Source organism: Vicugna pacos, chromosome 9 (genome assembly GCF_048564905.1).
Source record: "Vicugna pacos chromosome 9, VicPac4, whole genome shotgun sequence".
Classification (NCBI taxonomy): Eukaryota; Metazoa; Chordata; class Mammalia; order Artiodactyla; family Camelidae; genus Vicugna; species Vicugna pacos.
In genome coordinates, this window is record NC_132995.1 from 54,053,355 (window position 1) to 54,104,752 (window position 51,398).

The 51,398-nt window shown below is 45.6% G+C and overlaps 1 protein-coding gene, 1 long non-coding RNA gene and 2 other non-coding genes across 5 annotated transcripts; 3 read left to right on the forward strand and 1 right to left on the reverse strand.

Moving 5' to 3' along the window:
* The first annotated feature begins 2,129 nt into the window (after positions 1-2,129).
* LOC140698218 (NBPF family member NBPF4-like) lies at positions 2,130-29,496 on the forward strand. Its single transcript, XM_072967870.1, has 18 exons — positions 2,130-2,196; positions 2,961-3,185; positions 7,331-7,619; positions 7,703-7,911; positions 9,334-9,544; positions 11,133-11,262; positions 11,924-12,138; positions 13,190-13,241; positions 14,107-14,321; positions 15,315-15,366; positions 16,155-16,369; positions 18,838-18,889; positions 19,653-19,828; positions 20,875-20,926; positions 21,801-21,991; positions 24,234-24,461; positions 26,430-26,635; positions 28,255-29,496. Exons 4-17 carry the CDS (start codon positions 7,795-7,797, stop codon positions 26,624-26,626), a joined length of 2,103 nt encoding a protein of 700 aa, XP_072823971.1. The 5' UTR covers positions 2,130-2,196; positions 2,961-3,185; positions 7,331-7,619; positions 7,703-7,794; the 3' UTR covers positions 26,627-26,635; positions 28,255-29,496.
* Positions 29,497-35,188: 5,692 nt separating this feature from the next.
* TRNAQ-CUG (transfer RNA glutamine (anticodon CUG)) lies at positions 35,189-35,260 on the reverse strand. The gene has a single exon. It is a non-coding gene; the product is annotated as a tRNA-Gln (tRNA).
* Positions 35,261-35,379: 119 nt separating this feature from the next.
* LOC140698222 (uncharacterized) lies at positions 35,380-49,029 on the forward strand. 2 transcript variants are annotated; one of them, XR_012075853.1, is made up of 3 exons: positions 35,380-35,535; positions 36,577-36,797; positions 47,259-49,029. It is a non-coding gene; the product is annotated as an uncharacterized lncRNA (long non-coding RNA). The 2 variants fall into 2 exon arrangements; XR_012075852.1 differs by having other exon boundaries at positions 47,306-49,029.
* Positions 37,018-37,176, forward strand: LOC140698574 (U1 spliceosomal RNA). The gene has a single exon (XR_012076379.1). It is a non-coding gene; the product is annotated as a U1 spliceosomal RNA (small nuclear RNA).
* Positions 49,030-51,398: the final 2,369 nt, after the last annotated feature.

Here is a 51,398-nt window from a genome sequence, read left to right on the forward strand (position 1 = left end):
GAATTGGTTTATTTAGGCCTTTCCAGTGGACAGAGCTAGGAAACACGTATTCATAGTGTGTGGGTTCATGTATTCACCTACAGTCACCAACATGACAATTCAAGTTCAGAACTACAGGCTTTATATTGAAACTTCTTTGTCTGAAACAAAGCATTTTCACTTTTAATGACTCTTTGAGGAGTAGAAAAACAATATCCTAGAAAGCCTCATTACATTTCCGCACATTATATGAACACACGATAAAAGATATAGCAAAAATTCTGCTAACACCACAATGGAGGAAAGCAGTTTCTGGTTTGGTTACTGACATCGGGTGCACATATTGTGTTTTAGTCTCTTGGCCTCGTTCTTCTCCACATTGCAGGTCAACAAGGGGTGCACAGGGACATTTTCAAAGGCTAGAGGTGACATTCACGAATTTACTGGGGGTAGGAAGGGAGAAATTGTGAGTTTGAGATTGCAAATAGTAACTACTATACATACAATAAACAAATAAGTTACAGGGAACTATATGCAATAATGAAAAAGAATACGGAGACGAATATACCTATTTGTTTGTATGACTGAATCATTAGGCTGTACACCAGAAATGTGGTCTCCAACTCAAGTGTAATCAAACAAGGTATATTGAAGTATGCTCTAGCCTTCACTGAAAGATCTGCAAGTGTCTCAAATCCCTGGAGGGAAGTAGACCAGGGAAGCCTGATCTCTACAGACTCTCAAACCCATAGCCTGTTCTCTTCTTTCTGGCTGGGCTTGGGATGAAAGGACAATATTTTAGGAGTGAATTTTTAAATTTTAGCCTAACTGCAGTTTATCGTATCCATTGAAGACATAGGACTAAGAAATTCTGAATAAAAGCGGAGTAAGCCGGAAAAAAATTAAGTAAAATCTGGAATAAAATAGGGCATCTGAATAAAACCCAGGACTTCCAATTCAGGTCTGCAACCATGAAGCCGAAAACTGAGACCCAGGCTTCCTCCTGGCGGATCAGCGACAGCACAGCCCCTCACACCTACCATTTACTCACAGAGACTGACGATGCCCTGGTTACAGGACGTGAGGTGTGAAGCCCCTGGCGATGCAGGTTTCCGTTGGGGGGACGGTGGGCGCGGCCTCTGCCCTTTAACCCTGAGACCCAGGGTGACCCGACGAGGGGGTGGCCCTGGCTGAGTCTCCGCGCCCTTAGCGGCCGGGCCGGGGCTTCCGATGTCCGGCTCCGGGCACAGTCGGCCTGGTCCAGCGGGGACGCCCCGGGCTGGGTTCCCCCACCTGCCCGCTGCCTGGACCCCACCTCCCAGAGAAGCCCGTTTCTGGGACCCAAGCTACTGAGCCGGAGGCGGCAAAACGCGGGGAACGCGGGGAACGCGGCGGCGGGAGCCAAGGGACTGTGGCTGCGGGAGCCCATTGGCCACACAGCTTCGTTTCTGGGACCGAGACCGTCGGGGACCGAGAGCAGCACAAAGTGGGAGGCGGGAGCGGGACAGCACGTCCACTCCGCGCGTATCTGAGGCGCGAGTTCGCTTGCCGGCAGCTACGGAGGTGGGGCTGCGAATAAAAGACGGCTGGGCGCGGTCTAAAGGGAAAGCTGCAAGGAGACTCGAACTCGGATCACCCGGATTCAGAGTCCAGAGTGCTCACCATTACACCACGGAAACGCAGGCCAGCCCGCCGCTCCCCTGGAGAGCCAGGCGGCCATCAGCCCCGCGGGAGCCGAACCCGCCTCCTGCCCGGCGCTCGCTTCCTCCGCGACGCCAGGAGGCGCCTCACTCGCTTTCCGTCGGCGCGATCCCGCAGGTTTCTACCTCGTGGATGAGACGACGTCCGCTCGGGGATGATCCACAGGCAGGGCTTTTAAACCTTGCCCGAAATCCACCTGCTGTGCCGGGATTACCTCAGGTTTCTGCTCTGAGGTAAAATTCCCGCCAGGAAAGAAAAGATGCAAAAAGCGTTCCTTACCTTTTGTGTTCAGCTGTCCTTTTCCCCCCGCCCTGGGAGCTCTGCGACCCTCAGAGCAGCCCTCGGGTCTCCCTGGGATTGCCCCGCTGTTGGACCGGAGGTGGAAACGGTAGAAGCCCGGCCGGCTTCCATCGGGGGCCTCATTCCTCGGCTGGGAGTCGTGTTCGGAGCCTAAAGACCCCTAGGCGGAGCCCCGCCAGAGCCTGGCCTCGTCTGCCCCGTGGGGGATGGTCGGGGGTAAGGAGGTGACAGCGTTTCTTCTGGCCTCTTTCCCCTCTCCCTTCTTTCTCCTCTTCGCTTTCCGGGTCCCTCCTTCCTGGCCTCTCGCGTCCCCGAGACTACAGGCGACGCTCGGTCTCGGGTGGGGAGCTCCGTGTACTGCTCGACTGGCTTCTACACGTTTCCATGCTCCTGACGTTTCAGGGCTTCAGCAGCCAGTGTGAGAGCTTCCAAGAGCGGCCCCTTTGGAAAGCCTTTCCCAGCCTCCCTTTGTGGGGAGGGTGCAACGCGCCATGTGAGCGCAGGGAAGGTGGTACATGGGGGACGTCTGCCCGAGAGGCGGGGTCGTCAGCTGAGGGGGCTCCAGGGTGGCGGGGACCTGGCGGCCAAGGCCATGGGGTCCCGCGATGGGGCGTCGTGTGCCGCTTCCTGGTGTCAGGCCCCGAGCGTGCCCCCGTGAAGAGCCAGCCCGTGTGCCCAGAGCCAGCGGGTCTGAATGGGCTTCCAGCCGAGGAGGGAGGGGTTGGGGAGCACGTTCGCTCCGCGTGGCAACAGCGTAAGATTTTATAATCCTGCTCTGAGCACAACAGGAGCCTACGACTGCTAATTGGAAGACCTGTGCTTCAAGCCCAGCACGGAACGTTCTAGTCTTACTTCCACTCATTCTCCTGCTTCTCAGTGTCCCAATCTACCAAGCCTCCCTCCTGAGCTGCTTTTATGCTTCAGGCAGCGACCTGTAGCTCTCAGTTCTTGTCCTCACCAGCTTTGCTCTGTGGGCGCAGGGCGTGCAGCTGTGGAAGCTCAGTCGTCCTGGGTATTGACGGAGCTCGGCCCAGCGCGATGGATTCTCGCCATCGGGGTCTCACCAGATGCCTCTGGTCTCTCTGCACCTTCTGGAGCAACCAACCACACCTTGACCTACCTGATGGGACCTGTGGATTCCACAGGACCTGCCATGCTGATGGAGGCTGAAGAAAGGGCGTGGATATCAACTTCTCAGACTCCAGGTTGGTGCATCTCCACAGTCAGTCATAACCAGCCATCACAGGGTGCCACCAACACTTTGATTTCAGGGTGTTGTGTGCTTACCGTTTTAAAACATTTAACAACATTGCTTTTTTATTTTTTTAATTTTAAAATTAAAGTGTACTCAGTTTACAGCGTTGTGTCAATTTCTGGTGTACGGCGTACTTTTTCAGTTATATATATATATATTACTGTTTCGATTCATTTTGCATTACCACAAGATATTGAATGTAGTTCTCTGTGCTGTAGAGAAGAAGAAGGTTGCTGCTTATCTACTTTATATGTAGTAGTGAGCATCCTCACATCTTCAATTCCCAATGAACCCCTTCTCATCCCCTTTCCCCCACTGGTGACCATAAGTTGGTTTTCTATGTCTGTGAATCTGTTTCTGACTTATAAATAAGTCCTTTTGTGGTTTTGTTTTGTTTTTTTAGATTCCACATGTAAGTGATAGCATATGGTATTTTTTTTTTCTGTTTCTACCTTACTTCACTTTAAATGACAGTGTCCTGGTCCATTTGTGTTGCTCCAAATGGCATTATTTTATTCTTCCTTACGGCTGAGTCGTATTCCATTGTATATACACACCACGACTTCTTTATCCAGTCATCTGTCAATGAACATTTAGTTTTCTCCAATGACACTGCTTTTTACACAGGTTTAGGTGTACACATACATGAAGCAGATATTACAGAGTCCTCTCGTATGCTCTGTTCTCCCTCACACAATTTCTTCTATTATTAATATCTTGCAGTCGTTTGCGACAAGGGCAGATGGATACCATGATCAAAGTGGAAGGCAGTTTTCCCAAAGTGAGGCTTATGCACTGCACCTCTAATGTGCTGACACTTACCATTTCCCCGAAACTGGCAATCGTGAATACACAAATTGTAGTATCGGGGAACTGTGTTTGAACTCTTTACTGCCATTTATGGTGAATAAGAGACCATTTATTCTATTTAATAGTTGGGGTAAAGTCTTGGAAGGCACTTCTGGGACACATTTTCCCCAGAGGGCAAAGCTTCCTGCTCCCCTTCTAAGTTGCTTTGGGGAAAAAATGCTGCATTTCCTTCAGGTGACAGACTGTGAATTAACAACCTTCCAGGTGAATGAAGATTAAGGTCTTAATCCGCAAAATAGGAACACTTTATTTCAGACTAGTTCCACTCCCCATTTTCTGTTGGAAAGAGAGAGTTGGTCATCTTACTCCTTTACTGCAGAAACACCACTTGAGATCTTGAACTCAGGGAGACCTATGTGGACAGGTGACTGCCTCTCCGAGCCCAGGGAAGACAGATGTTTCTGATAGTCTACCTAGCTTTCCCCAGTTTTACTTTTGTCTTTTATATCGGACATGCAATAACCCCAACTCACAAGCAGTAGTATCTAGCACGGTGTCCAGGGCGTAGCAAGTCAGGCACCAGAACATTTTCTACCAACTAGGGGAGAAAGATTTTGTGAGTGGAGTATTTTCCGGGGTCTCTATTGGAACGATACAGTGAGGTTCCCGAAAGAGAGTCTGGGAATCTTTGCCCATCCTTCAGTGACTGGTTTCCAGCATAGGGACCTGAAACATCTGGTGTCTCTTCCTCGCTCCCGCAGGAACATAAGTCAGCCTTGGACCAGTGTTTCCCTAGAGACACCCCATGAAAGTGCACACGTTCCCTTTCGCCTGTCTGTGGTCATGATCATCCTTCCGTTGAGGGACCTTTTGGGGATTACAAGTAACCAAGGCTGACATGCTGTTAAAAAGGCTTTTCTGCTCACAGAGAAATGGTTTTTAGCGCAGACCTCAAAGGAACATCCCCTCAGTCTTTGGGCAGCGGCCTGTGGGACTTCTGCATCCCCTAATATAGACTCAGACAGTTTTGTTCTTGGAAATGGTAGGGTGCTTTTAAAATGCAAATTTTAAGAGTTTCCCTTAGTTTCGCCCTGGTTGTGGCTGTGTTCTTTATCGTGTAAAAGCCATTTCAGAATCTTGAGAGACATTTTCCAGCTTGGAGTTTTAAAAGGGGTGCCATGTGAATACAGAGTAAGGGAAGTTGGATTTACTTTCCTGAGAGAAAGGACAAAAGAAAATGACGACAACACACTGGGTGAGACACAGGAAACAAGCATTTTCAAGAGAATGAGCGTGAGGCAACAAAGGTTAGTGAGTGATCCCTGAGAAATGGAAAACAAACAAGTGAGCCCTGCAATTGCTCCAGTTTGCCACCTGGAGAGAGTTTCCAGGCAAGGTGAGAGAGGAGACTGACAAGAAGCCTCATGGATTTCACTGAGTGGAGGACAGTGAGCTGAGAGTCTTGGTTCCTTCTCATCATCCCCCTTTCCCCACGTTGAGCCTTTTGGAGTTTGGTGTTCTCACCTGCTGTTAACCCACAGTGTCCTGGGAAGAGTCAGGTTTAAGCCCTCTTCAGAAAGGAATGTGCCGCTCAGTGTGAATCTCCCCAGTAGAATTAACACCATGCTTTACCCGCAGGGACTCCATAAATGCTGATAAATGATTAGGTACATAAATGGACGCCTCAACTGAGGTGACACTACGGGCCAAACTGATTTCTTCTTATGTTGGAAATAAACAATCTCCGAGAAAGACTATTAAACTCAGACAAGATGATTCTAAGACCTGAGTAATCTGGCAAAAGAAGGCTACCTTATAATTTTGTCCAGGCACAGACAAACCAAGGTCACTGTGCAACCGATAAAATCCCAAACTTCCTCTTCTCTTAAGGCAATGTTTTTCACATCTGTACTTCAGTCATAGACCTGCCTGTGCTGAGTCACAGTATTCAATATGGAACAAACCCTCCTTCCTCCCATCCTCCTTCGTATCTTCCAGCCAAAGCCCAAGTCTGATACGAGACTCCTTCTGATACCCTTTTCCTTAGATCATATTGTCTCTAACTGGCTACAAAGAACTAAAAACCCATATTGTTTAATGAGAAGTGTGTTCCTAGAGTTTGGCTTAAGTGAATTCACATGAGCTTTCCAGAAATGAGCATCTGCAAAGGGAGCCTCAGAAAGAAAGGTTATGTTGTGTGTCAGATAGCTAGGCTTAGAACTCCAGAACTTGCTGTTATCCTTAAGAAAAAAAACAAAACAAAACAAAGATCCTTTCTATCAAACCCTTTAATAAGTGACCTTAGGAGGTCAGACAGGATTGTCCCATGTGTTATTGAAGAGAGAGATTGAGGATAAGGTTCAGGGAGAAGGTTATTAAGGGAGACTGGTCAGCACAAACTTAGCTTAAAGAGACCTGGGATCTGGCAAAACAGAGAAACAAACAACGTTGTTGACCTTGAACCAGCAGCCAGTGCAGTAAGAGGTGAATGAGCTCAGAGATCACTCAGGGAAAGAGAGAGTCACCTTCTAACTTGCATCCTTCCCATGGAGTTGGAGCCTGAAAAAAAGAGGGATGTTCCCAAGAGATGGGTCACCATAACATAGCTGGGATTGGCTGGGTTGGTGGTTTCACAAGGGTGACAATGACCATAACCTCCAAGTGATCCACGAAGCATTCATGACGTAGTGATGGAAGGATAGAGCGGATTACTTTTCAACTCCAGGGCCCCAGGTTCATCACAACCCTGTTCACACTGAGGGATGATACTTCTGTGTGAGGAAACTCAAAAGTACATTCTGTCCAGTCAAAACTAGTTGTCCAAATTCATCCTAAACTGAGGTGATTGATAATGAATTCATTACTCGGTTGACGTTCCTAGAGTCCTCGTGCAGTATTTGAGGTGCTATGAAAAATAACTTTCTATATCACTTATGAAGTAAGTACCAGCTTATTAAAAACCTTCAAAGTCTGACCCACAGCTTGCTCAGTGAGGAAAGCCAGGATTCAGGCTGATGAGTTATTTTGTAGTTATTTGTACAATGGGAAGCATTTCATCACTAAGACTGTATCCAGAGAGCGTATGTTCTTTATAAAACTGTTAGCATGGATAGAAAAATCAGGATTCTGTAGGAAAAAATGTGAGATAACTTATGGAGGAGAAAGAGTGCTGCTCAACTGCACTGGCCCACAGAGACACAGGAATCTCTTCATGCACTTAAACAAGCTGTAGGCCCGTGCCTGCCCCTAACATTGTGTAATAATACAGAGACCTTTAATTTACAGGATAAAGTGAATGAAGATGATGACAATGACCACAGCTTATCAGGAAAATCTAGCTTTGGGCTTTGGGAGTTGCAAATGGATTTGTATACAAGAGCAGTATGTGATTTTGGAAGACAACTTAGCAACATATTTGATTAAAATGGCCATTGAATATTTAGTCCATGTGCTGCCAATCACTTGATAGAGTGACTAGCCTACTTTGACTCTCGCCAACACTGACAATTTGAGAAAGGTCAAGGACTGACAGAAGAGCACATCCCCGCAGGAGTGGAGATACTTGTGACTTCAAGTAAGTCAAGTACCTTTTGTGAGCCTTTGGGTTCATCATTGTAGAGTGAGGAAATTTGGCACATTTTGTTTTTTCCCCCACAGAATTTGCGGCCCCACAGACAGCAGAAAATCGATTTCTTTCAAGCCTCTTCTGCGTCTCACACACCAATGGCATTAAGCAGTGTGGTTGGAGGATGACTTGGGGTCGGGAGAAGGTAAGCTTTCCTAAGTGGCTGATGCAGTCTTCCGTCTTTAACCTTGACACAAATGCTCCGGGGCACTTGGTCACACCCATTTCACCCTCAAGTCAGGTTAGTGCAGCAGCTAAACTGAAGGGACTGATGCTTCTGAGTGTCTCCTAAATCTCAGGGTCACCCGACCCAGGTGCTGAGAAAGTGAGGACTTCCTTTAGAACATCACTTTCCCCTGCCTGCCTGTCTTTCTCTTCTCAAGCTAATCTTCTATGTCCCTGAGCACAAGGGCACACAAACGCTGAGGATCATCAGCCTTCCCTGACCCATGACCTTGAACTTACCATGTTTTATTTTTCAGATCTAGACCAGGGCAGTGGCACGTGTAAAACTCAAAGAGATCTGTCAAAGCAAGTTGCACGAACACTGCTTTGGATCCCTTTCTGTTCGATATGTGGGTGAAGTGGATGAATATAGAAGAGCAGCGTCATGCTGACAAGTCTTTCCAAATAGATGGTCTCTATTCAATGACATAAGCAGAAATTGCTTTTATCATTTAGACAGCTTGGAGACAGATTTTGTGGGACTACAACGCAATTCAATGAAATGGGTGTGAGAAGTATAAAATGTAGTGTTTAGTGACATTGCAAAAAACAGCAAATAGAGCAATCCACACCTAGAGGAGGAGTTTAGAAGACTGGCACGTGAAACCTGACGTACGTTTATGGAGCCAAGAAGTTGTCCAAGTGAGATGAGGATCTGACCTAACAAGGGATGCAGTGAACAGAATATTGAGTCAGGACGGAAAACACTGTTTAAATGAATTATTCATTCACATGATACAATATTCTGCTCTTTGTCCTACAGTTTTTGTGATTTACACAAAACTGGCAAAGACCCAGAGGACAATGTCGTGTCATTCTACAAGTCTGCCATCTTTCACGGTGAAAAAGCCTTAAAATGTGTGAGCACTTAATGAGAAAGTGGTGTGACTTTATGACAGCCTTTAAGAAAATAAGACTTTCAAGGAAACACTTTATCTCTTGATATTTTTATAGACACAGGAGACAACACGAGAACTATGCTTGGATGACTTTTGGGAAGAGATAGGTTGGTGGTATCAGCACAAGTGTAGAAAGCGATTAAGAGTGGCTGGAGAAGGAGTGTCCCCATAGGTGGCGTCGTTCATGAGACCCCAAGCGGCGTGGCCTAGGCAACTGGAAGGCAGGGGCCCCCAGGATTCCATGCCCCTCCCCCACCGTCCAGTTCTGTTATTGCAACTGCAGGCGGTTACCTGGCACGCCAGGGCCCGCTCCATCACTCCTGTTAGAGTCTGCGCAGCAGGCAGTGCCTGGGGCCCTGAGCTCTGTGCTCTTGAACGTCGTTTGTGTGGTTCGAGACCCTCAAGTGTTGTGAGCTGGTGATCCAGTTGTTGCCAACAGTAAGTTAAGTACTCCCGTTGTTGTCATGCCTCAATCCTGATTAAATTTATGTGGCTTCACTTGTTTTTAATCCATCATATGCTGCGTTTCTTCTCCCCAGCCCCCAGCTCTACATCCTCTACCTCACGTCACCATGGCAGAATGTCTTGGCCCTTTATGTGGTCCGAGGGCAGAAGTTACACTGTTGGAGATCAACCAGGAGCTGCACTTAGAGCTGACCAAACAGAAGCAGGACTTCCGAGATCTCACCCAGAAATTCCTTGTATGCCAAGCTACTACCTACTACCTGGCCAACCAGCTGCAGAAATACAGTAAGTCCTAAGGGTCATGGTCAGCAACGTGGGGAATGATCACTTTTTTCCCTCTCAGAAACGGAAACTCTCCAGACTTTCCCTTGCACCCCTTTGTCAGCATAAATGTCATTCTGAGCACAAGGCAGGAAAGGTAGAAGTAGCTATTTGACCCTCATTTCCCTGAGGATGGGAAAACTGCGGCACAAAGAGTTGAGCAAATGTTCCAGGTGTGTAGTGAGCTGTAGTGTGCGACTAGAGTTCAAATCCCAGTTCTTGATGCCTCGTGAGATCTCTCTACAACAAGCTAAACTCTGTCCATTGGAATCTTTGCTGAGGTGTATCTGGTCTTGCATCACTGTCGCCTAAACGTCTGGGACTAATGACTGCCCTCAGCAAGCTTCCCTGAGGTCACCGTGGCAAAGCACTGTGCCAGTTACACTGAGGTCATGTGGTGACAGCACACACTGGGGGAAGCAGTGATAGCACCTGCTTTGAAGGAGCTAAAGGATGAGCCAAGTCCTCGTGGAAACCGTGGTCTCGATGAGTGATACCATTCAGACAGGGGCTCCCTGGTGAGAGGGAAGCTGAGTTTCCTGGGTGGAGGGTCTCCTTCCAGAATCCCAGGAGGTCATGTGACACCCTGTGTTGAGAGTCCGGATGTTTTCTGGAGAAATCTGACAATCTGCATCACCCAGTTTGTCTCTTGCTGTGCTGGTGAAACTTTGGTGATGTGGGTCAGCAGGAAATCCAGGCGACCTTGAAGGCTGGATCATGAGACATGTGGCCAAAATGAGAATGAGGGTAAGTGGGGGAGAACACCATCCCTAGTAAAACCCACAGCAGTATGTGGGGCAGGCCCTTCCTAGTGCAGAGAAGATCAGAGACTCTCGGCCAGGCTTCCTGGGCTCATAATCCATGCTGCATTTCTTTCTGTGCCTCAGTTACCCTCTCTGTCCATCCAGTGTTGCTGCATGTTTGAGATGCAAACAATAGTAAATTCTTGTAAAACTCTTACAACAGTGCAGGCAGATTGTAAAGACACTTCCTAGCATTGCAACTTGGACTAACACAGATTATCCTAGTATTTTGGCTCATGTCTTTCACGTCCTTATAGTTCTATGCAACATATTTCACACAAGTGTATCCAGAAGAATTTTCTTTACCCTTTGAGGTACTTCTTCATTACTGAAATCCCAGCACAAGGGAACCATGAGTCCATTAGTCCTAGGGTCCATCCCAACCACACAGGAAGCCACCACTTCATGCCCGTGCTCGGTGTTTCACCTCTGAGGTTGCAAGTCTTGGTAGAGTGGCCCGTGATTCAGGGTCAGTCTCAGGAGATGTGAATTCTGACCTTTGCTAATGCCACTTTGTCTTCTTTACTTCCTTTCTGTGCCTTGGAGTTTCTCGTTCCTCAGCTCTGAAATGGGGACTAATGGAATGCCATGCAGTCGGGAGGCTGAGGAATGAGACGTGGAAATCCCTGCCTAGAGCCTTGTAGCAGGGTTACCTCTGACCTTGGGCTGGACCCTGCCTCCTCCCTGGAGGGCAGTGAGCACAGCAGGGTGTGCAGCTTTCCCCTGAGGCAGCGTCTCTGTTTCCTCAGAGTGTGAAGAGTGCAAGGACATCATTGAATCCGTGCTGGGGGAGAAGCTGCAGTTTCGGGTGGTGACGTTGGCAGAGAAGCTGGCAGAGAAGCTGGCAGAGAAGCCAGTGCTAGCTGATGAGAGGTTCAGGTAAGGAGGGCTCTGTGCAGGGGGGCTGGTGGGAAGTGTAGGCCTGTCCAAAGTGGGGCCGCGAGCGACTTTGGGCCAGGGGAGTGCAGAAATGGACATCACAGTACATGAAATTCACCAGATTCAAATCCAGTGAACAAGTCAGTGGCCTTTGGAACCTTCACCACGTTGTGCAACCAGTACCTCACTGACCTCTGAATCACAGTCCCCTCCTGAATCACTACACCTTGTCATCCTTCCTTGACTCTCTCATTCTCCTGTGCTTTCCACTTGTCACCAGCTGGACGTGTCCACACCATGTATGACTTTGTGACACTCACTGCCCAACATACCCTACATGGATCTTTACATGCAAATGGGCATGGCTCCGTGAGACACTGAACAGACAGCATCATGAAGCAGGCTTAGGAAGACATTAGGGTTTGTTGCCAGAAGAAGAAGATGACTGGGACGTAACGGAATCTTAGAAGAGTATCCCTGATACAGAGGAAGCCTTTGTTATACCATTTGTCTCCTCTTTCCACAGGACATTCCCCCCATATGTGCCAGAATTCTGCTCTGATGGCTCCTCGGGGATGTTCTCACAGAATTGCCTTTGAAACCTCTGACCACGTATCATCCAACTGTGCATTTTAACACCGTCTCTTCTATCTCTTCTTAGGGAATACGATACCCTAATTCGCTCTCAGGCACGAGAGCTGACCGAGTTACGGAGGAAATTACGGGACGGGAGAGAAGACTCTGTCCTGCTCATCCAGCAGCTGAAGGACATCCTCACCCACGATGACCTGGACAACAACCAGGGACAGGGCTTCCAAGAGCAGCTGACCAAGGGACGCAGGCTGGCAGAGCGCCTTGCCCGCAAGCTCAGCCCAGGTAACGTGGCCACAGGCTCTGATAGCGCTGAGCCTCTCAGGCAAAGCTTCCTGGCTCATAAGAGACTCCTCACCTCGACTAGGAGTGTGCTGTTTCCATGTTTCATTTTGGGGAGCATGACAGGACCAGGACTGGCTGAGTGGGAGGACAGAGGAGAAATGCACAAGATAGAGGTCACAGTGTTTCAACGACCTGCTTCCCCCTGATGGACAGTGGCCTTTGGGGCAAGAGAGCATCCCCCGGGGTTAAAGCCCGGGAAGGAGGATGTGACAGGGGGTAGCTTGTGGGAGTGGAAAGTGCCCTGCGCTATGCATCAAAGTTCCCAGACTCCAGCCTGAGTGTTGCCTTTACTGACTGTGAGCGAGTGATTGATTTTCCCTATTTCAGTGTCTAGTTCCTCTTCTGTACAATGGATCAAACGTTCTGTTGATGGTGCTGCAGTGATTAATCTGGGAATCTTCATGAATCAGTTCAGAAAAAGAGAAGCCCTTCACTGTGTAGGGTTGGATTGGGCACTGAACGTTGCTGAAGTTGTGTTGGGAAATATGTTTCAGTGCGCAATTTCCATAGAGAGAATTTCCACTGATAACACTCAGAGAGCATGTGAAGTTCCCAGGATCCATGCACGTGGAGGCATGTGGGACAGGGTCGTTTTCCTCTTCTTTCACAAAGCAGAGGATCTCTATGAGAGCCGTGAAAGGGTGTACAGCCTGTGTCTAGGGAGAACTTTTTGGCCGGATAGATGAATGTGTTGTAGAGGTTGAGATGGGAGGTGGACACTTGTACAGTGGTATAGGGAACAAAGACCATTTAAATGTTGACCCCATGTCAGGTAGAGGGGACGGGATTGTCATCCAGCTGTTTGGTGTCACACTGAACGATGGATCAGACATCTGGACCAGGCCAATTATTTAAAGACATTGCATTGGAACTTGAGCACAGCAGTGACTCATACAAAAATATTTATGTTCCCATGGCCATATATAGCCATTCTGATTGCAGTCTGTGAACTGGGGAAAAGCTGACTGGATATTTGTGAATTTGTTCGCAGAAGTTGATGAAGATGAGGAATATAAACTGGAAGAAGAAACACTCACCCCCAGGTAACCATGAAGTCTTAGGAACCGGTAATGGGTAGGTGAGCTACGGAGAGGGTAGAAGAAAGATGAAGACATGAGGGCAAGACAGTGTCATGTAGCAGATGTGAGAAACGCAAGCCTGCAGATTGCATTGATTGATTTCAATCACCCAGCATGGAAGCGGCCCTTTCACTTGGTTGTCTGCTGTCTCTGTGGCCCTTGTAGCTACGGCCCAAGAGAATGTACCACCTTTAGGGTTTCCTGCGCACACAGAGACTATGGATACTCTCCTAAATGAACACTAAGATGAGATAAATAAGTACTTTTACAGAGTTTTCAGTGCTTGTTAGTAAGGAAGGTAGCAATGGAATCAGCAAAGGAGGAACTCAAAAAATAAAGCACCAATAAAACTGCTAGAAAAAAGTGTAGTTCTCGTGTGGCACCAGTAAGAGAAAGGCTTTAGAGGCCTTTCTGTTCCTAAATAGAAGGGATAATATCTCTGAGGCCCTAGAATACCTTGAGAGTTAGAATCACTTGACTACCTTATCTTAAACTGAATATGATAGAGGCCGATGGCAATAACACCTGGTGTGGCGGTTCACTTGTGCTTCGTGATCGTGATAGGACCACACTGGGATGTTTGAATCTCATTCCTCATCACATGTTGTGTGGCCAGTGCACCGAGCAACTACTGGTCTCTCCCTCTGCCACCCCCTGACAGCCACACTCTGCTTGACATCAAGAAGAATAGTTAGTTCCCTCTTTCTGAGGACTGACAACTTTCCTTTTCATGACTACATCCTATGCCCTCAATCAAAATCAGTTATGACAACATGGTGTCCGATGGACATAGCTGAATTTTCTGTCATCCCTTTCCCACCTGGCACAGCACAGAGCTAGAGGCACCTGAGAAGGAGGAGGTGCTCCTGGAGTCCCAGGATGAATGTGTTTTGAATCCTTCACTTCTCCAAGAGGGATCTGACCGCACCCAGCTAGACAGTGAAGGCAAATTTGCACTCGATGAAGAGAAAGTTGGCCGTGCTCCGGATGTTGCTGGTGATTGCTCCGATGTTCCAGAGGGTGAAATTCCAACTGACCTCCCAGGTAGCCTTTCTATTTTTGTTCCCCCACACACCGTGTAGTCTGAAGAAAGTCTTCTCTGAAGGTAGACCCTAGTGGCACATATTGCTTTAGCCCAGAAACAGGATGGATTATGGCAGACAGACATCATGTGAGCCAGGAAGCCTCGATCCCTTTCTAGGCCCAATTCTTGCATCTGTGACCCTGGAGCCAAAGTCAGGCCCTGGGACCCAAGTCAGCGGTGACAAAGTGTCCCCCGCCTTGGCAGAACATCCGGAGGAAGTGTCTCTCAGACATCGTTTGTGTGAAGTGCGTCTTCCAACCTATAGTGATCTAACTGTTCCTTTTGGACAGTGTCCCTGGCCTTTCTTTGCCCGAGCAAACAGAGTGGTAGCCTCGCCTATATGTTAGGTCATGTGGTGTCTCTGGCTTCACTGATGTCTGTGCAAGTCTTCATCTTCCTGATGTTGGCTTCTCTTAGGTAAGTAGCTGGTTAAAACCCAGGAAAGAACCAAGTGTTCCTGTCCCTTGCTCGGATGTTTCCATGAAGTAAGGCTGGGCTCTGGCAGTCTCTCCAGCCTTGAATGCCCATGGTTTCTGTGTAGCACCAGATTTTCCCATGGATTTCAAGGTTTGTAAAATTTATCTGGTCTCAAGCAGAAATTCCTCCATAGCATCAGCAACCGCATTATGTGACAGAATTAGCCAATACTGTAAATAAAACTTCTTAGCTGATTTCTTGGACCTTTGGAAAAATACACTCTTTACTAGACAGAGTCGTAAGTTGTGGTATTTGAAGAACGCTCAAGTAGATCAGCCAGAGTACTTGAGCGAAACATGTTTCATCATTCCTGTCCAATTCTGATGAGACTCAAGTGTTGTGAAATGTCTCTCCTAAAATTTTCCTGTTGTTGCACTGAGAATATTAATGTCCTTGTGGTACCTGTGTTCACTGAGTTGGTATGTGTGATGTGTGATTTGTTTATGGTGACCTTCTGTCTCTGAATTTCTTACCAGAAAATCAGAATGAGTGTGTCGAAGCAGCTGGACAAGAGCCAATGACCCCCAGGTAATTCTTAAGAATACTGGGCTGTTACTGTGAATGTTGACACCAGAAGACGTCAGATCCAGGGAAAAGAGAATGTGCTGAATATGACTGTCTCATCCATTCACTCGACAGCCAAACGTGCACTTGAGCAATGGTGTTTCTTTTCATTGTGGCAGTTGTGTGTGTTTAAATTTGTGACTCTCTCAAGTTTAGTCATGTACAGTGCTTTAAGCCAGGTCAACGAGCCAAACTTGGGGTTCCCTGTAGTCAGCTGCTGTCTTCTCTGTGGATAAAAGCAGGGTGAGATGCACATCTGTTTTGTAGCTGTTTGGTGTCAGCATCTGGATAAGTATTTGAGTGCAAGAGAAGAAAATACATTCATATTCTATAACAATGTAAGGAATTTTTGCTTGAATGCTGATTTATATTCTATATTTTCTCAAAAGATGTATTCACTTGAGCACTGCATATATAGTTCAACACAATATCTGCAAAGTGGACCCAGTATTTAGTCCTCTGTGTGTTCTGGGAGTCATGCCTGTAGCACACAGGGAGAGTCCGTTTCCTCCCTCAACAGCTGGTTGTGTGGCCAGGGCTCGGAGCGCCTCTTGCTCTCTCCTCTCTCCCTCTCCCACGCCATGGCGGCCACACTCTGCCTCACATATAGGAGAGTCACTTCCCTCTTTAAGGGGCCTTCCCTCTGGCTTTCTGTGACCACTACCTATGCTTTCCTTCCATAGCAGGTGATCTGATTAGGTGTCTAACCGTCTTAGTTAAATATTCTGTCATTCCTTTCCCACCTGGCACAGCACGGACCTACAGGAGTTTGAGAAGGATGAAGTGCTCCACAAATCCCAGGATGAAGGTGTTTGGGCTCCTTCCCTTCATCAGGAAGGTTCTGACGTCTGTGAGACTCACAGTGATGGAAAATTTGCATTTTATGAACAGAAAGTGATGTCTACCCTGGAGGGAGCCGGTGGTGGCCCCCATGTTAAAGAGGATGAAATTCCAAGTGACCTCCCAGGTAGTCTGCATTGTCTTTACCCCACACGATTTGTCTAGTCTATGAGAATTTGTTGACATGTATACATTATAAGCTTACATTATGTTTCGAATCAGGCCCTACTATTGCCTTCATTTGTTTCTTTATTTATTCGTTTGGTTATTTGCAGTATGTTTAGTGTACAACGTGTCAGTTTCTGGGTTACAGCATGATATTTCAGTCATACATATGCATACATATATTCATTTTTATATTCTTTTCCATTGTAGGTTACTACAAGATATTGAATAGAATTCCCTGTGCTATACGGAAGAAATTTGTTGTTTAACGTCCTTTATATATAATAGTTAATATTTGCACAACTGGAACTCCCAGTTTATCCCTTCTCTCACCCCCTTTCTCTCCAGCAACCATAAGTTTGTTTTGTATGTCTGTGAGTCTATTTCCGTTAGGCAGGTAACTTCATTAGTGTCTTCTTGTTTCTCGTTTATATTCCGTACATGAGTGATATCATGTGGTCCTTGTCTCTCTCTTTGTGGCTTACTTCCCTTGAACGAGCATCTCTAAATTCATCCATGTTGCTGCAAATGGCCCTATTTTATTCTTTTGTACGGCTGAGTAGTATTCCATTGTACAAATATGCCACAGACTCTTTATCCAGGTATCTGTGGATGGTCATTTAGGTTGTTTCCATGTCTTGGCGATCGTATACGGTGCTGCTATTAACATTGGGGTGCGTGTGTCTTTTCCAATTAGACTTCACTCTGGATGTATGCCCAGGATTGGAATTGCTGGATCATATGGTAAGTGTGTTTTTAGTTTTTGAGGAATCTCCAATCCTCTTTTCCTGTAATGGCTGCTCCAAACTGCATGTCCACCAATACTGTAGGAGGGTTCTCTTTTCTCCACACCCTTTCCAGCATTTAGGGTTTGTGAGCTTTTTCATAAAGGCCATTCTGACTGATGTGAGGTGATCCTTAATTGCAGTTTTGATTTGCATTTGTCTGATAATTAGCGGTATCCAACATGTTTTCATGTACCTCTTGGCCATTTGCATGTCTTCCTTGAAGAATTCCTTTTTAGGTCCTGTGCCCATTTTTGGATATGATTTTTTGGGTTTCTGTTGTTGTTGTTTTTAAGCTGTATGTGACGTTTGTATACCCTGGAAAGTCAACCGTTGTCAGTTGCATCATTTGCAACTATTTTCTCCCATTTCGTAGGTTATTGTTTTGTTTTTCTTTTGGTTCCCTTTGCTGTGCAAAAGCTTCTAGGTTTAATTACGTCCCATTTGTTAATTTTTGCTTTTTCTCATTTGCCTGGGTAGACTGCCCCAGGAAAACATTGCTAAGATTTATGTTCAAGAATAATTTGTCTATGATTTCTTCTCAGCGGTTTATAGTGTCTTGTCTTGTATTTAAGTGTTTAAGCCATTTTGATTTTATTTTTGTTTATAGTGTCCTCACGTCGTTGATATATGTGTGCCTGTCCAGTTTTCCCAACGCCGCTTGCTGAAGGGACTGTCTTTTCTCCATCGTATATTCTTGCCTCCGTTGTAGAAGATGACATGATTGTAATTCTGTGGGTTTATTTCTGGGCTCTCGATTCTGTTCCATACAATTGCCTTTAAAATAACACATTCCCTGAGTTAGTGAACATTACTCGATTCCTAGTCATGTTTGTCTCACTGGCCAATCACTAGACCAAAGGTGGTCCTACCAGACTCCCATAGAGCTCTCCAGTTGTGTCATAGGAAGTAACTTTCTGGTCTCCTAATTTTGAATGACTCTCTTATCTTGCGTTTCATGCTCTAATTTTGGTTCCTGAGCAGTGTCCTTGAGTTTCTATACCTGTCCTAGGGTGTTGGCAGTCTAGTTTATATCTTTGGAGATGTCACTTCTTTGATTGTTTGTGTCAACCCAAAAGTATCTCCTTCCATTTGTCTTATCTTATCCAGAGGCTTCAGAAACCTGAACGCAAGCACCACTATCATCTTTGGTATGTTTCTCTGAAGCAAGGCAGGGTCCTGGAACGTGCAACCAAATGAATGGCCACCCTTTCTTGGGGGCACTGAAGACCGTGTTGACTTGTGTTTAGATTCTGCTCATCAGTCTAATGTCAATGGAGAATGTATCTACCCCAGTAACAGACAGCATTTCAGATGGAAAAATTCTGAATATTAGTGCAAACTTCTAAGAAATAGCTAGGCAGTCCCTCAGGATCTGTGGGTAAAAGGATGTGGTTACTGTTTGCCTAGACTCAGGACATAGTGTGGGGACATCCTGTCATATTAAGGAGACGTGTCCAGGGGCTCAAGAAGCATACCAAGTGCCTTCTTCTAAGGTTCTGTCTAGGGCCTCCTGGAATATTTCTCCCACACTACCCCGTTACCACATTGCATACGTGCATGTTGCTGTGCTAAGTTTTGCATGGTATTGATCATAGGGAAGTGGGTTTTGCCCAATGTAACTGTTCTGTGAACTCATTTACAGAAAAGCAAAATGATCAAGATGGTGTGAAAGGAGCAGAGCCAATCGTCCCCAGGTAATTTTGAATATTTTTACCCTGTTGATAAAATGTGACTTCTGTAGTCCCCTAATCCAGGGTCAGCAGGAAGTGCTGAATACAACTGTATGGTCCACTTTGCCAACCAGAAATTACCTTTTTTGTAATCTTTTCTGCTTTCATTGTGCTACTTACATGGTTTCCTTTTCTAATTAACTTCTTACTTTGGTTTTCTTTTTGATACTCTGATTTTCATGCACTCATTTTTTCTCTCCTGTGTGATTGACAGAGTGAGATGCAAATCTGCTTTCTGCCTGTTTTGTGTTCGCATGTTGGCATGTGTTTGATAGCAAGAGTGTAAATAGACAGTAATAGAATTATATTCTGCGACAATAATCTTACAAAGAGGCCTTGGTAGCATGAGATTTCTGGGACACTAGGGTGCCCCCAAAGCTATATGCACTTTCTCTCTCCATGTAGCACTGAGTGCAATCGAAATGAAAGGGTGAAAGGCAATGTTACGTGGCCCTATGTGATGGGTCATGATTCTATGGTATAGAGAGAATCAGTCTCTTTCTTCATCAGCTTGTTATTTGGCCAGGGTCCTGAGCACCCACTGTCAATTCTGTCTCCTGCTCCTCTGAAAAAACACACACTGTCCCACCAGAAAAGATATCTTATCCTGCTTATTGGGTCAGCCTTCGGCTTCCTTCACCACTCAATTAAACATTCCATCGAAAGGAGAAAGGGGTCTAGATTTCTGATTGCTATTATGGTAATCTTTGGTCTCCCTACCCACTAGGCTCAGCACGGAGCTGCCGCAGGTGGTAGAGGATGACATCCCACTGCCCTCAGTGGAGGAATCCTATTTGATTTACTCAGTTCTTCGAAACCTGTCAGACTCCTTCTGGCCTTCTAGGAGCGCTGCCATCTACTCATTTGAGGGATTGGAACTCTCTTATGCTCGGGATGTCACCAGTGAGTACTTTTATCAGTATGATAAACCTCCAACTGGACTGCCAGGTGGACTTTGTGTCTTTTGTACTTCACACCTCTGGCGGTGCTGAGCTATGGCATCCTTGTGGGCACACCCTATAGAGATATATTGAGAAGGTTTAGGTCCCAGAATTGAGTTTTAAGCACAGACATCATGTGGGTCAGGGAGCTGTGCTCTCTTCCTCATCCCAGGGCAACCATATGCTTTGGGCCTCAAAGTAGATCACTGAACCCAAAGCAAGGGTGTCAATGTCACTCACCTCTGTGCCTTTGTACTGAGGTGCCTTTTTTCCTGATTCCCATCAAATGTCTCTTCTTACTTATAATCTTCTCATGTTCATACCCTAAAATACCCCTTGAGTTTCTATGCGTTTCAAAAGATGTTGACAGCCTTAACTACATCTCTGGATTTGTTGTTTCCCTGGGGTCACTGCTGTCATCCCCAGTGTCTGTCTCCTCTAACTTGACTGTCTTAGTGGAGCAGCAACCTGAACAGCAGGACACAAGCAGCTCTACCATCACCTTGCATGTATGTTTCCATGGAGTGCAGCTGAAGCCAGCATTTCCCCGCTCCATCGAGGGTTGATGTTTCTCTTTAGCAGAAAGCTCATTTTCATGCTAGGGTTTGTAGATTCCAACCAGTAGTCTGTTTTCAGTGTATAAATTCTGCTAAACCACCCAGCATACAGTGAGGGAAGGGCTGAATATCCTGGTATTCTTTTTAGAATGCAGATGGGCTATTCCTCAGAATCTGTGGGGAAAAGATACATTTCACTTTTGACTCAGACTTGGAAAGCGTGAGTGTGGTGAGGATCGACCTGACTGAGGAGAGACCGCCCAGTGATCAGGAAAGCAAACCCAGGCAGCTCCACGGGAGGCCACGGGAGGCCTCCTGGGATGTTCTTCTTCCATTATCCTCCCGTGCTTCTGGTGATACATTTTCCCTGCGATAGTATTGGATACCTCCGTATTAACATGTATAGTGGGATCTGATTAATGTTTCTTGCCCTGTCTGAATTGATCCATAGACAATCATACTGTTGTTGAGGAAGAGAAAGAACAAGGCTGCATACGTTCCAGGTAATTCTGAAGAATCATGGGTCTTTTGTTTCCTTTATGCTAATTAATGATTGATTGATTGATTGATTGATTGATATCAGAGTCTAGTCAGTTGACAATGTTGTGTCCATTTCTGTTCTATAGCGTAATAACGAATCATGGCTCTTAATTTAATGTTGACATATGGTGAGGTCAGATCCAGAGAAATGAGAAACTGCTGCAGATACCTCATTCTTCCATTCAGAAAACCACAGTGTGTCCCTGTAACAGTGCTGTCTGTTTTGACGGTGGTACTTTTATAAGCCCCTTTGATAATCTCCCTCAAAGAGAGTAACTGCTTTCAGTTGCTGCAGGGCTGCTTATTAGTTCCAGGATTTGTTGGCCTCCCCTCATCTCTCTTTTCATTTAAAGCAGCGGAAGATGCATATCGGCCTATGCCTCTTTGTTCTTACCACACTGACAAGTATTTCCTAAAAAGAAATATACCTAGAAAAAGGACACTCATGTCACATCTCAGTAGTAGAGAAATGGCATTGGAGACACAGGATTATGCTGCCAGAGTCTTGTTCACTCAGCTGTTGTATGTCAATTTCAACCAGCTTCGTGCAAGACTTCAAGCCTCCTTTGCAGTTTCTGAGTGTGTGTGTCCTCACTGTTGTGGACTGGGGTAGTTCTGTCTCCTTCGTCCGGAGCTCATTTTCTGGTCAGTGCTGGGACCACCTCCTGCTGTCTCTCCTATTCCCACTGTAAGCACACTCTGGCCCCAGATGGAGGACGATTGTTATATCTCCCTTTGTGGAGAATTTCCATTTGTTTTCTGCCACCAGTCCCTTAACACTCCCATCAAACCCAGCTAGGACCCTGTGTTCACTCATCCGTTTTGTTTAATCATCAGTCCGCCTGACTCCACAAGGCTCCTTAGTGAGCAGCCGGTGGGAGAAGAGAATGAAGACCCACAGGATTCACTGGATGAATGTTATTTGACTAGTTCAGTTGGCCATGACCTGTCAGACTCCTGTAGGCCTTACAGAGGTGTCTCATTCCCATGGGACCAACAGAGAGTCTTCTCAGCGCTTGTTGTAGATGGTGAGTACTCCCCTGGACAGGCCAGACAGCTCCTAATGGGTCCCCAGGTATCCTCTATAGTCTTTGTAGTCAACAACCTCTATAGATTATGTCAGTCATTTCTGTAAACAAGCCCTGAGACTTGTGTTGATTTGAATCAGGCTGTTGGATTTAATTTGCAGAAGGCATCATGTGAGTAAGAGAACTTTCCTTTCCCCACGTCTCAGGATGCCTTCTGTCACCTGGACCACCTTCACCATTGTAGGCTGTTGGAATCAAAAGGCTGGAGACGGGAAGTGAGATGTGTGGGATGTGGCCCAGCCCTGCCAGGCCATGATTCAGAATGGGCAGGAGAGGCCGAAATCCCCCACACAAATGGGCTGAGGTGAATGAATGGGACACATCAATTATCCTTGGATCCGTCCTCTTTGTGGCTTCTGATCATGGCCTGTGAACAGTGTGTACAGCTGTGATACTGGCAGTGAGGCCACAGGAGATCTGCTCTTTCGCCCCATCCGCCCTGATCAGGGAGAAATGCTGTAGGCACAGCACAAACACTTGATCTTTAAAGACAACTTCAGATTTTTTGGAGGCTCTTCTCTACTTTCCAAACTAATACTGTTGGGGATTTCTTGTGATGTTTGATGAAATATTTTGCCTTTTCCCATGCAAATGGAAAGAATTTTCAAAGCACAGTTTAATAAAACCCATTTGTTGGGAAAAGGGAGAGAAAACGAAATGAGGAAATGAAGCAGTGATATTTTAAAATAATGCTAGAATGTGATTCAAAATAGCATTTGAGCGTGGGTTTACTGGGTTTGAAATTGTTTCATATAATAAAGTTTTTAATTTCAGAGATGTTACCCTTCACACCAATGTGAATTATCAGTAAACCTTATTAAGTATCCTGAAATCCAGTGATTAATGATGAATAGACTGCCTGGATGGAATGAGAAGGGCACAAGAGGCTGAGAGCAGTGATTCTAGGAAAAGCCCAGGAAGCTCTACAAGGTCCTGGTGCAGGGCTGGGGTCAGGAGGGGCAGCTCACATCCAGGGAGGAGTTGGACAAGGGGGATGTGGGAAGTGATGTTCCCGAAGAAAGAGGGGTCGGAACATAGCAGGACAGTCCAGGCAAGGTGAGGATTTGAGTTCATGTAGGGAGAGTGGGGAGTACCAGTTTCCACAGGCTGAGTAAGACTGGTGAGACTGCTGATAGTGTGGAGAGACAGAATCAGACGGAGCAGTTAGAAGGAGGTTGGATCAGACACCCATGAGACTCAGACAGAGTGCGCCCTCTGGAAGACGACGTGGTAACAGACACAGGAGAGACACGTTTAAGAAACACTGAAACAAACCTTGTTGAGCAGGAGGGTCTTGAGGGCGGATCGGAGAGTGGAGCCCCACAGCAATGGGGAGCAGGCCCCGTGGGCCATGAGCCCACCTGAGCCTGACCTGGACTGGATGAGCTACTTGAGCTCTTTGGTTAGCCCACTTTCTGAGAATACGGATTCATTTCACGGTGAATGTAAACATGTGTGATGAGCAGCAGTGCCTGGTGCCCCTGCAGGGGGGTGTAATATAAGGAATGTGCACTGTATCATCTCCCAGAAGAACCAGACATCCTGATTCTGTAGCTTCCAGTAAGGGACTCAGACCTCAGCTACCCTAGTTACAGGTGCTCATATCCACCAGCCCACCCAGGACACATGTAGCCACAGGACGTATCCCCGTGTGGTGGCTGGAAGGCCAGTCAAAACACACGGGGAAGGGAGTTGAGAAGGCTCTAGAAGTGGGAAGAGTTCTCATAACTTGGTCCCCGTGCTATAGTCTCCCAAGTCCCTTTTCTAGTGGAATTTGAAGCCTTTAGGCCCTACTTCTCTTGTTACTTCTGTATTCTACTTAGACATCAACGATTCTTTGTCCTCCCTTCCCTGAGGCCTGTCCAGAACCTTGTCTCCAGGCTACAAGGAAAGGTCGCTAATAACAGACCCATAGTCATGACCTCATCTGCCTTCCAGTACCCTCTGGACCCAAGTGGGTGATTTTTGATCTCAGCGATGTTGCCGCCTCGCACCTGCCATCTCAGCGTCCCCAGGCACAGCCGTGAAAATGAAATCTCCTTCATGTCCATGACGTGTGCCTCTGTTGTCTGGCTGACTGGGTCGTCTCCGTGATAGGCAGCGACGGCAGAAATGGGTGTCATGGGAGGGGCTGACAAAGGGAAAGTTGCATTGGTCCTACTGAACTGTTCTCTCCTTTCAGGTGACTCCTGGGAGGACCGTCCCCAAGGGCCTTTGAGTTTCCAAGGGTCAGAGATGCAAGCTTCACAAGCACAACTGCAGACAAGCTCCCAGGTGACCCATCACCTGCAGCTGCAGCGGGACCAGCAGTTTGACTGTGGTGACGGCAATGCCAGGCTCGGCCTTTCCTCCACCGTGTGGGGCTTCACTGCCAACACTGAGTTTGGAGACCAATGGCCGCCCCTCCAAGGTAAGAAAGAAAAGGAAGCTGTAGTCCAAGAGCTGGTCGTTCCAGGGCTGGGGGTGGAGGAGACAGTGGGGCCTCTGCCATGCTCCTTTCATGTCCTCTCGAAATCCTCAGTGCCCTAACAGAGGGTAGGGAGCAAGAGCCTCAGATTTAGGGCCGGCTCTGCCCCAGGTCCTGGGTTTGCAAACGCCTGGTTTTTTAACTGAAGCAACTTATTTATCTTCTGAGGTATTCACTTCTTTTTTCCCTTATCTGACCTCCCGAAAGTTAAATCTGCCTTCCAGGGTTGTTTTCAGTGTTCAGAAACATAGTTCCCAGAGTCCCTGGTTCGATAAAACCTGCGTCAGCGCACCTGTGACTGTGTGTTCTCTACCCATGTATCTTGCTGGAGATTTCACACTTACACAGTGCGTGCAAATGCAGTCTCTGAGCTGAAATGCCGGACTTTGGATGGTCAAAACTTTCTCTAGACCCCGTCTTCCCTCGCTTTCTCAGAAAGGCACGTTTGCCAGTGTTCTCTTCTCATCATCCATCCTCAAGCCAATTTTCCCCTGTCAGGTGCACTCAGTAACAGTGAGTTTCTAACGTTATGTAGCAACGTAAAGACTGACCGTACACTTCAGTCTTCTGTTTCACATGGCGGTTGTTTTTCTGTTTTTAGCCCTTTATTTAAAAGAAAGAACCACCTTTGTAGATGAGGTGAGCCCCTCAGGTTCTTTTCTGATACTCCATTTAATTTGTCCTCTTCACTCATCTCCACGGTCATGTCCTCAGTTTTCTTACCATGATCCCACTCTTCTCTGATTTTCGTAAATGAGCTTTCAAACCCTCACGTACATGTCATCTCAGTCGTATTCATCTTTCCCCTCTACTGCTCTCAGTATCTCCATTAGAGACTGGGCCCGCCTGGTGCTCATCTGTCAGGCAATGGCCTCATCTGAGAAATGAGGAGAGGGGAGGTGAGAGAAGAAGGAGCACCACTGACCACCTTACAAAGATCTCATGGGAAGGGCTCAGGGCATGTTAGGGATGTGTGGCCATGACAAGTGCCATTAGCCCTAGTGGTATTTCTTTGTGTTCCCTTCCCTCTGGTCTCTCTTTTTCTTGACCTTGCCTTCCTACATTCCTGGCCAGGAATAAGCCCCACTGGCTCAGTCGCTCTCTCTCCTGCTCACTTTCCCCGGAGGCCCGAGTATGAATCCAGGCATCACAACAGCTTTTGCTGCAAAGCCTAGTCTTCATGCCCTTTATTCTCATAATCGCCCAGATCTAATAGTTCATGTTACCACCTTACCTCTCTTATTCCTCTTATATGTTTCTTTTTCCTTTTTCAAAGTCAACTCATCAGAGGCTGTTACAATGATGCATTGCACATCTCAGTTCCAATATCCATTTCTTCCTTTATACACACACACACTTGTGAGAGTTTTTGTATGTTTTTTAAACATCTTCCATGCCTTATTTAGCTTGAGTATGTATAAACATTATATATAGCGTATGAACATATATATGGGAAACATATACTGATACACATATGTAACGATTTCCCGTTTGGGGCTTCCCCAGTTCTTTGCATGTTGAGGTTTTGTTTCAACATTGAATTTGTTTACTTTCTACAATCCCTTCCCTTCCAGTAGTATAACCTCTGAATGCCCTGATTTCCTTACCTTTGTCTTTTCTAACTGGGAAATTTTTGTTTTCATGAATTCTATTTTTCTTTAACAAATATTCTTTTGGCAACGTGAAGATGTTTTCCTCTTGGCAATCTTACCAGAAATACATAGTTTGGGGACGATCAACAAAAGTGAAAACTACCAAGGTGTCTCCACTGGCTTCACCTGGCAGGGACGTTGAGATGGCCTCTTTTGTTCCTGGACACTTTGCTTACTTGATGTTCCACTTGGAAGACGAGTAAGTCATTGTAAGGTCATGTATAACAGTGGATCCTGTTTTCTGTGGTTTTATCTTCAGAGCTGGATTTGGATGCTTCCATTGGAATGAAGAACCCCCCCAAGGTGGAGGGTGAGGGCTCAAGTGCCAGCCAACATGAGTGTCAAGTCTCTAGCAACAGCAATGCCTCCAGTGTCCTGAAACAGAAGATTCTGCGAAGAAAAGTGCTGCGCAGCAAGTGGAGAATTGCATGCAGATTCCCTGGCCTTCAAGCTTAGGGGACAGAGGTAATCACATCTAGGCCCTTCCATGTACGTCTTCCCTGTTGCTCCTCATCTAAGATTACAGCTCAGACTCCACTCTCTTTTCTCTTCCTTGTTCCTTCACTGAAGAGTTGATCCTACCTGCGTCTGGTCTTTCCTTGTTTTTCTGTGGGAGCTGCCACCCTGCTAGGCCCTTCAATCCCCACTTTCTGTTTGTACTGTGTGAACTCTGCTGTGTTCCTGCTGCTGCTGCTGCTGCCCTGGTACTTCTTCTCACCTCTACTCGTAGCTACTGGGAAGCCCGGCCCCGCGGTCCTCCTCATGAGAAGAGCGTCATTTAGGGCCCTGAACACGGGGTTCTTTGCCTGAAATCACACACTCCCTTGGTGTCATTGCCTTCCTTTCCCTACCCTTCCTCCCTCCACTCCACTGCCTCTTCCAGAATCACTGACGTCATGAATCACATGCACATGGGTTGGGTTTTGCAGAACACAGCTAGGACAACCTTCACTCCTCGACGTCTCCACGTGAATAAAATTGGTACAACTGAGGAATGAGAACCCTGGTTACAAGAACCAAATATAAATCTCTGTCATAGGTGGGAGCGCTGGACTGGCCTGGAGTCAGGTTTCTCGCCAGACACTGGTGGTCAGCTCTGTGCTAATGTCCATGGGGCTCCCAGTGCCTCACTGGAGCTGGCATTAGGTGGAGGACGGTAGATGGCACCCTAAAGGGACATTGGCCAAAAGCAGAGGCACAGGCCATGTGTTGACAGAACACAAAGAGCGTGACGTGCCTAGGGTTTCAGACCTCTCTTCCTTTTACTCACATGACTCTTACTACATGTTCAGTGAAAGTCCAGGAAAAAACATGGGCTGAGTTGGCATCTGACGCCAGGGAATCTAGGAGAGCATCCCAGTGAATTAACCTGGGGCAGATTTATGAAGACTCAGGTATACAGGATACAAGAAGATCATTGCCTCAGGCAAGGCCGTTTGAGAAGGCAAGTGATTTCCTCTAGACTGTGAGAAGGAAGGTGAAAAAAATCTTCATGGCCAGTGGGACAGGAGTTCATGGTGGAAGTAATGAAGCGAAGGAAAAAGAAATGTGTGAAGTAGTGTAGTCTAGTGGGTAGCTCTAAATCTTGCTATCATGAAGAAACGCTGGGTGAGCTTGGATCTATCTAACATGAATGACTTGACCCAACCCCTTGATATTCTGATTCTAACGTTCTGAGGTGAGGTTTGGGCATTAGTATTTTGAAAAGCTCTGCTGACATGCATCTAGGGATTGAAGGACTATGGATCTGGTGGAATATCAGGAAGCAGTAGAGGAGTGTCCCAAGGATCCTTGCTCCAGACAGCAGTCTGTTTCTGAATGTATATGAGGGATGCTCAGCCCATCCCTCCCTGGGACATGTGAGAAAGGCAGCACTTCGGTCCAGGTCAAGGGCAATCAAAAGTCAGTTGGTTGCTGAGGAGCCAGCGGTGGGGATCTGGCTAAGACTCTGCAGCAGCTGTGAGGTGGCGTGTCCGCAAACACTGGTGGGGCGAGGACAGGGGACCCTAGATTCTGCACCACAGTCTGCACGTTTGTTTCAGGAGGGATTTCTTCTAACGTGTGGATCTCACTTTTCCCTTCAGCCAGCCTCGGGCTCGACCTTCAGCTCCTCCTATCAAGACGATCCCGGGCTGCTCTTGCCTCTTCCAAACATGTGGTCATCCCCCCAGGCGCAGCCATCAACAGAACCCAACAGAGACCCACATTTGATCCCTCTGTCATTCTCCTTGTCCCTCTATCTCTCCTCTGTCTCTGTATCTCTCCTCTGTCTCTCTTTCACAGCTACCCAGTATTTTAGCTACTCTGAACAGATATTCCAATTTGGAAGACACCGCATCATCAAATTTATTTTTCCTACTAGATGCAAAAAGTCTACAGCATGAAATCAAGTTCAAGTCCACACAGAACACTGCAGGGATCCTTTCCTGAGAATCATCATCACAACCACCAGCCCCATCCCATGATTATTATTGCAAAACACTGATTTGATGGGAGAACTCCCAGGCATCAGTCTCCAAACGTTACCCATTGAAAAGGAGACCAGCGCTTTGATGGATACTCAGCTTTGAGAGACCGTAATGCTCACTCCTCTCAATTGCCATCCTGTTCACACTGGCATCTGGAGCAGGTGGAAGAAGGCAACATGTCAGCCTGGACATTCTCTGCCACCAGATGGGCTGTGCTCGGTGCAGCCGGCTTTGAACATGCAGTGTCCGTGCTGAACAGGTTTCGTTCGAGTTTCATCACAAGGAAGTTATCAGACAACTGTAGAATCTAGACCATTGAACAGGACAACTGGCCTGTCTTTTTCAAGCTGCCAATGCCTCCACAAATGGGATCACAGAAAGGAGAAGAGTTATTTTGGGTTCCAAAGAACTAAAGAGATTGTGCTACTGTATTTCTTTAGTTCTTTTGAGCCCAAAACCTCTCCTCACCTTACTGTGTTTGTCTTTAATGGTGGTGACATTGACTTGTTTGCAGAGGACAGGTCAGTTGTCTGGCTCAGAAGTCTACATTCTACAGTTGTCTGACCCTTCCTCATGATTAAACTCGGGCCTAGCCTTCTGCCAAGGGCACCACATAGTGCACACTGTGTGCTTCCTAGCACAGCCCCTCTGGAGATGAAGAATGTCCACTTTGCCTGTCACCACTCTTGTCATCTAAGCACTGAACATTTGGCTATAGAGGGAGGAGCCCGTGAGATCCGTACATTGGAACACACGTTTTTCTGTCTAGAATCAGTCATTTGACGAGTAGCTCTTCGAGAGTGTATAAAGATCTTATTCTATGATTCTCATTCTCTAACAAAGAAACAAAAAACCATTTTTTTACCGTCCCTGATCGATCCCTGATGTGTGTCAATGACCATATTTGTGTTTGTACAGCGGAACTTTTCCAAATCAGTCAGTTTATTTGTACTGCTGGCATTGTGCTGTGGAAAAGACAATCCCTACCCCTTCCATTTCATTAAAAAGTTCTTTGGAGTTTTACTGTGAAGTTGTGTATTTTTCAATTCAGTGTTATAATCTATGATTCTCCTGACTGATTTAGTAGGTATGGATATAAATTAATACAAACATTCCTGTTTCTCCTCTTCATTTTGATATCTTAAACTCTCCCACGTCTTTTAAGCTATATGTACCATTTGTAGCAGTTTGCATTCAATGTTTCTTTTCTCTCTGTTATTTTGTGTGTGCATATATTTGTGTGTGTGTTTTGTCTTGTATGTAGGAAAAACTAGATAGCTAGTGTTTAGCACTGCTGTAAAATCTTTGTCATCTTAGTCCCTTTGTATGTTGGCACCCATTTTTCACTTGAAGTAGAAATTTTGAATAATATATCTCAACTTCAACTTTTTACCAGTGTGACCATCAAGGACATTATTCTAGTTTTCTGTTTCCTTCTGTCTTTACCTACCACTTCTTATAATATTCTAGTATTCTTTCAACCTAGTCCAATGTGTACCCTTTACATACTATTTTTTCCCACCTTGTCCCCGCCCCCTCCCCATTTTGTGTTAACTTCAGAAAAAAGTAGGGTATGGACAAGAGCTGGAGGAAGAGCCCATGGAGGACTTTAGGGATCCCTACCTGCACAGGAGGGCTGCCCCACCTCAGGAGCGTCAGTGGCCTTCTCTCAGAGGTCCCAGGCCCCAACCAGGCTGCCCTGAAAGCATTGCACATGAGACCCCAGCTTAAATCTATAATTATATCTATTCAGTGGTGACCAGGTGTTCAAAAGTCAGACTTTCCTCGGTCACTTCTTGACATGTAGCGTTCATTCTTCAGGATTTCTAATGGTGGAAATGTGGGCTCCTTAACTTTTGCGTATTATCTACTCATTTTCTCTTGCTTTGATACATGGACAGCTTGGCTGAATATGAAGGACGTGCCCACAATGACTTGCGTTGAGTTTTTAGAAAACATTGTCCTCCTCGGTAGATGTGTTGAGACGTGGAATGTAATCTGATTTTCTCCTACTCGGTGCCAAGGGAGGTCTGGAGCTTCACAGGAATTTTTTTCTTTAAAAAACAAATCATTCAGCCCTAATAGGATGGGTGTTAAAGTTGAACATGCCAGTCTATTTCTCCCAGATATCTATGACTTTCTCTCTGACCCCTTCCCAGTATCTTTGATCCATTCCCTTTCTGTTCAAAGCTTTCATTTTTGAATTCAATGTGCCCTATGATTGTAGGCATGTAAAATTCTTTATACATTTTCATTGAGCCTGTTTTTCAGAGATTTTTCTTTACTTCAGTTTTTCCCTAATTACTGCCAATTCTCGTTTCCTTATCGTGTCTAGTTTGTGTTCTGGGTTCCCTTTCTTGTCCGTGTGAGTCTGAGTGTGTGTGTGTGTGTGTGTGTGTGTGTGTGTGTGTGTGTGTGTGTGTATCTGGATCTAAAATAGGTTTAGTTTAGAATATTTATTTTAGAAATAGTTCCTGTTTCATATTTTTCTTGTTTTTGTTTGATTTTGAGAGAAGTCTTTTCATGAGCTGAAATCTCTAACTCTATTTTTGTTTTTCTCTAATGTCAACTTAGAAGAAATGTCTGCTCTGTGATTTTCATTTCCACCAGAGTAGGATTGACCTGTGTGAGACACAGCAGTTGTAGGTGGGATCTGATGAATCTTTAAGCAGCTTAGTCAGTTTGTTTTGTCTAGATCTCTTTGTCTTGTGCAATTACTTTAGCAGATGATAGCTTTTGAGGAAAGGCATGGTGTGTCTCCTGGTTCTGAGATTCTATTTTCTTCCAGTTGGACCTTGAATTTCTACTGGTTGCTTCATTCTTTCTCTTCACTACAAGCATGCAAAGGACATTACCTTCATCCAGGTCTCACCGTGGCCCCCACAATTGTGCCTCCTGAAGACTGTCACCCTCTGGTCCTCTGCACTGCCCAACCCCTTCCTGGCAACTCCCCAGTCGTCAGAGCTGTAGTCCACCAGGTCTCAGGCATGCTGTGAGTTTGTCCCCATGCTCATTTGTAGGTAATTTTTCCTGCGTTCCCTCCTTAGGATTCCCTCCCTGCTGTCCTCTCCTCTGTGTGTACAGTCTTGGCTGCTCCCTCTACTGGTGTGTAGCCCCAAGCCCTGGCTAAATACAAACCACCAGGAGTCCAGTGTTCTGTGGCCCCTGGTTCTTCAGGGGAAGTGTTCTGCATGGTGTCATTGACTCTAGCTTAATCCCTAGCCCTCTGAAATCGGTGTTGAGGCATTCAGCTCCCATCATCGTGGTGGACTTGTTATCTCTCATCATTCAATTTCAAATGCAGAATTTCAATAGGACACAAAAATTGACAGGACATCAAACAACAACAGCAGAAATAACAGAAAAATACAACATAAAAGAATTAGAAAGAACAGAACATCCCCATCTTTGTAAGCCATCTTCCACAATTATCAAGTACTGGTGGAACTTATTTCACTACAATCCCACCTACTTACCTTTTCCTGTATTATTGAAGTAAATGTCAGACCTCACACTTCATCTGGAATTACAGCACTGTGTTCCCCTCCGTGAGGACTCTTTCTGAAATTTGTATCATAGTATTACTGCTGTTGGTAAATGGACTCAAACTTTTGAATATCATAAAATAGACAGTGTTCAAAGCTCCCATGGTTGTTTTTAAGTTAGTTTCTTTTTGGGGGTTCCAAAAACAAATCCACAAAGTGTAATCAGTAAGATATGTGTTAAGTCCCTGCATATACGTTTCTCCTGAGGTCCTCGCTCCCTCCCTCCTTCTTTCCTTCTCTCTCTCTTGCTGCTCCTGCTCCCGCTGTGTTCCTTGATCTCTTGCTCTCCTATGTTTGCAATTTATTTACTGAAATTACAGCCGTGTTTTTCTCTAGTAGCCCACAGCGTGAGTTTAGGCCCTGGGTATACATCCAGAGCAGCATTGTCCTAATAGAAAGAAGGTACACGCCACATATGTATTTAAACTTTTTCTAGTAGCTACACTGAAAACCAAGAAGTACACCATAATTGAGAAACAATCTTATACATAAGATACTTGAGTATCTATTGCTGCATATTAAAAGAACAGTAATTCTAAAGTATTAAAATTGTATTGAGTAGGAAAATTTTTACATACTCTGTTTTAAAATTTACATTTAAGTGAATTCCAATTAAGTAGAATTAAAATCCAGTTCCTCAGTCCTGCCAGCCATATTCTAAATATCCAGTAGCCCCATGGGTCTAGTCGCCACTGTGATGGTCCTGGGAGATATAGAGACTTACCAGGTTCATGTTTCACCTGTTGGCAAGATCACCTCAAAAGGGGTGTGTGCTCTCTGATCAGGAGGCATAACATGTCCTTTTTGATTCTTCTAAGGATATTAGCAGCCCTTTGATCCATTAACTGATTGTGTGGAGCAAAATGGTGCTATTCCATCATCACGAGTTACTTACCTGGACACTTGTATAGTGAGAAACTTCCCCGAAATCGTAAAGTCTGTACACTTAGTGGGACAGCCTGCAGCTTAATGAGCTAATTCCTCAACATTGTGTGTGGTCACCAATTAGTTTCTTTGCTTTTTCTTTCTTTGTTTTCCTGTGCTCATATGAAATCAAGGTTTCAATCACACTGAAGTCTTTCAATGCATTGCTATAGAGTCCTTCCTGATAGTCCAACTGTCCACTCTTTCAGCAGTGAAGGTGAACTTACCCTGACCCCTGCGTCCCTTTGCTAAGATTCTAATAGTCTTTGAGACCTTTCATGATGTCACTGGGACAAGCTGTTTCTGTTTCATCTTAAATATTTACTGCCCCTGACCTGGACTCAGTCCTTTCTATAAGACTCTGATGTCTTTATGTCAAACAGAGCATTCACAGAACAAACTGAATATCCCAGAGATACTCATTGGAATTGGTTTATTTAGGCCTTCCCAGTGGACAGAGCTAGGAAATATGTATTCATAGTGTGTGTGTTCATGTATTCACCTACAGTCACCAACATTACAATTCAAATTCAGAACTACAGGCTTAATATTGAAACTTCTGTGTCTGAAAGCAATCATTTTTTGTTTTAAGGACTCTTTCAGTAGTAGAAATACAATATCCTAGAAAGCCTCATTGCATTTCCCCATAGTATATGGACAAAAGATTAAAGATATAGCAAAGATTTTGCTAATGCCACAATGGAGGAAAGCAGTTTCTGGTTTGGTTACTGTCATTGGGTACACATAAATTACTGTGTTTTAGTGTTAGTCTCTTGGTATAGTTCTTATCCACATTGCAGTTCCACAAAAGGGGTGCACCGGCTCATTTTCAATGGCTAGGGGTGATACTTCCAATTTTATTCAGTGGGGGTTGGAAGGAATAAATTGGGAGTTTGCAATTGCAAATATTAACTACTATATATAAAGTAAGCAAATAAGTTATAGGGAACTATATTCCATATCTTATATTAAGCTATAATGAAAAAGAATTTGAAAACGAATATACCTGTTTATATGTATGACTGAAACTTTAGGCTATACACCAGAAATCAACACAACATTGTAAACTGACTATACGTGAATTATAAAAACAGAACAAAATTTGACTTACTTTTGGAATCATAAAAAAGAAAAAAAGAAATGTGGTTTCCAACTCAAATCTAAGCAAGGAAGGTGTGATCAAGTATGGTCTACCCTTGAGTATAAGATCTGCAAGTGTCTCAAATGCCCGGGGAGAGATGGGTCAGGGAACCCTGATCTCCACAGACTCTAAAACCCAAGGCCTGTTCTCTTTCTGGCTGGGCTTGGGATGAAAGGAGATTTCAGGAGTGAAGTTTTAAATTTTAGCTTAACTGCAGCTTTTCATATCCAATGAGGACGTAGGACTAAGAAATTCTGAAGAAAATCGGAATAAGCCAGAAGAAATCAAAGAAAATTTGGAATGAAATACGGCATCTGAAAGAAACCCAGAACTTCCAATTCAGGTCTGCAACCGTGAAGCCGAAAACTGAGACACAGGCCTCCTCGTGGCGGATCCGCGAGATCACAGCCCTCACACCGACCATTTATTCACAGGGACGGACGATGGCGCTGTTACAGGACGTGTGGTGTGTAGCAGCTCACCGTGCAGTGTTCAGAAGGCGCAGCCTCTGCCCTTTACCCCTGAAACCCAGGGTGACCCGACGAGGGGGTGGCACTGGCTGTGTCTCTTCGCCCTTAGTGGCCGGGCCGGGGCCTCCTATGTCCGCGACGGGCACAGTCGCGCGGGTGCAGCGGGGACACCCCGGGCTGGGTTCCCCCACCTGCCCGCTGCCAGGATGCAGCCACCCTGAAAAGCCCGTTTCCGGCACCCCTACTTCTCAGGAGGAGGCGGCAAAACGCGGGGGACGCGGCTTTCAGGCGGCGGTGGGAGGCAGTGGCTCGCTGGCTCGGGGAGCTCGTATACCGAGAGCGGCACAAAGGGGGAGGCGGGAGCGGGACAGCACGTCCACTCAGCGCTTACCTGAGGCGCCAGTTCGCTTTCCGGCAGCAGCGGAGTTGGGGCTGCGTGATAAAACACTGTTGGGCCGGGCCTAAAAGTAAGGTTCCACCGAGACTCGAACTCGGATCGCTGGATTCAGAGTCCAGAGTGCTCACCATTACACCATGGAACCGCAGGCCGGCCCGCCCCCTCCCCCGCTGAGCCAGGCGGCGCGCAGCCCCGCGGGCGCAGGACCCGCCTCCTGCCCGGCGCTCGCTCGCCCCGCCCCGAGCCCGCTTCCTCCGCGACGCCAGGAGGCGCCTCACTCGCCTTCCCTCGGCGCGTTCCCGTAGGTTCGACGTCGTGGCTGAGACGGCATCCACTCGGGGATGATCCACAGGCAGGGCTTTTAAATCTTCCGCCAAATCCACCTGCTCTGCCGGGATTTCTAGAGTTTTATTCCCTGAGGTAAGGCTCCCGCCAGGGAAAAACAATAAACAAAAAGTGTTCCTTTCCTCTTGTATCTCCTCCCGCCGCCTTGGGAGCTCTGAGGACCCTCAGAACAGCCTTGGGGCTTCCTGGGATTGCCCTGCCCTGGGACCCGAGGTGGAAAGGGTACAAGCCCCGCCGCTTCTATAGGAGATAGAGTCCTCTGTCTGTTGGGGGTCGTGTTGGAACCCCAGAGGCCCCTACGCGGAGCCCCGCCAGAAGCTCGCCGCTCCCGCCCTGAGGTGGGTGGGGCGTCGGGGGGAGCAGGTGACAGTGTTTCTTCTGGGCTGTTTCCTCCCTCGCTTTTCTCCTCTTCAGTTTTCCAGGTCACCCCTCCTCGGCCTCCCGCGTCCCCAAGACTGAAGGCGCCGCTCGATCCCGGGTGGGGAGCTCCGTGCGGTTCCCGGGGACCCCTAGAAGTTTCTGTGCTCGGGACGTTTAAGGGCTTGAGCTGCCAGTTTGAGTTTCCAAGAGCGGCCTGTTTGGATAGCCTTTCACAGCCTCCCTTTCCGCGGAGGGTGCGGCGGGCCGGGTGAGCGCAGGGAAGGTGGCTCTTAAGGGACTTCAGCCCGAGAGGCGGGGTCGTCACGTGAGGGGGCTCCGGGGCAGCGGGGAGCAGGCGGCCACGGCCCTGGGCCCCGCGATGTGGCGTCAAGTGCCGCTCGCTTGTGTCGGGGCCCCAACATGCCCCAGTCAAGACCCGGGTGTCCATCGCAGGTGGGTCTGAATGAGCTTTCAGCCGACGAGGGAGTGTTTGGGGAGCAGGTTCCCTCCACGTGGCAACAGCATAAGGTGTTATAATCCTGCTCTGAGCGCAGCAGGAGCCCATGACTGCTAATTGGAAGACCTGTGCTTCCAGCCCAGCACGGAACGTTCTAGTCTTAACTTCCAGTCATTTTCCTGTTTCTGGGTCTCCCAATTTACCAAGCCTCCCTCCTGAGCTGCTTTTATGCTTCAGGCAGCGACCTCCTCCTGTGGCTCTCGGTTCTTGTCCTCAGTAGCTTTGCTCTGTGGTGGCAGGTTCGGTGGCTGTGGAAGCTCAGTCCTCCTGGGTATTGAGGGAGTTCCGCCCAGCGCGACGGATTCTCCAAGTCTCAGCAGATACCGCTGGTCTCTCTTCACCATCTGGAGCCCCAACCACACCTTGACCTACCTGATGGGACCTGTGGATTCCACAGGACCTGCCATGCTGATGGAGGCTGAAGGAAGGGCATGGAAATCACCAACATACCAGATTCCAGGTTGGTGCACCTCAACCCTCAGTATTAACCAGCAATTACAGAATGCCACCAACACTTTGATTTGAGCTTGAGTCTTTCAATTTTTTTTTTTTAATGAAGGATGTTACTTTTTAGAACAATTTTAGATTACAGATAAATTGAGCAGAAAGTACAGAGTCCTCTCTCGTGCTCTTCTCCCTCACACAATTTCTTCTATTGTTAAGTATCTTGCATCAGTCTGGTACAAGGGCAGGTGGATAGCATGATCACCAAGCTGGTTTTCCAAAGCTAGGCTTATCCATTGCAATGTGGATGTGCTGAACCCTGCGATTTCCCCAAATGTGGGAGACTCACATACCCAATTTGTGGTAGTAGGGGACTGTGTTTGAGTTCTCCCCTGAGAATTAATGGTTAAAAACATAGACTGTTTGAACATATTGTGTAGTTTCAGAAGACTCGGGGCGGGGGGCATTTACTAGACCAATTTTCCCGGAGGGTAGATTTTCCTGCTTCCGTTGCAAGTTGCTGTAGGGGAGAAAATGCTGTATTCCTTTCAGGTGCCAGACTGTGAATTGACAACCATCAAGGTTTGTGAGAATTAGGGTGCTAGGACACCAAGAACACTTTATTTCAGGGCAGTCAGTTCCACTCCCCATGTTTTGCTGGAAGAAGAGTGGACCAGCTTACTTCTTTACTACAGAAACACTACCAGAGATCCTGAACTCAGGGAGACCTATGTGGTCAGATGACTGCCTCTCCCAGCCAGGGCAGGACAGGTGTTTCTGATAGCCTACCTGGCTTTCCCTAATTTCTTTTCTCTTTTATAATGTCCATGGCAATAGCCCCAACTCACAAAGAGTAGTATCCAGCACTGTGTCCCCTGCATGGTGAGACACGGGAACATTTTCTACCAATGAGAGGAGAAAGAGCTTGTGAGTGGTATTTTCTGGGTTCTCTTTGGAACAACACAGTGAAGTTCCTGAGAGAGACTCTGGGAATCTTTGCCCCCCATCAGTGCCTGGGTTGTAGCGCATGGATTTGAAAGATGCACTTTTTCTCCCTGGCTCCCTTGGTAACATAACTCAGCCTAGGACCAATGTTTCCTAAGAGATACCCCATGAAAGCCAGGGCTTTCCATTGGGCAGCTTTGTAGTTATGTCCATCTTTATTTTGAAGGACCTTTTGGAGAATAGAAATACTCAAGGCTGACTTGCTTTTAAAGAGGCAGATCTAGTCACGAAGGACTGGGTTTTCATTACATAGCTCAAAGGAACATCCCCTCAGCCTTTGGGCAAGGAGTTATCTGGCTTCTGCACTCCCCAACATAGAGTTAAGCAAAAAGTCTTTGGAAGAGCTACATTGCTTTTAAAATACAAGGTTTGTTTGTTTGTTTGTTTGTTTACTTTTTTATTGAAGCATAGTTGATGTACAGTATTATAAAAGTTACATGTACAATACAATGATTCACAATTTAAATCTTATTCCTCATTTTTAGTTATAAAATGTTGGGTATATTCCCTGTGTTATACAATATGCCCTTTTAGCTTATTTTACACATAATAGTTTGTACTTCTTAATCCCCTACCCCGTCTTGCCCTCCTCCCTTCCCTCTCCTTAGTGGTAACCACTGGTTTATTGTCTATATCTATGAGTCTGTTTCTTTTTTGTTATATTCAGTGTTTTGTTGTATTTTTTAGATTCCACCTATAGGTGATAGCACACAGTATTTAGTTTTCTCTGTCTGACTTATTTTACTTTGCAAAATACCCTCCAAATCCAAGTCCATCCATGTTGTCGCAAATTGCAAATTTTCATTCTTTCTTATAGGTGAGTAGTATTCCAGTGTGTGTGTGTGTGTGTGTGTGTGTGTATATATATATATATATATACACCACATCTTCTTCATCCATTCATCTCTTGATGGACACTTAGGTTGCATCCATATCTTGGCAATTGTAAATAACACTACTATGAACACTGAGGTACATGTATCATTTTGAGTTAGTAGTATCGGGTTTTTGTGTATACCCAGGAGTAGAATTGATGGGTCTTACGGTAATTGTATTTTCAGGTTTTTGAGAAATCTCCATATTGTTTTCCACAGTGGCTGTACCAATTTATATTCTCCCCACCAGCGTACAAAGGTTTCCTTTTCTCCACATCCTCACCAATATTTGTTGTTCGTGTTCTTTTTGAGGATTCCATTTTGACAGTTGTGAGATGATATCTCATTGTGGTTTGGAATTGGATTTCCCTGATGATTAGTGGTGTGAACATCTTTTCACGTGACTGTTGGCCTTCTGCATGTCCTGTTTGGAAAAATGTCTATTCAGGTCTTTGCTCATTTTTTTCTATTAGGTTGTTTGGTTTTTTTGTATAACCTGTTTATATATTTTGGATATTAACCTCTTACCAGTCAAGTTTTAAGGGTTTCCCTTAAAATACAGTTCACAGTTTCACCCGGGTTGTGGCTGGGTTATTTATTCTCTGAAGGTCTCTTTTCAGAATCTTGCTAGACATTTTCCAAGTTTGATTTTTAAAGAAGGGTGCCATGTGAATGCAGAGTAATAGAAAGTGAGTTTCTTCTCCTGCCTGAAATAATAAAGCAAAACAACAACAACAAACTGCACAAAATATAGGAAGCAAAGCTTTTCAAGAGACTAGGCATGAGGCAATAAAGGTTAGTGAGTGATCCCTGAGAAATTAAGAACAAATGAGTGAACCCTACAATGGCTCCAGTTTGCCACCTGGAGACAGATTCCAACCAGGGCAGGGAAACGGAAACTGGAAAGTAGCCTGGTGGACCTCACTGAGTTGAGGACACTGAGTCATTGCTCCTTATCCTTGTCTCCCCTTCTACCAGGTTGGGCCCTTTGGTTCCTGCTGTTCTCATTCTGTCTACAGTTACCCAGGCTGAGCTGGGAACAGTCATCTTTAAACTCTCTTCCATAAGGAATATGTACCCTCACTCTGTATCCCAGTGGAATTAGCCAATGTTTCAGCCATAGTGGCTCCAGAAATGCATTTATGGAGCTGAACTAACTTAGAATCCAAGTTATCTAGATGAGCAGAGATGTTATGTTTTATAGAATGTGATAGGATAGAGGAGTAAAACTAGGCATGTTAGGTTACTGTTTTTAAGAGAACAAAGAACATACCAACCACTTGACTGTCAGAAAGCCAGGGTTTTACTGCCAGACCCCACCACATTCTCACTGCAAACTTGGAGGTTGCTTTAATCATTTTTTACTTTAGTTCTTGTACCTAAAATTCTGGGGTAAAATACCAAGTTGTATAATTCTTGAAATACGACCAATATTTAAATTATTTTTGAGGTGGGGAGAGAATTTGAATTCTGGAAGGCATTTACCTTTTCAGAAGGAAGACATATCCCTGATCATTATGACAAGGATGAAACTATAAAACTTACATAAGTTGGCTCTTTATTTCTCCTTCCGGCCAGGACATAGACAGTAGTGACAGGTGTCAGCAATATTGAGTATTCTGCGCCAACATGGAACCCAGGTGTTAGGTGTATCCTGAGAGGCTGAAATCTGGCTGAGAACCAGGGTGGTTGGGCCAGGAGATGTCACCAGCTGCTGGCAAAAAGAGAAGCGGGGATCAGGGCAAACACTGAGGTAATCCCTAGGCAGCATTGGCCACTTCCTCTAATGAACCCACCACCCTTACACTTCTTGTGATGTCCTGGTTTCTGGGCTCAGAGCTCCAGGAAAGGTTGAATAGAATTTTATCTGTCTTTGTGAAGTGAATGACACTATTTCAGGTGCCGGAGAAATGTCTCTTTTACCCTTAAAAAACTATTCTTTCTACCAAACCCTTCAGTAACTAATATGAACCTTAGGAGTTCAGGCAGGATTTTTCCACAACTGATTGAAAGAGAGAGATTGAGGATAAGAATCAGAGAGAAGGTTGTTGAGAGAGATTGTTCAGGACAAACACAGCTTTAAAAGACCTAGGATCAGTGAAAAAAGAGTATCATTATTGGGCTCGAACCACCAGCTGTTCAAGTAACAGATGAATGAGCTTAAGGATTACCCAGGGAAAAAGAGTCATCTTCTAACCCACCCATGGTTTGCGAGCCTGAAACGTGGGAGGTTTCCCAGATATGTGTGTCTCTATAACTCTGCTGGGATTGGCTAGGCTGGTGATTCCACAAGGGTAACAATGGCCACAACCTTTAAGTGTTCCACTGAGCATTCATGACTAAGTGAAGGAAGGAGTGAGCAGATTACTTTTCCAAGTTGGGGCCCCACCTCCATCACAACCCCCATACAAACTGTGGGACGATATTGCTGAGGGAGGAAGCTGTGGAAAGTACATTGTGATAGAAAAAGATAGTTGTCCAAATTCTTTTGAAGCTGAGGTGACTGAAACCTAATCAAAGTTAAGGAAGTTGCCTAAAGTCATATTGCATGAATTTTTTGAAGTGCTATTAAAAACAGCCTTAACCCCACATGCCATATATTAAGCAATTAAGTACCAAAGAAGTTATTAAAAGCCTCCAAACTCCTAGCTAGATCTTGCTCAGTGGGGAAAAGATAGTTTCCAGAGTGATGATTTATTTTTTAGTTACCTGCACAAAGGAAATCATTTTTGCAGTAGGACTCAAAGTAGCATATTTTCTGTGTTAAACTGTTAATATGAATAGAAAAATCAGAACTTTTTGAGAAAAAAAGTCTGAGGTGATTTATTGGGTACAAAGAGTGCTGCTCAACTCCACTGGTCCACAGAGAAACAGGAGTCTCTTCATGCACTTAAATAAGATGTACATATGTCTCTGCCTCTAAGATCATGTAATAATGCAGAGACCTTCCATTTGTAGGTTCAAGTGACTGAAGTTTGATGACAGTGACCCCAGGGTATCAGGGAAATATGGCTTTGGGCTTTCGGAGTTGCCAATGGGTACCTGCAAAAGAACAATCAATGATTTGGGAAGGCACTTTAGCAAAATATTTGGTTACAAAGGCCATGAAGTATTTAATTCATGATCTGTCAATAACTTTGTACATTGATTAGCCTGGTTTGACTTTGGCCAACAGTGACTTTTTCAAAAGTTAAAACAGTGATTTTTTTAAAAAACGATCAGTGAATTGCATAGGACCACATCTACCTGAAATGGAGATAACATGAAAAACATAAAAATCATATCTCTTGCCCGCTATTGAGGTTTACTCACATTTTCAAGTATAGACTTAATTGTGAAGGATAAGCAAAGACACAAAGAATCTGAGATCACCAGCACTAGTTAATTGCAAGAACCTTCTTCCCACACTGGGAAATGCTCTGGCCCAAATTGAGCATATATGGTCTCTGCGTGATGTATGAGGTCATCACTTACACAAAATGGAGCTTCTGTGGGTCACCTCCTAGACTGATCCTTACTTAATTGATGTGACAGTCTCCAGGAAACAAGGCCACTTAAGTGCACACATTCTCGGTTTGACCCCTTAAATAGTCCAACACAGACCAGATACATCCTACTGACATTCCATATGGAAGGACTCTCCCAATAGTAACTACCATTAGTGTATTTGCCAGGAGGTTCTTCACCAGATGTTTACAGGGCAAACTGACTGGGATACTTTTCTTACCCTCCACACCATCCCCCACTGAAGGGAAATAATAGCAACTAGAAGGAACAGTTTCTCTTCTGTCCCCATATTGTCTAGGTGGAGATTTTAGGCATAGCTTGTAAATCAGCAGGAATTCAATTTTCTTTCTCTGAGAAAAGGTACAATGGTTTCTCTCCGCATTGCCCGTTGGTTGGTGCCAGATTTCAGGAGGATAGCTAAGCATGTTATTCTTAGTACTGCATGATCCCAGTGCTCTCTGGCATCACTACCACTTATGACTGTGCCTTCTTTAGACTCTGCTTTCCTCCCATGTCCATTTATATCCTGGTTGACTTACATCCTTCCTCCAGGGATGGAGCCAGCTCAGAAGTACTGCTTAACCTAGAGGTGGGACCAGCAGAAGCTTACACATGATTATCATGAAGCTGCGTTCAGAGTTAGCTACAATTTGGCTACATGCTGGTATCAACCAGCCTACAGGACCATTAGGAATATGCACTTCCAAATGTAATGGTACGGATTTTGTCTGTCTTGTATTGTTATCAGCCTCCTCGGTACAAACATGTTTAGACTTCAGCATGGCATGTAGGGACAGAAAAAATGAAAGGAAAAGTGTGTGAAATGTGAAAGATATTAAGTTAGTTATGTTATGTTATACTGAGTTGTAGAATTGCATTTTCCCTTAAGCACCCTCCCCCTCCCAAAAATTACCTGCAGAACATAGGAAATTTTTGGGTGGAGTCTACAATTCAGTTGCCAGCAAATTCTTTCTGAGGACACAATAATTTAAACTGTTAACTTATACTTTCCACTTTTGTTCCCATTACCTGTGTTGAAAAGCAGACGTTTCAATCAGCCATCCACATTTTCAGTGAGACCACTGCAGTCATCATAAGTAATGTGGTGTATATACATAATATTATGTTTCTTTATGTAGTTAGGTGCTCAGCGTGTCAGCTGTTGTCTGCTAGTGTACCTTTAGCACACACAGGAAACCCAGAGATCTTCAAAGTGTAGAGTCTCCAGGTCGAGCTCAAGAAATGTAAGGCCACACATAGAATTCTGACAGAGCCCAGAATGGCTCTTGATCTGGCAGGACCCTAGGCAGTTCCCCTGTGCTTTCCTTAGGGGGAGTACCTCCAGATTCCCCAACCACACACCTTAGAATGGACAAGGTGAAACACACACACTACTTTCACACTGGCAAAAACTTCTAGAGAACTGTGCTCCGACCCCTCCAGGCACATACTCAGTGTGTTCCTGCTGGGTGCAAGTTCTCCTTTCCATCCACCCAGTAGGAGACCCTGTAGAAGCCCAACCCAGAACACCTGGTTCCCTTTTCTCCTTTCTGTGTAAGCCTCTCCAGCCTTTGCTATGGTTTTGCAACCAAGGCCTCCTCTGAGTAGGACTCATTTGGCTCCTGGAGCTACTTTGTTCCCAGTCCCAGAGAGTATGACCACTAGAAGCCAGTTATTTCACCCTTTCCAAGGCACTTAGGCACTTGATAACAGGTGCACAAATGCGAACTCTCAGTGTTCTGGCCTGGAGGAGATTAACCCTTAAAGGTAACTTACCCGAAGTTCTCCTGCAGCTATCAGGACAAAGCACCCCAGGAGACTTTGCTTGAAATCACAACACACACAGCAGTTAACTCAAAGTGGATCGCAGATCTAAATGTAAGACCTGAAGTAAAACTTCAAGAGGATACATAAGGAAAACAATCATTGTACATTTGAGTTGCCCAAAGTTTTCTAAGACACTACAACAAAACGACAATACAGACATCAAAAGACACCACTAAGAAAGTGAAAACACAAACCACAGACTAGGAGAAAATATTTGCAGATCAAATATGCAATGAAGGAATGTGATTCTTAATACCTAGAGAACTATTTCAACTCAATAGAAAGATGCAACCCAGTTTTTCAAACCAGCCAAAGACTTGAGTAGACGTTTTCCCAAAGAAGACAGATACGCTTACAGCATATAAAAAGGTGCTTAGTGCCATTGGCCAGTAGGGAAATACACATTAAAACAACACTTTACACCAACTGCTGTGACTATGTTCAAATAGGATAGACAATACCAAGTGTTTGTGAGAATGCAGAGAAACTGAACCCTCAGATATTGCTGGTGGGAATGTAAAATGATACAGCCACTTCGCAGACCACTTTGACAGTTTCTTAAGAGTTAAACACAAGCTCACCATAAACCCAGCAATTCCACTCCTATAAATGTATTCAAGAGAAATGAAAACAGAGGCCCACACAAGATTGTTCAGCAACATGAGTAGCAGTATTTTCATCCTAGCAAAAAACTGGAAACAACTCAGAAGCACATCAACTGGTGAATGTAGTTACACAAAATGGGGAATATCTGTACAATGGAATTCTACTCAGTAATAAAAAAGAAAGAAGTCCAATTCAAACTAGAGCATGAATGAACCTGAGAAACACTGCTGAGTGAAAGAAGCTAGTTACAAAGCATTACATACTGACTTACACGAAATGTCCAGGAATGACAAAGTTGTGGAGGCAGAAAGCAGATTAATAGTGCTTGGGGCTAGACGAGAGAGCAGGGATCATCTGCAGCGGGGCTGGAGGGGAGATTGAAAGTAGTGTTCTGAAACAAGGTTATGGGATAGTGGAGGTGAGGGGATTGGGGAAAGAAGGTGACAATCCCAGATGAAAGGGTGGAGGCAGCCTGTGATTTGGCGGTGAACGCTGAGCTTTGGGGTGCCTCAACCTAATGTCTGAAAGTGGTGCCTTAGAGCCTGTTCCGATGTCACAGCTTGTGTAAGGGATCACCCCACAACCATGTGCCTGTGCCTTCAGCCTCTGGACTCTACAAGGCAGAGCACCTAGTCAGGGTAGCCCTCCAGGTGGCACAGAAAGACCAGGGGCACCAGGTAAAAGCCAAAGGGAATAAGCAAGCTAGGATCACCTTGGTGGAGATCCTGGGAGAGTTGAGAGAGAGAGGTGTGAGGGAGCAACTGAGGGGACAGAGGCACAAAAGCAGCAGGGAGATCTTGCCTCTGGAGGAATTCCATGGCCCATGGCAGGCAATCACCTGGAATTATACCACTGCACTTCAAGGTTTGCATCAGCCCCACCCCATTCCTGACCTCTTAGGCAGCTCCTCTCCTCCAACTCACGCCCTGCTCCTGGGTCCTCATCTCCCCTCCCACCCTCCCAGAGAACCTGCCCGATTGCCACCCACTTAAGGAGCCCACCCATTGATGGTGAAATGGAGATGGATTTTGCCAACCTCCTTGAGTTCTTACTTTTAGTCCTGGGTGATCAAGAAAGGAATTCTATATTAAAGTAATGTAGAAGTTGTAAAACAATGTATCCAAATATACAACTTATATTGCGGATAAAGGGTGTCACCTTCCATATCAGGAAACAAAGGATGTTGTGACCAACTAGCCAGTAGCTTCTGCAGCTACCCCTAAAGGTGCACCCTGAGGGGATTCAGGAGGGAGGAAAACAGGAGACTGGCCCTAGATAGTTAAGGTGCACATCAAAGGAATAGTTTCATTCGGCCCAGAATCTCCTAACTTCCCCTATATAGAAGAGCACTAAATTCATTAACCTGAGATGTCTTGTTTTTCTTCAGTTAACAGTAATCTTTTGATGTTCAGCTACCTGGTTTTTTGTTTTGCTTTGTTTTGGTTTCTTTTTTTCATTCCCCCCACTCACCTACCCCCCAGACACTCCTATGTATCCTGGCTCCTCCCTTAAGCCTCACTAATGTCCCAAATAAAACGTAAGCTTTGCCCAGGTGACACTACTGGCCCTGGACACTAGACACCACCAATGGCTCCATGACTTCTGCTACACCTGGTTGATGTTAAACTAAGAATCTTGAGGGAGGGGACATTCTGCTCTTGCAAGGGACAGAAAGAATTGCCCCAGGGCCTACTCCTTGAGTCTCTCAACTCATGTCAAAAGCTGGAGTAGTTCTTTGTGATGCGGAGGGGCTAGATCTTGGTAAGATACCCACATCTTAGTCCCTAGGAAAACTAAGAAAGCAAGGACGTGATCCTTCGAGTTTCAGAATGTGAGAAGTTCCTCATCCATGGAAAGGGGGTTCGGATACTAGATGGCCTAGATATGACCAAAGAGCCTTCTATGCCTGACACCCTGCAGCCAGCCTTGTGCAGAACATTATAAACTAGGTACTGAAACCCCTGCAACCGCATCCTAAACATAACACCTGTGCACAACCCAACCTCCGAGGGTACTAGACATTCATCCCTGAGCACAGGGTGAAGATTTCAACTCTTTTTATGAGGATGGTTGGTACATCATTCAGTATTATTTACATTATCTACACTGAGAATTGAAATGTTTGAAAGTTCACATTTCTGGGACTAGAGTAGTCGTTTTAAAGCCATGATGACAAATAGCCACCAGAACTGGTTTTCAATTCTCTCTGTCCCTCAGTGTTCACTCTACGAGTTTCCAATTGCTAGTGTAACACATTACCATGAACTTTGTGGCTTAAAACAACACACATTGGTAGCTTATGGTTCTGGGGATCAGAAGGCTGAGATGCATCTTGCTGGGTTAAATTCAGTGTGACAATAGGGTCACACTGGAGACTTGGAGGGGAGTCTGTTTCTTTGCCTTTTCCAGCACATGCAGTGTGCCCAAGTTCTTGTCTCATAGCACCTTCCATCTTCAAAGCCAGTCATGGCTGATTGAGTAATTCTCACATCACATTATTGTGACACTGACTCTCCTTCCTCCCTCTTTCTCTGATACGCCTGGACCCCTGTGATTCCATTGGACTGTCCAGGAAAATCTCTCCATCTCAAGATCCTTAATTTAATCACACTTGCAGTGTCTTTTGCCATGTCAAGTAACATATTCACAAATTCCAGGGATTCGGATGTGGACACATTAAGGACGAGTTATTCTTCTGACACAGGCACTCTCTTCCGTGAACGCATTTCTGCAAGCTTGTCAGTGAGTGGGAGCCCTTCTCTTCCGAAAGCCAGCCAGGTGAAAGCCACCCAGCCCGCTGCTTTGAGTGCCAGCCAGCCAACAGCTGTGCCCATGTCGAGGCATTTGCATCAGGGAAGAGAGAAGGAGACAGTCTGCTGGGAGAGGAATCTGAGGACCCAGTCAGTCCCTGGGAAGTTCCCAGGGGCCAGAGCTGAGAGCTGCAGACACCTTCACAAGGGGAGGAGGTTGGGTAGGGTGTTATGAACTGAATGTATGCATCCCCCCAAAAATGCATATCTTGAACCCTAATCCCCAGTGGGCTGTATTTGCAGAAGGGACCATTAAGGAAGTAATTAAGATTAAATAAAGTCATTGACTTGCGCCCTGATCTGATAGGATTAGTGTCCTTACAAGGAAAAGTACCAGGAAGCTTGGGCTCCTACCCTGTTCCAGCATAAGCTTCAGGAAAAGACCATGTGAGGACACAGGGAGGCATGGGCTGTCTGCAAGCCAGGAAGGGAGCTCTCACCAGAAGCTGAATTGGCAGGACAGTTCAGTCTTGATCTTGGACCTCCAGCCTCCAGAATGTGTGAAAACAGATCGCTGGTTAAGCCACCCAGTCTATGGTATTTTTTTTATGGCAGCCCAAGCTGACTAATACAGGATGTTACCTGGCCATTGGCCCAAGCAGCTTCTCCTTTCTGGGCCTGTCCGTTGTTCATTTCTTGTAATTAGCACTTAAAACCTGCTTTGCCCTCGTTAAGGCTGATTTGTGACTTTAGAATGAGGATTTAACCACCTGACGTAGGATTTCATAGTATAATTTATTCCATGTAACAATGACTTGAACCAAGGATCTTTCCCAGAGTTTGTTTTGAACAAGTTCGACATCTTCACAGATATCATCCTAGCATGACTTAGGACAGCTGGATTCATATTCTGTACGATGACCCTGTGACCCCACATGGCCTGCATTTCTTCTTCTCCTGGGAGGCTTCTGTGATTTGGAGTCTCCAGAACCACAAGATGTGGGTTTGTCTGCTGGTGAGGAATCTGTGTGTAAGTCTGTGGAGACCCAGAGAAAAAGGGAAGATTCCCCAGAATCAGGGCATCAGTGGGTGTGGGGTTGGGGGATGAGAGTTTGTTCTTGTGGGAATAGAGGAGGCTGGAGGATGACAGAGGAGGCTGGGGTATGTGTGTGTGTCCGGCATGAGGTCAAGGGAGGTTTAGAGTAGGGCAGCTTCCATTCTGCAAGCAGAGTCTATTTTTATTGAAGTATAGTCAGTTTACAATGTGTCAATTTCTAGTGTAAAGTATAATGCTTCAGTCATGCATGAACATACATATATTCATTTTGATACTCTTTTTCACCATAGGTTACTGCAAGATATTGAATATAGTTCCCTGTGAGATACAGTATGAACTTGTTTATCTATTTTATATATGTTAGTTAGTATCTGCAAATCTCAAACTCCCAGTGTGTCCGTTCCCACCCCCTTCTCCACCTGGTGACCATAAGTTTATTTTCTGTCTGTGAGTGTGTCTGTTTTGTAAATAAGTTCTTTTTTTTCCTTTAGATTCCACATGTAAGTGATATTATATGGTATTTTTCTTTCTCTTTCTGGCTTACTTCATTTAGAATGACAATCTCCAAGTCCATCCATGTTGCTGCAAGTGACAGCAAAATAAAATAATTACTCTTCTTTATGGCTGAGTAGTATTCCGTTGTATAAATATACCAGGACTTCTTTATCCAGTCATCTGTCAATGGACATTTAGATTGCTTCCATGTCTTGGCTATTGTAAATATTGCTGCTATAAACACTGGAGTGCGTGTACCTTTTTGTTTGTTTTTTGTTTTGTTTTCTTTTTTTGTGGGGGAGGTAATTAGGTTTATCTGTTTGTTTATTCTTAGAAGAGGTACTGGGGATTGAACGCTAGAACTCGTCCATGTTAAGCATGCATGCTGCCACTGAGCTATACCCTCCCGCGTCATGTATCTTTTTGAATTAAGTTTCCCTCTGGATATATGCCCAGGAGTGGGATTGCTGGATCATATGGTAAATCTGTTTTTAGTCTTTTGACGAATCTCCATACTGTTTTCCACAATGGCTGCACCAAACTACATTCCCATCAGCAGTGTAGGAGGGTTCCCTTTTCTCCGTAGCCTCTGCAGCATTTACTGTGGACTTTTGAATGATGGGCATTCTGACTGGTGTGAGGTGATACCTCATTGTAGTTTTGATTTGCATTTCTCTGATAGCGAGTGATATTGAGCATTTTTTCATGTGCCTATTGGCCATTTGTATGTCTTCACTGGAGAATTGCTTGTTTAGATCTTCTGCCCATTTCTGGATTGGGTTGTTTGAATTTTATTATTAAGTTGTATGAGCTGTTTATATATTCTAGAAATTAAGCCTTTGTCAGTCTCACCTTTTGCAAATATTTTCTCCCATTCTGTAGGTTGTTGTTTTTGTTTTCACTATGGTTTCCATTGCTGTGCAAAAGCTTGTATATTTAATGAAGTCCCATTTGTTAATTTTTGCTCTTATTTCTATTGCCTGGGTAGACTTCCCTAGGAGAACATTGCTAAGATTTACATCAGATAATGTTTTGCCTATGTTTTCTTCTCGGAGATTAATCGTGTCTAGTCTTACATTTAAGCCTTTAAGTCATTTTGCATTTATTTTTGTGTTTGGAGTGAGGGAGTGTTCTACCTTAATTGACTTACATGCTGCTGCCCAGTTTTCCCAACATCACTTGCTGAAGAGACTGTCTTTTCTCCATTATATAGTCTTGCCTCCTTAGTCAAAGATTAATTGACCATAGGTTTGTAGATTTATTTCTGGGCTCTGTATTCTGTCCCATGGATCCATATGTCTGTTTTTATGCCACTACCACGCTGTTTTGCTTACTGTATCTCTGTAGTATTGTCTGCAGTCTGGGGGGGTTGGTTATTCCTCCGGCTTCATTCTTTTTCTTCAGTATTGCTTTGGCAATTGAATTGCCTATTTCTGATTGGTTCATCTTTATAGTTTGTAGTTCCTTGTTACAGTGACCTACATTTCTATTGACCATTCTTCTTAATTCAGTTAGCATTTGTATTATCTGCTCTTTGAACCTGAGGTCTAGTAGACTGGTGAGCTAAGTTTCATTCTTTGCCCTTTCAGCAGATTTCTTTTTTCTTAATTGCTAGTAGTTCCTCTGTCTTTTCATTTTATTTGTCTCTGTATGGATTCAGGAGAAACAGTTATCTACTGTGGTCTTGAAGGGGTGTTCTTATGAGTGAGTGTCCCTGTGTAGACTGTGTGTATGCAGTATTTCTGGTTTGAGGGCTGGTTTCAGTATGGATGCCAGCCACTCCTTTCTGAGGGTTTGTGCGCCATTATCCCCTTACAGGGGGGTGTGGTTGATGTGGTATCTAGAGCCTGGGCTGGATGTGAGGTGGGGCTTCCTCTCTGCTCTGTGTCACTGCCCTGTCAGGGGTGGGGTCCACTCCCAGTTGGAGTAAAAGCCTTGAGGGTTGGGTTCGATCAGACTCTGTTGCCCTTGAGTGCATGCCTTGCCCCAGAGGAGGTGATGGCTGAAGCAGGTGCCGCCTGCGTGGTCACAGAGGCTGTGTATGCTGCCTGTGTAGGCTTTCACAGTTCCGCTCAAAAGCAGCCCAAGGCTGCGTCCTTTTCTCTGTTTATTTGGCCCAGATCTAGTGTAAGGCTGTGGTGTGGAAGGGGTTGGGCTGTTGTAGCTGCAGGAATTGAGGTGGCTGTGCTGCCACTTGAGATCTGGGCTGCTTCTGTTGCAAACTTCTTTGAGGACCTGTCTGCCCCAGATCTAGCCCTAAGCTGCTGTGTGGGGTGGGTAGAGTAGGGTGCTCTTGCTGGGAGACCTGCTGAGTATGCCTAAGAGCATTGACAATGGGCATCACTGCCCCACTCAGACCACACCCCAGGCCCTCTGGGCTGTCTTGCATAGCTAGACGACTTCTCTCCCAGGGCCTGTCTGTCAGCCCTTAGGCACTCTGGTCCTGTGTACCGCCTTGTGCGCAAGCTGAGAGTGTCCACTGTGAATACTACCAC

Excerpts from the sequence above, each read along its gene's own strand:
- LOC140698218 (XM_072967870.1), top strand. The coding sequence starts at position 7,795 with ATGACTTGGGGTCGGGAGAAGGTAAGCTTTCCTAAGTGGCTGATGCAG. Across the intron at positions 11,263-11,923 it reads CTAGCTGATGAGAGGTTCAG|GGAATACGATACCCTAATTC; the intron begins GTAAGGAGGGCT and ends ATCTCTTCTTAG. Across the intron at positions 18,890-19,652 it reads GCAGAGCCAATCGTCCCCAG|GCTCAGCACGGAGCTGCCGC; the intron begins GTAATTTTGAAT and ends CCTACCCACTAG.